Source organism: Sinohyriopsis cumingii, chromosome 10, assembly GCF_028554795.1.
Source record: "Sinohyriopsis cumingii isolate HCF-2022 chromosome 10, ASM2855479v2, whole genome shotgun sequence".
In the NCBI taxonomy this organism is placed as follows: domain Eukaryota; kingdom Metazoa; phylum Mollusca; class Bivalvia; order Unionida; family Unionidae; genus Sinohyriopsis; species Sinohyriopsis cumingii.
This window is the reverse complement of record NC_142970.1, coordinates 23,358,019-23,418,966: the sequence shown is the minus strand read 5'-3', so window position 1 is coordinate 23,418,966 and position 60,948 is coordinate 23,358,019. Positions and strand designations below refer to the sequence as shown.

At 38.3% G+C, this 60,948-nt stretch overlaps 2 protein-coding genes across 3 annotated transcripts; both read right to left on the bottom strand.

The window, feature by feature from the left end:
• Positions 1–635: 635 nt before the first annotated feature.
• Positions 636–7,431, bottom strand: LOC149789720 (uncharacterized). Its single transcript, XM_089973105.1, has 3 exons — positions 7,397–7,431; positions 1,288–2,737; positions 636–707 (listed from the first exon to the last, which is right to left on the bottom strand). Exons 1-3 carry the CDS (start codon positions 7,429–7,431, stop codon positions 636–638), a joined length of 1,557 nt encoding a protein of 518 aa, XP_089829231.1.
• LOC149789719 (uncharacterized) lies at positions 4,545–38,802 on the bottom strand. Of its 2 annotated transcripts, none has more exons than XM_089971730.1 (3): positions 38,666–38,802; positions 37,846–37,981; positions 4,545–13,692 (listed from the first exon to the last, which is right to left on the bottom strand). In XM_089971730.1, exon 3 carries the CDS (start codon positions 13,371–13,373, stop codon positions 9,786–9,788), a length of 3,588 nt encoding a protein of 1,195 aa, XP_089827856.1. In that variant the 5' UTR covers positions 13,374–13,692; positions 37,846–37,981; positions 38,666–38,802; the 3' UTR covers positions 4,545–9,785. The 2 variants fall into 2 exon arrangements, with proteins under 2 accessions (XP_089827856.1, XP_089827857.1); XM_089971731.1 differs by having other exon boundaries at positions 37,846–37,976; positions 38,666–38,796.
• Positions 38,803–60,948: the final 22,146 nt, after the last annotated feature.

Sequence of the window (60,948 nt, the reverse complement as noted above, 5' to 3'; positions counted from 1 at the left end):
CGGCGGTAAGTTGAAGGAACGACCAACAAAAGGACAACCATCCCATTTACCTCTTCTCTGGTCTATGACCAGTAATGCAAATTAAAGAAGAGAAGAAAAAAAGACACTGCATTACGAAACAATTAAGGCTTGATAATATCCTAACAAATTATACAACCATTTCGCACTAATTTCAATTTTCCGTAATTTATTAACAACATAAAAAAGTTCTACATACCGAAAGAGGCTATCTCTGAGATACGAAAAATAAACACATCGCAACTTCCTTTTTATGACGTAGTAGTCTTTATACGATGTTTGCATTCTTTGAAAAATGAAACATTTTGCCACGACCAATCAAAAGAATATCATAGAAATCAAGAGGCCCAATTGGGACTATGCTACCCAGCATGACGGTAGTCAAGTATATTTACTTTACCCAATATCTCTATATTTGGTATTCGATTTGGATAATTGGTGCTATCAAAACAGCATATCTAAACAACTAGAAACAAACCCGGTACGTATGCCTCTATATGTTAGAGAACAGTCCTGACTATTAAAATATAAAAGTACATCCTTGAGCATGTGTCTATTCTAAAGTATGTTTGCCTCTAACTTGAACAGAAAATGAAACCAGTGTGTTATTCTTCCATCTATACACATCGAGGTTTATTGCAGAAAGCCAGCTGGCCACGGAAAGGGGAAAGGGCATCATAAACATTATCCTATGCATATAATTGATAAGTGGTACAAACATGTAAAAAAATATAAGGAGTATATAAATATATATATATATATATATATATATATATATATATATATATATATATATATATATATATATATATTGGCATGGTTCAATTGGAAGAGGACTTGAAATATATTAAGCTTTCTATTTCAGCTGTAAATATAAGTCATTATTAATAATGTTCAGGGCAATTTACATTATTCAACAATACATTCAACAACATGGTTATCAATACATTCAACAACATGGTTATCAATACATTCAACAATATGGTTATCAATACATTCAACAACATGGTTATCAATACATTCAACAACATGGTTATCAATACATTCAACAACATGGTTATCAATACATTCAACAACATGGTTATCAATACATTCAACAATATGGTTATCAATACATTCAACAACACGGTTATCAATACATTCAACAATATGGCTATCAATACATTCAACAACATGGTTATCAATACATTCAACAACATGGTTATCAATACATTCAACAACATGGTTATCAATACATTCAACAACATGGTTATCAATACATTCAACAACATGGTTATCAATACATTCAACAACACAGTTATCAATACATTCAACAATATGGCTATCAATACATTCAACAACATGGCTATCAATACATTCAACAACATGGTTATCAATACATTCAACAATATGGTTATCAATACATTCAACAATATGGCTACCAATACATTCAACAACATGGTTATCAACAATATGGCTACCAATACATTCAACAATATGGCTACCAATACATTCAACAATATGGTTATCAATACATTCAACAACATGGTTATCAATACATTCAACAATATGGCCACCAATACATTCAACAACATGGTTATCAATACATTCAACAATATGGCTACCAATACATTCAACAATATGGCTACCAATACATTCAACAACATGGTTATCAATACATTCAACAACATGGCTACCAATACATTCATCAACATGGTTATCAATACATTCAACAATATGGCTACCAATACATTCAACAACATGGTTATCAGTACACTCAACAACATGGTTATCAATACATTCAACAATATGGCTACCAATACATTCAAAAACATGGTTATCAATACATTCAACAATATGGCTATCAATACATTCAACAATATGGCTATCAATACATTCAACAACATGGCTATCAATACATTCAACAACATGGCTATCAATACATTCAACAATATGGCTATCAATACATTCAACAATATGGCTATCAATACATTCAACAACATGGCTATCAATACATTCAACAACATGGTTATCAATACATTCAACAATATGGTTATCAATACATTCAACAATATGGCTACCAATACATTCAACAACATGGTTGTCAACAATATGGCTACCAATACATTCAACAATATGGCTACCAATACATTCAACAATATGGTTATCAATACATTCAACAACATGGTTATCAATACATTCAACAATATGGCCACCAATACATTCAACAACATGGTTATCAATACATTCAACAATATGGCTACCAATACATTCAACAATATGGCTACCAATACATTCAACAACATGGTTATCAATACATTCAACAACATGGCTACCAATACATTCATCAACATGGTTATCAATACATTCAACAATATGGCTACCAATACATTCAACAACATGGTTATCAGTACACTCAACAACATGGTTATCAATACATTCAACAATATGGCTACCAATACATTCAAAAACATGGTTATCAATACATTCAACAATATGGCTATCAATACATTCAACAATATGGCTATCAATACATTCAACAACACGGTTATCAATACATTCAACAACATGGCTATCAATACATTCAACAACATGGCTATCAATACATTCAACAATATGGTTATCAATACATTCAACAACATGGCTATCAATACATTCAACAATATGGTTATCAATACATTCAACAACATGGTTATCAATACATTCAACAACATGGTTATCAATACATTCAACAACATGGCTATCAATACATTCAACAATATGGTTATCAATACATTCAACAACATGGTTATCAATACATTCAACAACATGGCTATCAATACATTCAACAACATGGTTATCAATACATTCAACAACACAGTTATCAATACATTCAACAATATGGCTATCAATACATTCAACAACATGGTTATCAATACATTCAACAACATGGCTATCAATACATTCAACAATATGGTTATCAATACATTCAACAACATGGTTATCAATACATTCAACAATATGGTTATCAATACATTCAACAATATGGCTACCAATACATTCAACAACATGGTTATCAATACATTCAACAACATGGTTATCAATACATTCAACAATATGGCTACGAATACATTCAACAACATGGTTATCAATACATTCAACAATATGGCTATCAATACATTCAACAACACAGTTATCAATACATTCAACAACACAGTTATCAATACATTCAACAATATGGTTATCAATACATTCAACAACATGGTTATCAATACATTCAACAACATGGTTATCAATACATTCAACAACACAGTTATCAATACATTCAACAATATGGCTATCAATACATTCAACAACATGGCTATCAATACATTCAACAACATGGTTATCAATACATTCAACAACATGGTTATCAATACATTCAACAACATGGTTATCAATACATTCAACAACACAGTTATCAATACATTCAACAATATGGCTATCAATACATTCAACAACATGGTTATCAATACATTCAACAACATGGTTATCAATACATTCAACAACATGGTTATCAATACATTCAACAACATGGTTATCAATACATTCAACAACATGGCTATCAATACATTCAACAACATGGTTATCAATACATTCAACAACATGGTTATCAATACATTCAACAATATGGCTATCAATACATTCAACAACATGGTTATCAATACATTCAACAACACAGTTATCAATACATTCAACAACACAGTTATCAATACATTCAACAACATGGCTATCAATACATTCAACAAGATGGTTATCAATACATTCAACAACACAGTTATCAATACATTCAACAATATGGTTATCAATACATTCAACAACATGGTTATCAATACATTCAACAACACGGTTATCAATACATTCAACAACATGGCTATCAATACATTCAACAATATGGTTATCAATACATTCAACAACATGGTTATCAGTACATTCAACAACACAGTTATCAATACATTCAACAACACAGTTATCAATACATTCAACAATATGGTTATCAATACATTCAACAACATGGTTATCAATACATTCAACAACACGGTTATCAATACATTGAACAACATGGCTATCAATACATTCAACAATATGGTTATCAATACATTCAACAACATGGTTATCAATACATTCAACAACACAGTTATCAATACATTCAACAACATGGTTATCAATACATTCAACAACACAGTTATCAATACATTCAACAATATGGTTATCAATACATTCAACAACATGGTTATCAATACATTCAACAACACAGTTATCAATACATTCAACAACATGGTTATCAATACATTCAACAACACAGTTATCATTACATTCAACAATATGGTTATCAATACATTCAACAACATGGTTATCAATACATTCAACAACACGGTTATCAATACATTCAACAACATGGCTATCAATACATTCAACAATATGGTTATCAATACATTCAACAATATGGTTATCAATACATTCAACAACATGGTTATCAATACATTCAACAACATGGTTATCAATACATTCAACAACATGGTTATCAATACATTCAACAACATGGCTATCAATACATTCAACAATATGGTTATCAATACATTCAACAACATGGTTATCAATACATTCAACAACATGGTTATCAATACATTCAACAACATGGTTATCAATACATTCAACAACATGGCTATCATTACATTCAACAATATGGTTATGAATACATTCAACAACATGGTTATCAATACATTCAACAACACAGTTATCAATACATTCAACAATATGGTTATCAATACATTCAACAACATGGTTATCAATACATTCAACAACATGGTTATCAATACATTCATCAACATAGTTATCAATACATTCAACAACATGGTTATCAATACATTCAACAACATGGCTATCAATACATTCAACAATATGGTTATCAATCAGAAAAAAACATCGACATGATAGTAGCAGCTAACCTGACTATAATTCATATAATCAGACTCTAAGACCCTATGATTATTGCTGTGCATATGAAATTACCCAGAATTCTCATAACATGAATATACTGATAAATTAATAATTCTGTGAATTTGTACACAGTAGTCTTGACCCAAAAACGCGATAATCTTTGTATTTAATTTGAAAATGAAAATAAATTTTACAATCAACGAAAAAGTTATATATATAATATATATATATATATATATATATATATATATATATATATATATATAACAAAAAGGACATAATGTGACTTCAATACGAGTAGTATGTGTATTTTCATCAATCGGTTTCAATACGTAAATTATGTGATGACCTTCTGAATTTGAAATAGTTTTAAAAATTTTGTACTGCAATCAAATTAAAAAGGATTCTGTATCAGAACCCCAATAAATAAATTTGCATATAGCCAATATCTTGAGCATTTTTCCAGCCCCGAATGAAAACCCTGAACCAATCTGTCATATGCATGTTGTTTGACAAGTGATTTTATAATGCCTTTGTACATTTATTGTATTGTCAGCAGACTGGTTTTGATCCAAGTTTCTCCAAGTCCTAGATCATTTAGTTATTGATTTTCAAAATAAACACAAACACATTTTGATTCGGAGAATACTATGCCAGATCAGACAACAGTGAGCTGTAGACAATGTAAATGTATTTCCTAGTATTAGTACCAATTAACCGTTAACAATGTAATGTTGGTTACATTTCCTCACTTCTAATACTTGCTTTCTAAAATTTAAAGTTTGCTCTTTTTGCTGCATTTGATGAGGTAAAATGCCATACTAGTATGCTATATTCAAAAGGATATAAAATAACATAAAGACCAATTTGGGAGATTTACAGTATCTGACCATGTCGCCAAATTTACAGTATCTGACGATGTCGCCAAATTAACAGTATCTGACCATGTCGTCAAATTTACAGTATCTGACAATGTCGTCAAATTTACAGTATATGACAATGTCGTCAAATTTACAGTATCTGACAATGTCGCCAAATTTACAGTATCTGACAATGTCGTCAAATTTACAGTATCTGACAATGTCGTCAAATTTACAGTATCTGACAGTGTCGCCAAATTTACAGTATCTGACAATGTCGTCAAATTTACAGTATCTAACAATGTCGTTAAATTTACAGTATCTGACCATACACACACTCCTTCTGAAACATGTCCAGCAAGTAAAACAAAAGGAATGACAAGAAAAACAAATTAAGTCTAGTTCCAAACCCATAAAAATAATTTATTATAAAGTAGAATTGATTCCACCTCTTTGAAATGCTGCTAATGGGTGTCTTTTTTTAATTCCCTTTTTGGTGACATTTTTCATAATAGTAACCAGGCGATCCTCATGTATAAAATTCAACAGCATCATCACCAGTACTACGATAACAGATCCTCGGGTATAAAATTCAATAGCATCATCACCAGTACTACGATAACAGATCCTCGGGTATAACATTCAATAGCATCATCACCAGTACTAAAATAATAGATCCTAGGGTATAAAATGTAATAGCATCATCACCAGTACTACGATACTAGATCGGGTATAAAATTCAATAGCATCATCACCAACACTACGATAATAGATCGGGTATAAAATTCAATAGCATCATCACCAACACTATGATAATAGATCGGGTATAAAATTCAACATCATCATTACCAACACTACGATAATAGATCCTCAGGTATAAAATTCAATAGCATCATCGCCAGCACTACAATAGATCCTCGGGTACCATCATCATTACCAGTACCAAGATACGAGATCCTCGAGTGTAGCATTCAACAGAATCATCACCAGTACCAAGAGATAGTCGATCCACGGGTATAAAATTAAATAGCATCATCACCAGTACTAAAATAAGAGATCTTCTGGTATATTGATACTTTGGTAAAAAGCTGCAAATTCTAAATCCAGGAAACATTCCTTCGGATGTTTTATTTGGGCATCAACAGTTTTTGTTTGTCAATCAATACACCACTGGATGTTTTTAAAAACTACTAATTTCTCCTGTAACTATTTCTCCACCACCAAAATTGCTTTCTTTTAGGAAAGCATTTCACATCAAACGAAGCCAAATCTTAGTGTGACTGACTATGACTGTTTGACTCTGCTGTACCTGCCAATGTCGAAACAAATGATCCACTACAGAACGAACTGCTTCAAAAAAGCTCATTACAAAACTGTTGATTTCTATCACGATTCATTGCTGCATTGCGGCACAGTAGTTCGTCAAATTTCTGTTTCTAGCGGAAGGAGTTTAAGTATGGCGTGATTTTCAAACAACGTGGATTTAGAGTAGTTTTATATCAATTGATAATTCAAATTTTCTGTTCAACAAAACTGATGTAAATAGTTCAGCTCGTATCATAAAATGTCATTAAATTTACCAGATAATACGCAGATTCTTCAACTGGTATCCCATGCTTTTCATGTATTCTTATCTTTAGTTAAGAAGCAATCATTGTAGATTAATTAAATGAAAAATACAAAAGATAACGGGATTTGGTTCAATAAAACAACAACAATAAATGCATGATCCATGCAGACAACTATGGCGTTATACTTAATGTCATTAATGGAGTGGTTTGATATATAGGCAATATAAAAAATTTATAAATTTGTTTATAAAAACAATATCTATTAATTCATTTATTAAAAAATAGTATCACTATTTGAACATTTATATTGGCACATGTATACATTTGTCAGCGTTTTCATATGGAACGGCACAACTTTGGTTTCTACAAGCAATCGCCAAATTCACAAATGGTGATTAAAATTGAATATGCTGATATATACTAGAAAATCATTTAAAATGGTGATTACATTTTCTTGCAGTTTTCTCTTTTTTTAGATTGCCAATTAATAATGAACCCAATGTATTTGGTCCTATGCTGGGTGCATTTTCGTTTCTACTGCAAGAATATACGGTGTTCTAAATCACCAATTTGTACAGAATTTTCCAGTAAATTTATCCATTTAGTCAACATCTTCCAGCACATTTGCCTTGTAATCTTAAACAACCAAAATCCATTGTGAATACTAATAATTCGTATTGGACTCTTGGTTATATAAAGACAAGTGATAATTATTATTTTGTTATTCTATTTAATACCTAATCAGAGTCGGGCTTTTTTAAATCAGCGGCTAGTGCAGCAATATATCCAAATAATGCAGCATTTTTAAAAACAGCAAATGAGAGTTAAGACATTGGATGATATAAAATTATATCAGAATACAAAAGTATTAAATTATGTCTTATACCCCCTCCAAAAATATATTTTGGGGCTCAAACTAATTCTAATTGCATGTTTTCCTATAAGAATTAACTTGCTTACACATCTGTGTGTGTGTATGTGTGTATGTGTGATTTTGATTTTTAACGTAGCTTTAAAAAAAATCAGTCATATCGCTACCATGTCTGCAGTGTGGCAGTTTAAAGTGATGTCTAGCACTGGAACATCATGCCGCAGACATGTAGCATGATGTCCCACACAGTCACATTATCCTGACACCAGGCCGACCAGTCCTAACGCTAGCCTCTTAATGCTGAGCGCCAAGCGAGGCAGCTGTTAGTACCATTTTTCTAAGTCTTTGGTATGACTCGGCCGGGGATCGAACCCACGACCTCCTGCATCCGAGGCGGACGCTTTAAACACTAGGCCACCGTAGCTGTTCTCTTACACATTTTAATACCACTATCAAAATGGATTTTGTGCTTAAAATACACATACATATATATGTTGTTAATGCATATATGGGAGAGATAATAGCTCAAGTCCAAAAAGGGAAAACTTTACATATATATTTGCTAAATTTCATGAAAATAAAACCATGTCATATACAGGTAAATATAAACTTGCATAAAATGAATATGTCTTCCTGAAGTAGTATTTCTATGAATATTCTATGAATGTTTTTTGCGAAAGGAAAATGTATATGTACAATAATTGCTGTTAAAGAATTTAAAAATAAATAAATGAAAAGTTGTTCAAACGACCTGCAAATCTAACAAGCTCATCTGCTTAATAAAACAGATATGCCTATAACTAATTCAACTGTTGGGGTTTTTTTTCGTTCCGCTCAAATTGATTTATTTTACTAGTTATTCGTGCCAAAAGTTCAAAACTATGTTTTTAAAAAAGGCAAAAATTGCTCTATTACCAGAATCAGTTCATACTTTTCGGAATAGTATTTCTTAATAAACGAGACTCTCTTATGCTGGTATTAATGTAACAGCATTTTAAGAGCTTTTAGCATTTTAGTAATGTGTGTCTTACAGGACATAACTTTAAATATTTGTATCACAAATAAAATGGCCACCAAAAAAACGAATCATGGGAAATTTCAGACCAATCCATGTACATGTCAACTCAAAGTTGAGATGTATACTTAACATAATTTATATTGCCTTGTGGGACCTTTATAGTAACATGCTCTCACAATGCAACTTGCGCTAACACTGCGCAATTACTCACCCTAATCAAAAACGTCTAGCCGAACTACTACTCAGCAACCTGAAACAAATGACCAACAAAGCTGAACTATTGATTCCTCTGAAAGACTGCAAAGACTGCAAACTATTCAACATCAAACATGTTCAGTAATTACTGGGGAGTACCCTGAGGATGTGCTTGTCTTTACATAAGGCTGTTTAGCTTATATGTTTCTTTTCCTTTTTTGGCATAGACATCGAGAATACGTTGACAACCTCTTTGTCCAAGGCACGACTACGACTTATTAACAGCACTACACTCTTGATCCAGAATGAACCACTTATATACGATCTACGACATTTTTCACCACCTCCCAGTCGACGTGAACACTCTGTGTCTCCAAAAGAGCTTGAATCAAAGCATCGACAGTAGCTTCTTTTGGCATCTTTCTCTTCCATTTCATAAGGACATCAAAGATCTGGACAGCAACGGAATGAGGATTTTCAAGTTTGCTTTGATCAATTTGTGCTTGTGAAACACCTAAAGCGACTCCTATTAGTTCCCAATTAGCTCCAAGTCCTTTGGATATTCGGCTGAGATCAAGTTCTGTGAGTGAACGTAAGCGAGATTCTGAGGATGTCCTTTCGAACCAAATTTCCCGTTGAGTCCCGGTAGATGTGTTTCTAAACTTGTCAGAATACCAACAACTGAGTAAAAGTTCGGCTTTGACAGAATGGATTTTGCCATGGCTTTTGCACGGAAGAATACGTTTCTCCATCAGTTCTTTACAGCTCAGAAATGCCAATGACTTGAGGGAAGATCCTTCACACTGAACACAGAGTGTGTATGGTGATGTTTGCTGGTAACGTCCAAGTTCAGTTTTCAATGTCGCCCTCACAAATCGCCGAACTTTATCACAATGAGCATAGTCTAGTTCCATGTCACAAAGGTTGTAGACACATATCTGTATGATATTATCAGCTATACGAAGAAGGAACGAATGATACGAGTCCAAGTCAAAGGCAGCCGTATCAGCAAAAAGCTGTGGGTGTCCATCAAATTCCATCACCGGCCATTTGTTTAGACTTGCCCCTATAAGTCGATGGAATATTGCAGGTGGGGCATACCCTTCATGAAAGACGATGCATAGTGCTGAAGATCTGTTTTTCTTGTGTTCCAACTCTGACAGTAGAGGATCAGAACCACCTGCTCTCAATAAACTCGGAACGAAATAGTAACCTGCATCATGTAGGCTGCCGCTGTCCACAGAATGAACTTTCGGCCTTGCAATGATATCAAGTTTTTCCATATACTGCAGGAGTTTGTCTTTATGCCTGGCAAATCCGGTTGTTTTGTCTTGGCTCCAAATTGCAGTGACCAGCTCGTTATGCAAGATTGCTTTCTCTTTCAAATCTGTCCAAAACCCTCTGAGATCTGCATGCATCTGACAAAATCTTGTAGCCGTGATTATGCTTTTGAAAGCATCAATTATCCATTGGGGATCAAGGACTACTGGGTCTTCAATGCTCAATTCTTCTTCATTGAAGTAAACAATGGTTCCTATCATGTGATGGTATCGAAGGAATAAACGTATCTGGTCCATGTTTCGGATGGAAACCTCATTTGCCTTGTCCGCTCTGAGAATATTTCCGATTGTAGCTAGTTTTTTCTTTTTGCGCATCTTCAAGAGCGCTCTTTCTAGAGGGATCCATTTAGCAGGTATCTCCTTTACACTGAACTCTTTTGCAGCCTTCAGGATAGCCATTCTCAGCGGTTCCACTGACGAGTTTACATCGAGTGCATTAATGTAAAAGTCACTCGGTACGATGTGTTTGAGGAGTGGAGACTTGTCCAGCAGGGTTCTGAATGTTTCGAAGTAGAGGTCTGCTTTTTCTTTCTTTGATTCGAAACTTCCCTCTAACTTGTCGAAGTGGGTTCCGACAAGAATAACGGGAGGTTGTCCCGGTACTGTGCCACAAAACGTGTGTATTGACTTAAGCCAGAGCAAACCAAAAGAGCTGACTTTTGTGTTTTGCATATCGACACCGTGCAAGGGGAAATCTTCATCTACAACATCCAAATCTAACGGTTTTGACAAATCAAAAACTAGTAGATACACAGCCCTTGGGCACAGGAACAACTGATGAGTAGCATAGAAAATAAATTGACCTGCAAAGTCCCATATGGAAACCATGCATGGATGTATCCCGATTTTTCCTGTCTTGTCCACTTTTTGCAGGATCTCTGCAATTTTATTTAGTTGCTTTTTAGACAAGTTGTGAGCTCTTGATGGCACGCTTTCATTTGAACCTTCTGTCCTTGAAACAGAATTATGTTTTCCACTGTCAGGAGTACTCATTCCATCTGGGTGGAAGATCAAACCCTTTGGGGTTGAGAAGCCAATGTCTTGCTGAATAATTTCTTTTTCGTCTCTATTCTCCATTATCTCTAGTTTCGCAGTGTCCAATGTCTGATCATCATCTGGTAAATAGAAACCATGTTTTGCAGAAGAGTCTGGTGAAGCAGTACCACTGCTGGCCCAGCTGTCATCCATTGGGGATGCTCTTTTCTCGATCAATCTTGCCAGCCTTTCGTTTGTTTCATCCTCATCATCCACTTGTGAGATGTACTCCCATTCTCCAGTGTCAAATTTAACTCTACATTTCTTCACATGGACATCAATACCATTCGTGCTGTCTGCCTCTCCAGCTTTCTGACCCAGCAGCCGTCTGGTGAGGCTAGTTTTACCTGCGCCATAATGACCTAATACCATCACCCTTATGTCGCTCACCTTTTCCGTTCCTTCCTCCAAGGCTTCAAAATACAAATCAATTGATCCAATATCCATCTGCTGTATTTCACCCGGAAGAGATGCTTCAGCACAAGTTAGAGGAAATAAAAATCTCACGCACCTGTCATCATGGGTCCAAAACACGCCCTCTGACTGGTAATGTCGAATCAGATCAAACACGCTGGTAAAGGTCGGAAGTTTTGAATTGGATCCAGTGACTAGAACTCCATTTTGGAACAGAATCTGAATGTGAACTATCTCGTCTGGGCACCACACAGACAGAACATAGCTGCCAGGGTTTTGAATTCTCTCTCGAACAAGAAAAGTCCCATCTCTTCCAGTTTGGTATAGTAGTTGTTCTGCCTTTTCCCTGTCCAGACGACCATGAAACCACTCGGGAATGTACGACTCCAAACAAATTAATGGAACATATCCCTCATCTCCTTTAGAATCCTTAGCGATCAACCACTTAGGATCTTTGCATCCCCTGAGAATTTCGTATATACTGTTTTCATTTATCCTCAGACACCGTGAATCTGAACAATTATATGATTTGGTTGCTTTCATCACTGGCCCAGCAATGATACGGGACCTAAATGTCTCTCTGCTAACTATGGGACATGCTATATCTGGCAGTGGGTGGTTTGCTGCTTTTAACCAAGACTTCAGTACGTTGCCTTTTAGGACAGGCTCTTCTGAACAGGCTAATACGAGATCAGGAATGGACCGAAACGTTTTGTTCAACATATATAATTCTGTACCATGCTTTTGTATTCTGAAATGAAGAATACTATCGAATTTTGCACTAACAACAATTCGGTTGGGCTCGTGCGGATTTTGTCTGATAAGAAAGGTCCCATTTTCTTGATGACATAACATCTTCTCTGCAATCACTTTATTACAGTCAATGAGAAATAAATCTTCTTCCACTACATCCGGGTTTATCCTGACCTTGTCTCTCGGTATGTTGCCTCGAATTCCATATCCATCCTCTGCCATGAACATGGATTTACTGGAAGCCGCTGGAGCAAGAACTTTTAATACCTGACCAGCAAAAAATGGAATGTCACTTAGAACTGGAGTGTGCCACGTAGTCGTAGCAATGACTAAATTGTCAGGTACAACTGTTTCATCCATTTCCAAACATTCAATCAGATATCCGTGCCTTTCAATAGTACAAAGAATGCAAAATATTAGCTTTTGTAACTTGTAATCAGTCTTAGTCAAATTTGTTGAAAAACATCATTTTTTCTCTATACTTATGGGTGCCAAAAGTGATACAGTTAAACGAGTGAGAACATGACGTAGTCCTCTAATAGGCGAAACTGTTAACAGCTGAGTATTGTCCAAAGGTGATCACTGTAAGACATTTGTAATCTTTGATGTCGGTGTAAAAAGAGTTTCATGATTCTTAGTCTATCCATTGTTGATCATTCCTCGAATCTGCCGTTGAAATCTGCAAATAATAATAATAATAATAATAATAATAAGAAAAAGAAGAAGAAGATGTTGTTGTAGGTTTCAACGCCATTTTGCAGCACACGATAGGCTATACATGGCGGCCAGTATTAATCGTGTTTAAAAATAATAATGATAAGAAGATTATTAATGTTCTTATTGCTTTTTTCAGGGGGAAAAACTGGAAATACATTAGTACTATTTGTATCGAGTTTCATCGCAGTTTTGAATGATTACAAGTGCCCTTTAAAATAAACGATTTAACCCAATTAATGATTAAAATTAAAGGGCAATTATATGTTTTGAATTTTTATATTTATATAGAAGTTTGGACTTAAAATACTGATATGATTTCCAGCACTATTTAGTGTTTTTAGAGTCATATACCTTTTCAATAATAAATTAAAATATCCGGTACACTTTTCTAAATAATGTACTACTCAGGGGTCAAGCTAACAGGCGAAGTGGGCGAACTAAGTCACCTAAAAAATGTAAACTTCGCCTTCTTCTGTTAGGAATGCGAAAACTACTTCGCCATTCGATTTTTTTTTAGAGGTACATTGACTGACCATAGTTTCTGAGATGGCCCCTCGCCTTAGCCATGTTACATCGGGTGTTGTTTTAGCGAAATGTATTCTTCAATTCGTCAGTAGCTAGACCTAGTTTTGATATCATGTATGCTGACAAACTCTATCACGTTCACAGGCATGTGTTTTGATAGCTGATTGACGATTAACCGTTTCCAAAGTTAGCAACTATTACTGCCCGATTTCCGAATGGTATCCTCTGATAAAGAAAAGAAAAAAAACATACAATCTTGTGTTTCGAAACTGTAACAATAGTATGTAAATATCAGCTTGTATTTAAGACCTGAATCGGTGATCTGGATATTTTAACTGCCTCTAAGTGAACCACTAACGGGGAAATAACGGCGCATATAGTATTTCTGGGAAGTACCAGTTTATTAGACTGTATGTTTTCGTAAATTATCGGGCAAATATATTCAGAAAAATATACAATTCATAGAAAGCAATGCCTGGGTATTATGTTCTTTAAGGTTTAACTGTAAAATGCAATCGTACAAGTCAGAAACGTATGGGACAATGCCATATTGTAGAATTCAAAGTTGTTTTCTGACGACTCGTATTTGTGAAAATATGGTAAAAGCAGCAAATCATATAATGTTTAACCAATTCATAAAATTATTACAAGTACGTAGACAAATAAATAAACATAAATTTGCAATCTTAACTGTGGACTGTTGTAATGAAGTTATATAAAGTGTGTGATTCCATTACGAAATCCCCTCCTTCTAAAAACAGATGCACTCACGTCTATGTTGATTCGGTTGGAAAAAGGGGTTTTATTCAAGTACCGGCGTTAAAGGAGACGTGTCTATAATTTTAGGCATTTTAGCGTGCTGTGCATGAATAGTTACGGTAATGTTTTGTCCGCAACAAAGAAATGACGAACATTATGATCGGAAGACACGTGTGCATTTGCCCTCATGTACATGGTACAGGGGTTGTTTCAAATGTTTAGAAATCTTTGAAAGTACCATTGCTGTGAACGTTTAGAAAGCATTAAAAAAATGAGTTAAACTTTGTTTTAAAATTGATTAAGAATAGTTGATTAAGCATTTTTACTAACTTGCAATTATAATAATATAATCGTGTTACTCCGTTAAAATTTGTTGCAATTTTGTTTCTATTATTCGCTTTTAGGGCAAAAATAACTCAGAAAATTGTCTACTTGAAAATAAAGTATTGCTTAAATCCAATTTTAAATGCAAATATGAAATACTGGGAATTAGAGCGCAAATTTAAATAAGAGAACACACATTATATATATATATATATATATATATATATATATATATATATATATATATATATATATATATATATATATATATATAAAGAATACAAATCATACGTCGAATAACAGTCCTTTCAAATGCACTGGATCCAGCAAGGTTAAGATAAATGCAATAAACTGACAACGGTCAAGGCAAATCTAGTATCTAACTAGCCTAAGCGCTTTCGACTCGTAATGAGTCTTTTTCAAAGGCAAATACAAAACAAAGACAAGACAAACAAATAAAACACAAAAACCGTTGTGTTTGCAAAACTTTACATGGCTATCTCTACATGAATTAAACCTTTAAATGCATATGTTTCAGCTAGTTTATTTCAACTTGTTGCGCATGCTGAAAAATATTTGTATTGACCTAGAAATCGATAAGCCATAAGGACATCTGTTGTTTTATGTAAATGTATATACGCACAAATTATATCCCGGATATTTCATAGTTATTAGTCATTATAGGGTATAAAGCAAATTTAGGGAATTATTTAAAAGAAAATGTGTCGGCTACAAAAGATAATTTTATTTGCGCATGGCTATTTTTTCTAGTCTTCTTGGTTTAAACCGCTTAGTTTCAATGTTCTAAAGCGGCGTATCCAGTAAAATTCCTTTTCTTTCCTGGTTTGGGAACTCCAGCTGGGGTTCTGAGCAATTGCAATAAGTGTTATATCACTGAAAGTGTGGCATGGGGAGGAGAAGTGTTCTGCGACCGAGCTTCTGTAGAGCTTTGTCATCCAATCAGATCTATGAAGGTTGATCCGCTTGTGTAGCTTTTCAGTTTCTCCGATATAATAAAGGCGACAGATCTTACATGTGATGAGATAAATAACATTCTCTGTTTTGCATGTTTTGTTTGGACCATGTATGTTTAGTTGATCTCTAGTCACTGTGTCCTGGTCTTTATCGTGTAATATACTGATATTAACTGAGGCTGAATACTGCGACTTTTAAAATGGCCACCGCGGCGTGTCATTAAACAATAACTTTGTACAATGGCGATGTTCCAGGAAATTTAAAGTAGCCAAGGAAATAACCGTAATGTTGATGCGAAATATGATGTCATCTCAACCTCGCAGTGAGGTATCATACTATCTCATCTCATCAGCTAACCAAATTACTTTTCCAGATTCCATGAAAATCTCGTTCCAGGCCTAGCAAAATTGTGGAACTGGGGTTAAAAGCGTTGGCGTTAGCACATCAATAGAAACTCACAAAATCCCGTATTCTCTGTATTGGGCAAAATCAATATGACCTACTAATTGTTTTTGTTGTGGTGGTTGTTGTTGTAGGGTTTAACGCCAAAAATTCAGCACAGGATAGGCTAAACATGGCGGCCAGTGTTAATGGTGGAGGAAGAACCCTGGAATGCCCCCGCAAAGAATCACCGACCCACGAGAAGCTACTGGCAAGCTTTCTCACCCATATTGGCTGAATCCGAGACTGGAACACACGCAGACAGTGGTGAGATGGCAGTGATCCGTAACGGTGAGCGCTTTAGACCACTCGGCCACTCGGGACCCCTGACCTACTAATACATTCTGGATCGAAAACAACCAGAGTACAGGAAGCTCAAATCTAAAAATTCTCTAGCAGCCACTGTAAACATTGCCGAACCAAAATGTTGGCTCCTTTTCTAGTTTTCTTTTAATTTGTTCATATTTCATATTTACATTTGGAGAACCTAAACCTTAATCGACACTATATAACCTCTACTGATATTAACCCACATACATACATACATACATACATACACACACATACATACACACACACACACACATATATACATACATACACACAGAATCACACACACATACAGATACATACATACATATATAGATACACACACAATCACACACACATACATGCATACATACATACGTACACACAAACATACATACATACATCCATCCATCCATACACACACAGGGCATACTAGACAACACACAATTGATAAAAAAAACATTCCAAGAGATCATACTAGAGATAATTCAGTCAGTCAATTATATATATATATCCTTGTTCTTAAAATCTGCTTCAGAGGCTATGATTTTTGTCCACACCCACAACCTATATTGTAATGGGTGAAACTCTCAGGCGTTGGAGAAACCTTGAAGTGGAAGCATTACAAGCTTAATTCATGCATAATCAATCAACTTCATTGCCAACATATAAGAATTCGACAAGAAGCGTCCAATCATCCAATTTAATTACATAAATAAAACCAAATAAATAGTGTAAACCCCCAACAATGAAATACTCACTTAAACATAAAATAACGATAACAGAGAGTTCCTTCTGCACGGTCTAGCACTTGTCAAGATGTATCCACGAACAACATATATTGCTCGTGAGCTAATCGCAAAACGTTACCTGACCCAGCAAAAATGTGAAATGTAGGGCATAGCGACCATTTTGTACAGCATACATATAGGGATGTGAACAACCATCTTGTTTCTTGACAGAAGCATACAGATTTTTTTAAAAATAAGACTGAGCAGCAATCACAGACACTTGAAATGTGAGTCACCGTAGAGTCAGATTAGTATTTTTTCCCTCAATGGTACCTGAACTTTTAGTATCCTTGAAGATGCCTTAACTTTTACGTTTCACAGGTATATGTATAACAGTACCTACACAGGGTACAAAAATCTGTTTGATAATGAACATAAAAGTAAAACGTGAGATGTATTTCACACTGACCTTTCTTCATACAAGAGTTTCTAACTGATAGATACAATTATCTAACTTGATGATTCCACCATGGACATAACTCGATACGTATACCTAAAACACACAATTTAACCGAAGGTGTTAAGTGTGAAGTATGGGTCATAGTGACCATCTTTTGTAATGCTGGTGTATTACTCGCCAACATGTATTCACGCAAATTTTATAATCTCGGTATAGCATTATGTGTTGTTACGACTCTATGGTGTTAAACTGTGGAACATAAGGAAGAAAATTCAAAAGGTTTAGTAAAATCAATATGGAACACAAGATGAAAATTAAAACCACACTTAAAACAATAAATCCAAAATAATCCTAAATAATCACAAATCCAAAAGAAAAGAATGTTCTGAATGAATTCCGCTAATCTTGAATGTCATGATGTACTAAGAGTTATGGATGTATTGACGTACCACAATATAATCCGAAATGTTTCGAATGATTTTCAATAATTACAAAGGAGTGTTTTAGTTCAAAGAGTCAATAAGCAATTTGTAATTCTAATGAATAATTAAACAATAATTCATCTCAAATTATATCTGAACACAACTATACACTGTGATCAAAGATTCTCAGAGATTAATATTAAATGGGGATGAATAATTGTTTACCAAACCACTTGATTTACAAACAGTCACCTGACGTACAATGCAACAGAGCATTTTGATAATGTCTTGTTGTTGTTGTGGGGTTTAACGCCATTTTTCAGCACACGATAGGCTATGTATGGTGGCCAGTATTAATCGTGGAGGAAGAACCCGCGAAAACCCCGGGAAGAACCACCGACCCACGAGAAGCTACTGGCAACCTTTCTCACATACCCACATTGGTCGAATCCAAGACTCAAACTTGATAATATCTACTGGAAATATTCACTAACTCAAAAACAGGGTCAGGTTTTAAACTTGCTTTTAATTAAACATCTTTTTAACTCTTTACAAACATGACAGAAATCATGTAGGCACAAACCTCAGTCGTGACAAAAATCAAAAAAGCAATATAAAATATACATAAGAGAGTACATCGTGCCTCCCCATAAAAAACAACAAACTATTGCAGCAAAATTTAAGATTTGATCACTGTTCTGGTTTTATTGGATATCTGTATGACAAACAGAGATGCATACAATCAATTACTGATATTCTAGCGTGAATAGTCTACAACACAAATTCAACCAAAGTAGAGCGTGAAATGTCACAATGCCAAACTTTTGTCAAAAGGACTTCAAGATGCATCCCCTCACATGTTAAATGAGGACGTCAAGATAAATCCCCTCACATGTCAAATGAGGACGTCATGATGCATCCCATCACATGTTAAATGAGGACGTCATGATGACGTCAAGATGCATCCCCTCACATGTTAAATGAGGACGTCAAGATGCATCCCCTCACATGTTAAATGAGGACGTCATGTTAAAGAGGACGTCATGAGGACGTCATAAGAACGTCAAGATGCATCTCCTCACATGTTAAATGAGGACGTCATGTTAAATGAGAACGTCAAGATGCATCCAATCACATGTTAAATGAGGACGTCATATTAAATGAGGACGTCATGAGAATGTCAAGATAAATCCCCTCACATGTTAAATGAGGACGTCGTATTAAATGAGGACGTCATGAGGACGTTAAGATGCATCCCCTCACATGTTAAATGATGACGTCATGAGGACGTCAAGATGCATCAAATGTATAATTACCGTATATGTACAAAATTAGCCGTATTAGCGCCTCACAGGGTGTAGATGATATGATACTCACTCTGAACTGTTGCCTAGGAACAATAACAAATATATAATATTTTGTGTTGCTGTGAGGCTATACTTATGTATATGTGCAACCACCAACGCCCAACCCGGGCATAGTAGCACAACAGGTCTCCACTTCATAATTGTGGCCTAACGATTAAGATGACAGTCACCCTTTACAAAGTTTTAAGAAATGAATAGTGAACACAAGTACTGAAAGTTGACGCTGTGGTAGAAGTTTAACCTACTGAGTAATTTGTTATGACCTCTGCATGTGACTTTCAAGCAATCCTGAATGTATTTATTCCAACAGTGACGAATGTGTATACTATTTCAGATGGGACGTAGATCATTATAACCGAGAAACTTTATCATTATAATCGTTAAACGTTATCATTATAACCGATAAACGTTATCATTATAACCGATAAACGTTATCATTATAACCGATAAACGTTATCGTTATAACCGATAAACGTTATCATTATAACCGTTAAACGTTATCATTATAACCGATAAACGTTATCATTATAACCGATAAACGTTACCATTATAACCGTTAAACGTTATCGTTATAACCGAGAAACGTTATCATTTATTTTTTAAAACGTTTATAAACTTGTCCATGTAGATGACGTTGGACAAATATGAAATAAACAACTTATACTGGTTAGATTACTGTCAGTATGTAATGGTCATAAAATGTTCAATAAACAACATATATTTGTATTAATGCACGATATTAGGAAGAAACAAATGATAAATCAAAATAAATTTTAAAATCTGATTAAAATATCATGCACATGTATCATCCGGAGAATCAAAATAATCAGTCTTATTTGAAAACGTCTTTGGTCAATAACTTGACTAATAAATCAGTCCTTATTTATTTACATGGACAGAAATTCTCCTCAGCCATCTGTCTTCTTTATTTACATGGACAGAAATTCTCCTCAGCCATCTGTCTTCTTTATTTACATGGACAGAAATTCTCCTCAGCCATCTGTCTTATTTATTTACATGGACAGAAATTCTCCTCAGCCATCTGTCTTCTTTATTTACATGGACAGAAATTCTCCTCAGCCATCTGTCTTCTTTATTTACATGGACAGAAATTCTCCTCAGCCATCTGTCTTCTTTATTTACATGGACAGAAATTCTCCTCAGCCATCTGTCTTCTTTATTTACATGGACAGAAATTCTCCTCAGCCATCTGTCTTATTTATTTACATGGACAGAAATTCTCCTCAGCCATCTGTCTTATTTATTTACATGGACAGAAATTCTCCTCAGCCATCTGTCTTCTTTATTTACATGGACAGAAATTCTCCTCAGCCATCTGTCTTCTTTATTTACATGGACAGAAATTCTCCTCAGCCATCTGTCTTCTTTATTTACATGGACAGAAATTCTCCTCAGCCATCTGTCTTCTTTATTTACATGGACAGAAATTCTCCTCAGCCATCTGTCTTCTTTATTTACATGGACAGAAATTCTCCTCAGCCATCTGTCTTACTTATTTACATGGACAGAAATTCTCCTCAGCCATCTGTCTTATTTATTTACATGGACAGAAATTCTCCTCAGCCATCTGTCTTATTTACTTACATGGACAGAAATTCTCCTCAGCCATCTGTCTTCTTTATTTACATGGACAGAAATTCTCCTCAACCATCTGTCTTCTTTATTTACATGGACAGAAATTCTCCTCAGCCATCTGTCTTCTTTATTTACATGGACAGAAATTCTCCTCAGCCATCTGTCTTCTTTATTTACATGGACAGAAATTCTCCTCAGCCATCTGTCTTATTTATTTACATGGACAGAAATTCTCCTCAGCCATCTGTCTTCTATTAATCTGAAACCGCAAGAGTATTTCTGCCAAAATCATTTTTGATGGACAATTTAATCTCACATCCGCCAGAGGACTGCCGTCATGGACAATGACTGATCCCTTTATTACTTAAAACACCTCAAAAACATCCCGCATTTGGCCTAATCTATCCGGATTACAAAAAGCAAAGTAATCCATTAATAACATTTTGTTTACACACATGACATAGAATCCTAGTAATCAGCCCCAAACCAATGTGCTTGTTGCAACGACTGCTGGAGTCCATTGTGCCCAGTTGGCTGATTCTGTGCCTGTGCCCAGTAGACTGATTCTGGCTTGAATCTATATTGCATAGATAGAAAGCATGAATATTTTTTCTTATAATCTTTTCTATAAAAAAAAATTTAACTTTCAAAAGCGATGGATTTCAATTTAAAAATGGTTTGTGCAGTAGACACCCTTAAAAACGATATTTTGTTCAACCACCTGTATGCTCACATGAATGTTAAAGTTAGCATTTATTAAAGCTAACCCAGGCATTATGTTCCCCTTTCACAGGTCACGTGCTTCAATTTCCACACAAAGTTTACAGCTTTTGACAGAACTATGGTAAGGAGACTACTTCAAAAGGGTAAAGGTCATACATGTGGATACATCGTAATAATTTACTAGTCTTTCGACAACTTGAAAATAAAATACTGCATTTGATCAACGCGATAGTTTTGTCAGGCAAGGCACATTTTCGTTTTAACAAGCCCAGTGACTACTTCACTTAGCATACGGTTCAGGTCCGATCTGAAATCAGAGGGGCCCAGGAGGCAGGGATATCGGATGGATTTTCTATCACTGACTGCCATAGTTGATCTGGCTTAGGCCCGTCAGGTACCAAAAGCGTTATAATTGAGATGATTTTCTCAGGCCGACAACACAAATTAAACACTACAACCAATTTAATGGTGTAACATATCAACATTAACAAAACCCTTGCAATGCATATTAGTTGGGAATTTGGCTGGGAATTTACACTCTGGCGTTATAATAGAGGAAACCTTCAATCAAACAACGCAATCAACCATTTTCACTGCATGTTAATTTTTTTTATTTTGCAACAGTGATCTGATATATTGCAAAAACATACACAGTACATAAGCAAGAAATGTATTGGAGGCACCTGGCTGTACAATATACTGTACATAAGCAAGAAATGTCTTGGAGGCACCTGGCTGTACAATATACTGTACATAAGCAAGAAATGTCTTGGAGGCACCTGGCTGTACAATATACTGTACATAAGCAAGAAATGTCTTGGAGGCACCTGGTTGTACAATATACTGTACATAAGCATGAAATGTCTTGGAGGGCGAAATACAATCTCCTGAACAATGTAACAGAAACACTTCATTACAGTGTGTATGAGATATATAGCCAGATAAGAAGCAAAATGAACAAGAAATGGCAGCACCTACAAGGGCAGACATTTATACAACTGCAAAAGAGGCCACAAGGGTAATCAAGAAACCTAATATCCTGGAAATCGTGGACATCCGAATTATCAACAGGATCAAAACAGGAAAAACTTTACTCCGAAACAGCTTTGGGAAACATCTCAGGAAGGAATTGAACCAAACTACTAACTGTCCACATTGCCCTGCTGCAGAAACACAGGACCACGTATTCAACTCCTGTTCCACATACCATAATCAAGGAGTCAGTTTCCAAGATTACCAAAACAAAAGTAATACCCCTACAACATACCCTGAATTTTTGGACAAGGTACGCAACAAAAACATCGATACCACATACAAGAACATAATAAGGTACCTCAAACAAATTAACAAACATGGCAACATATAAATACAACGACAAGTAATTATAATAACACTTAATAGAATGGCTAAAGCAGTAAGGTAAGACTGCTAGCTGAAGCGTACGCCCATGGTTGTTGTTGTGTGTGTGTGTTTTCTTTTTTCCCGCATGTAGGTATGCAGCTAACACAGTACTAACCATCAGGGTCTGAGAAAAACAACACGTATATTCTCATAACTATGTATACATATTATAAAGGTGGCAAACCCCCATCAGGCCCAGACAACACATGACAACAAGAGTGGTAAGATATAAACAAACACAAACAATTCTTAGGTCCCAACCATCTTAAGACTATAAGGTGACCTAAGCCAAGTCAAAAGACCCGCCCCCCCCCCCCCCACAATGCGGAACTAAATAAACAACACAATCCCCAATTATTAACACATGTAAATACAACACTGATACTCAGACCAAACATACTAATTTATACAACAAAAAGGAGCACAATATACCTTCCAAATTCAATACAGCTATTTAACAAAGAATCGTGGCAATAAAAGACCAGTCGCAAAATCAAGATCTAAGGCAATGGAAGTCGAGTCGAAGCAGAACAGCAAACTCTAGCAAAACAGCAAAACACTACAGCAGCACGAAGAAGAAAGAAAGAGGGTATCACAGAATGAAGAAGAAGTAAAGAAAAAAAAACGGACATCGACTTTCAAATTGCCAATTTATATGAGGTTCTTCCTTCGCCTATTGAAGACCTCTTTCGATAAAAGCTCTATCCCCACAACCCTAACTCGATCCTTTGTATACCACCATCAAAAATGAAAACCGAAAGTAAACACAGCGTGACCCAAACATGTATAGGGTGCCTGACACCCAGCTGTTTTTGACAACATCTCGGAAAATCAAAAGTACACCATGTACACCACATTCCAACTTTAATTAAAAATAGTAATGAAATTACACAACTCAAATGATTAGGAACATTACACGAGTGGCTTACACACCACTGGAATAGATTTCTGTCCACTAGTACAACTTGACTTGATTTGATCTTACGCGCTTTGCCGTTTCTGGGCATACAGTTTTCCTGTGGCGTTTCGCGTCCCGTGGGCCCCTTGTCTCCTTTCCTCGGCCGGACATTTCATGAATTAAAAAGTGCGACGTTCGCACATAAAAGCGGGACTGTAGTGGCTCCATTCCTACAGTCCCGATCAACTGAAAATGTCGACCTTCGAGACTTAACCAGTCGCGAAAGCACTAGTTGCGTAGCGACTTAAATCCTTTGATTGACTGGAGGCACCTGACTGTACAATAGACTGTACATAAGCAAGAAATGTCTTGGAGGCACCTGGCTGTACAATATACTGTACATAAGCAAGAAATGTATTGGAGGCACCTGGCTGTACAGTATACTGTACATAAGCAAAAAATGTCTTGGAGCCACCTGGCTGTACAATATACTGTACATAACCAAGAAATGTTTTGGAGGCACCTGGCTGTACAATAGTGTCATGTGGAGGTTATTCATCGGCTTCTGGAGTATTTTCATCGACTCTGGCCCGATCAATGTCTTTATGTTTAGTCGTAGAGTCCAAACTGGAACAGTGACAATGGGCAATATTGGTTCTCACAACGAAAGCACTCGTCGAGAATTCCTCAGAGTACCACAAAAGATACATGCAGCTGAGAGAATAGAGCATAATTCATCGTTAACGAAGCAATCTGTTGCTTTTCACTTGATACTGCTCTTTGTTGGAAGCTGAAGAGGAAACTTGTTTTTTGATGAAAACCAAAGACTTGGAGGTTATTTTGTCAATTCAAGCTTCCACAAAGCGTTCAAACTACTCAAGTCTCCCTCGTGCCGTGTTCTGCACTGTAGCGGCAATTTCATCGTCAACAATTCAAATTTAAACTGAATGTTTCGCATTTGAGTATAGTGACACATATTTGAGTATAGCGATACCTATTTGAGTATAGCGATACATATTTGAGTATAGCGATACATGTTTGAGTATAGTGATACCTATTTGAGTATAGCTATACATATCTGTGCTATAGCTCTGCTCCGTTTCATTAATTCGAAGGTTAAAACTTATAAATAACGCTTTCTACCTTTGTTCCTGATACTATTTCGCGCAGGAGATCTGTTAAATTCTGGAAGAGTCCCACCACTCCTCCATCCTCTGCGACATGTTTATTGTTTTGCTAATGCGCTTTGTCGATAAAATAGCAGGAAATACTGTGATCTCTGCACCACAATAATGACCTCCACAAGCTCTTTCATCAGGTGTGGTCCAGATCGAAAGCACCATCTATTCAGTTTTGTAAAGATATCATTTTACAACTGAAACTTCCCTTGTATATTGACTAAACAACTGTCAGAATCGTCAAATCGAATTCCAAAGAGATTTACCATGCAGAGGTAGGAGGTCTCTGTTTGTCTATTAACTCTCTCGTTATCAAATACACTGGGTGAATTGAGCAGGCCCCCTTTTAGTATCATGTAATATTATCTTGCATTTACTAGAAAAGGGTCAGTGACTTCAGGTATTGCAGGCACTTTGACACAAACTATTACAAATAGGAATGCTTAAATAATTTTCTTTGTGTTCTTTTCCTTGGGATCGAGAATTATGACAGCCATGACTACGTAAGTCTCCAAAGGAATGTTTAAAATAGGACATGCGTATTCAACAAAGCGATCTATGGGCTATGGACCAGGACAAAGCTTCGCAAGCGGTAATGTTCCAATCAGAACATTACAGTCTTATTCAGATAGCACGTCTCACCAACTAAGCAGAAGAAACATTTGTAACACAGACGTATTTGCTGCATTACTAGTACAATATCAATACCCAATCTTGTTTGAATGTGTCTGTCAATAATAATACTAACAATAATGATGAGGACTTTGTATAGCGCCTAATCTACAGAAGCTCTAAGCGTTTTACAACATTAGACAACACCTCTAACATAAAAAAACATATATAATGATATAATTACAAAAAAAACAAACACAAGGAAATTAGAAAACATTTTTTAAAAATGCGAAAATATTTAAGGTAGGAAACATTATTATGTCTTTAAGTTTGTTCTTGCAGTCGAAATAAGTGAGTTTTAAGAGCACTCTTGAATGGGATCACTGTGTCTTTGTGTCTAAGTTCAGTGGGCAATTCATTCCACGTTTTTGGGCCCTTGTATGCAAAAGAACTTTGTCCATATGACTTTGTTTTCTTAGTGGGAATAATGAGTATACGACTGTCAGAAGAGGAGCGTAAGTATCTTGCTGCAGTTTACACATGGTTGAGGTCGGATAGGTATGTTGGACTGGAGTCCGCCAGTGAAACGTGGCACAGAGAACAAATTTTGTGTTTGAACTTTCATTTGGCTGTTATGAATGGTTATTGATGCCCCGAAATTCCTAGAACATTCTCATATTCTTCATGTAGTCTTCATCTGGTTGGTTTAGTTTTGTGGATTTTAACGCCATATTTCAGCAAATGATTGGCTCTATGGCGGCCAGTTTATATGTGCAGGAACAACCCGGAAAGAACCACCGTCCTTAGGAAGCAACTGGCATGCTTTCTCAAATACGAATGTTGATCAAGTAGATATTCAAACTATCGTGGAAAGAAGAGCGATCTGTGAGTGATCTGAAAAGGCGAGAGCCTTATTCAACTCCACCAGGCAAGGCCCCATCTCTTTATCAGTGATTTCATACATCCGCTGACCTGACCACGTGACTCATGATTTCCTGCATCAGTGATTTCATACATCCGCTGACCTGACCACGTGACTCATGATTTTCTGCATCAGTGATTTTACATCATTTAGACACTGCTCATATTAGTAAGATAAAATGCAGGAAAATATGAAATCAGAGAAATTAAACAGGGGTGAATAAAAATATTAAATCGGATAAAATAAACCAATATGCAGGAAAATACGAATTCGATAAAAGAATGTAAATGCATGAATTGTTCAGATTACATACTATCCAATGCCCTGTTATCTTGCATCCACCAACCAATGATCTACTATCAATACAAAGTTATCTACCATGCAGTGCCCATTTATTTACCATACAGAAACCTATTATCTAATATCCAGAACTGAGTTATCTTTATCAACCAGTTATCTACTACCAACACACCATAATATAAGTTCTCAACCAGTTATCAACTATCCAACATAGTTATCTACCATCCACCCACCAATTAGCTACTATAAATGCAAAGTTTATTTTCCAGAGCTTGTGTATCTAATATCATCACCTAACACCCATTTAATTACTATGTACAAATCTAAATCCACATCCAGTTACCTACTGTCTATAAAGCAATGGTCTAATACCAACCAACCATCTACTAGCCATCAATCAGTTCTATATCCCTTCTAGTAAAGACAATTAAGTACACCTCACCCCACCAAAACAAACCCTCTTTTAAATAAAGTAAATAAAAAGCATATAGCTCCTTCGTTTTTCAGTCTCCTTCGGTACCCCCCTTTATAATATACCTACTCTACCCCTTCTGTTCTTTAAACGAAAATTATTTCATTATCTCCGATACAACCCGATAGAGTAAACCTAAATATATATTACCAAGACCTAGCAATTAACTATCCAGCAACCAGTTATCAGTTAGTCAGAACCGATTATATACTATTCACCATATAGTTGTCTAACACAGTTAAATACTATTTACCAACGATTTATCTTATATCCATAGCCCTGTGATCTATTATCCATCAACTAGTTATCTACTATCAACAGTTATCTACTATACAGCTTCCAGGTACATGTACTTAACAGATCCACAAACCAATTATCTAATATCCCGACCTTAGCTATCTACGGTAAACCAACAAATTATCTACTATCAATACTAAGTTCTATACTATCCAGCACCCAATAATATAATATAGTTTATGTTTTAAATAACTTCTTTATTTCACTTTACCATTTTATGATAAATACATAAAGAAAGAATAGAGATAATATAAAATAGGGTACAGATTTGAACTCTTTAAGTAGGATCATAGGACGGAAATGGTAGATACAGACGTTATTTCGAACGTAAACTATAGTTTATTACTTGGTGCTGGATAGTAGGTAACTTTTTTCATGCTTTGGTAATTTCTTGGTGTTTGTTTTTGTAATCTTTTAAATGTATATGTTTTTATATGCTATCTAATATTGTAAAGAACTTTGAGCTTCTAAAGATTAGGCACTAAACTAAGTCGATATTATTATTATTATTATTATTATTATTATTATTATTATTATTTATCTACTAACCATCCACCAACCAATTATGTACTATGAATGCAAAAAGTTATCTACCATACTGCATCCACTTATCTACTCTGCACAACCCAATTATCTACTTTCAAGAGCCAAGGTATCTAATATTAACACCCATCACCCAGTTACCAATTATCCAGAAACCAATTATCAACTATCTAACACCCAATTACCAATACCTACTATCTACAAGCCAAATATCTACTACCCATCCTTCAGTTATTTATCCCTTCTAAATAAAAATAATTAAACTCACCCACTCCCCCATAAGCCCGTTCATAAAAAAGTAAAGTAAATCACCTAGATGCTTCTACAAGGCCCCTTAGTTGTGTTCCTTTATAATATAGGTACCATACCATCCCAAAATTTAAAAGAAAACTACAATCAGTATCTCCACTATAAAGCTGACATTATTCGACAGACTACATTCTATATAAATGATCCCTTCTAAATAAAACAAACACCCCTAATCCAACCCCTTATAATTCCTCTTACAAATAAAGTACAAATCTCTACTTCCATCTATAATATTTCTGCCATACTTTTTTGAACAGAAATACAGCCACATTCACACAAAGCAGGATGTAAAAGCACAACATTATAGCAATAATTAATCACAAATTAAAAAATACTTTCTGTATCTCCCCTTATTGTTCTATAATTACCCTTATACGGTTGAAATCTCAAGTGATGTCACAAGTTATGATGTAAAAAGTAGCGAAGCAACCTATGAATACTAATATAAATAAAAATCACAAATGTCATCAATAATGTCTCTAGCCTCACCTACTTATCTATTTTTTAATAAAAATACCATCGTCTGCAAACTAGGTAGGAATTAAGTGGGTGTAAATAACAATAAAATTACCATAGCCCCCACTCTTCCTAAAAGTCGTAAAAATAAATATATTCCCATCTATAATATTCCTAACCTCCCCATCTCAGGGATATGGCTTCTAAAGTAAAAACTATCTCTTTCTGTTATATCCCCATGAAACATATAATATCCTTTTTGAATGACAAAACCATCATTGTCATAAACATTACACATCCACAACCACTCATTTATTGACCAAACACACATAACTGTCTCATACCCATTTATCTACTAAAGCCACACCCATTCATCTACCAACCAAACACCCAACTGACCAGCTATCGCATGCCCATTCATGTACTGACACCACACCCATTCATCTACTGAAGCCATATCCATTCATCTACCAACCAAACACCCAACTGACCAGCTATCGCATGCCCATTCATGTACTTACACCACACCCATTCATCTACCAACCAAACACCCAATTGACCAGCTATCGCATGCCCATTCATGTACTGACACCACACCCATTCATCTACTCAAGCCATATCCATTCATCTACCAACCAAACACCCAACTGACCAGCTATTGCATGCCCATTCATGTACTGACACCACACCCATTCATCTACTGAAGCCATATCCATTCATCTACCAACCACACACCCATTTATCTGTCAACCCCATGCCCAAACATCTACTGAATCCATACACTTTCATCTACCAACACAACACCCATTCATCTAGTGAACCACATTCATTCATCTACCAACTCCACACGCACTCATCTACCAACCCCACACCCATTTATCTGTCAACCCCACACCCACTCATCAACTGATCCCACACCCATTCATCTACTGACCCCACACCTTAAGGTGTAAAAGAAACTCTGACATATCTTAGATTTGCAATTAATGACAAGATCCACTCCTATAGGAAACTGAGTTGTTTACTTCAACGATAACAGTTGCAATTGCCGTGATTGGTCTGGCAGTTATCCTTCAAGCATTGAAGACTCCCATTTAGGAGCTTGGGCATTCATGTCTCCAAAAGCTCATTTCGAATTTGTCAGTGATCTTAAAATTTATGGCCACCATGCAAAGTGTCAATCGAGGAGAACTTCATACGCCATGAATCTTGAGGAAAACAATGCATTACTAATTATAAGCGATTTCAGTGGCAAACAAACATTTTTACTGCCTTAACTTCAAATTGGTGTCATGAACTATTCATCCAGTGAGAATATGATTTGTGCATGTCTGTTAGACACTACCAAAAACTATTTTAAAAAATCAGGAATTCAAGATACAATCATTTCTCCCTTTTAGGTGAAATGTGTTGAAGCCATCTATATTTCGTAGCAATACAATGATTTTCAAATTGGATGCTTGACTGGCAAAATCGCCATTTAATACCAACAAGACATATATTAAAGTCTGAATGGTGAAAATCCCATTTCAATATGACCATCATTTCAGGACTGCTCCGGTGGCCTAGTGGTTAGAGTGTTTGCCTTGGATGCGGGAGGTCGTGGGTTCAATCCCTGGCCAAGTCATAACAAAGACTTACAAAAATGGTACCTACAGCTGCCTCACTTTGCGTTCAGCATTAAGAGGTTAGTGTTAGGACTGGTTGGCATGGTGTCAGGATAATGTGACTGGGTGTGACATAATGCTACTTGTCTGAGGCATGATGCCCCAGTGCTCGACATCACTATAAACTGCCACACTGCAGACAACATAGCAATATGACTTAAAAAATGTTAAAGCTACATTAAAAATCCAAATCACATCACAGCACCATCATTTCAGGAAGGGTACTGATAAAAGAATTTTAAAAAGGGTTCCCTGTTGCCATATTGGAGGTCATATGAGCATAATTTTCAATCAGGGCTAATTAGACATTATAAGTAGTCTTTTCATAAAAATAAAAATTACTGATATGACCATAAATCTAGAAGAAATTTTCAAAATGGCCACTATGGCAGCCATACTGGAGGTCAGATTGGTGCCACTTTAATTTACAACCAACTAGATAGTATAATGAATCATCTGGTGCAATCCCTATGTCAATATGGATTTCTGTTGTGCAGAGTGTTTCAAGATAGCAGACATTGTGGCCATGTCACAATGGCCTGATTTTCATTAGGTCTAACAAGATATCACAGGAAATCTTTGGTAAAAGCCTGATATACCATCTAGTAACAAGAAGATTTTCAAGATCGACATTGTTGTGATCGTAGTGGTTCAGAGCAGCACCATTTTATTTGGCACAAGCCGGACACGAAAAGAATTCTTCTGTTGAAAATCCCATGATGATTGTTGTCGTTGTTGGTTTAACGCCATTTTTCAACACAAGATTGGCTATGCATGGTGGCCAGTATAACTGGTGGAGGAAGAACTCTGGAACACCCCAAGAAGAACCACCGACCCACGAGAAGCTACTTGCAAGCTCCCATGATGATGATATGACTTTTCATTCAGATGGAGTAATGATAAGAGAATTTTGAAGATGGCTGCAATGGTGGCCATACTGGGCATCAGATCAACATAAGAAGATTTTGAAGATGGCTGCTATGGTGGCCATACTGGGCATCGGATCAACATAAGACGATTTTGAAGATGGCTGCAATGGTGGCCATATTGGGGTATCGGATCAACATAAGACGATTTTGAAGATGGCTGCTATGGTGGCCATACTGGGCATTAGATCAACATAAGAAGATTTTGAAGATGGCTGCAATGGTGGCCATACTGGGCATCAGATCAACATAAGAAGATTTTGAAGATGGCTGCAATGGTGGCCATACTGGGCATCAGATCAACATAAGAAGATTCTGAAGATGGCTGCTATGGTGGCCATACTGGGCATCAGATCAACATAAGAACATTTTGAAGATGGCTGCAATGGTGGCCATATTGGGGTATCGGATCAACATAAGACGATTTTGAAGATGGCTGCAATGGTGGCCATACTGGGCATCAGATCAACATAAGAAGATTTTGAAGATGGCTGCAATGGTGGCCATACTGGGCATCAGATCAACATAAGAAGATTCTGAAGATGGCTGCAATGGTGGCCATACTGGGCATCAGATCAACATAAGAAGATTTTGAAGATGGCTTCAAAGGTGGCCATATTGGCATCAGATCAACATAAGAAGATTTTGAAGATGGCTGCAATGGTGGCCATACTGGGCATCAGACCAACATAAGAAGATTTTGAAGATGGCTGCAATGGTGGCCATACTGGGCAACAGATCAACATAAGAAGATTTTGAAGATGGCTGCTATGGTGGCCATACTGGGCATCAGATCAACATAAGAAGATTTTGAAGATGGCTGCAATGGTGGCCATACTGGGCATCAGATCAACATAAGAAGATTTTGAAGACGGCTGCAATGGTGGCCATACTGGGCAACAGATCAACATAAGAAGATTTTGAAGATGGCTGCAATGGTGGCCATACTGGGCATCAGATCAACATAAGAAGATTTTGAAGATGGCTGCAATGGTGGCCATATTGGGGTATCGGATCAACATAAGAAGATTTTGAAGATGGCTGCAATGGTGGCCATACTGGGCAACAGATCAACATAAGAAGATTTTGAAGATGGCTGCAATGGTGGCCATATTGGGGTATCGGATCAACATAAGAAGATTCTGAAGATGGCTGCAATGGTGGCCATACTGGGCATCAGACCAACATAAGAAGATTCTGAAGATGGCTGCAATGGTGGCCATACTGGGCATCAGATCAACATAAGAAGATTTTGAAGATGGCTGCAATGGTGGCCATACTGGGCATCAGATCAGCATAAGAAGATTCTGAAGATGGCTGCAATGGTGGCCATACTGGGCATCAGATCAACATAAGAAGATTTTGAAGATGGCTTCAAAGGTGGCCATATTGGCATCAGATCAACATAAGAAGATTTTGAAGATGGCTGCAATGGTGGCCATACTGGGCATCAGACCAACATAAGAAGATTTTGAAGATGGATGCAATGGTGGCCATACTAGGCATCAGACCAACATAAGAAGATTTTGAAGATGGCTGCAATGGTGGCCATACTGGGCATCAGACCAACATAAGAAGATTTTGAAGACGGCTGCAATGGTGGCCATACTAGGCATCAGATCAACATAAGAAGATTTTGAAGATGGCTGCAATGGTGGCCATATTGGCATCAGATCAACATAAGAAGATTTTGAAGATGGCTGCAATGGTGGCCATACTGGGCATCAGATCAACATAAGAAGATTTTGAAGATGGCTGCTATGGTGGCCATACTGGGCATCAGATCAACATAAGAAGATTTTGAAGATGGCTGCAATGGTGGCCATACTGGGCATCAGATCAACATAAGAAGATTCTGATGATGGCTGCAATGGTGGCCATACTGGGTATCAGATCAACATAAGAAGATTTTGAAGATGGCTGCAATGGTGGCCATACTGGGCATCAGATCAACAGATCAACATAAGAAGATTTTGAAGATGGATGCAATGGTGGTCACACTGGGCATCAGATAAGCACCAATTTCACTTTTAAACATCTCTTAGTTATAAGCTCATTTTGATATGATCATCAAAACTGGAGAAGTAGCAATGTCAAGACTTTAAAAATGGCAACTGCTTCAGCCATACTGGATGTCTGAGTGACACCATTTTGTATTTTTAGGATTGACTAGTTATCATATGATGTCTTCTGCTGGAAAGCCCATTTTAATAAGTTTTCTGTTCTGGATTCATATCAATCACTATATTTTTTATAATGCTGCTGTGCTCAAAATACTGGACATCAGATCATCGTTATATTTATTTAGGACTAACTTGATATAACAGTAAGACTTTAAGTGAAAACCTGAGGTTCATACAACCATCCATTCAGGAGGAGAAGCAATAACAAGATTTTCAAGCTGGCCACTGCTGCAGCCATTTTTAGATGTTGAGTCAGCACAATTTTTATTTAGGGCCAACCAGGTCATGATATTAATCAGTGTACAGTTTCATGGCAATTGTTCAAGTAGTTTTGGAGCAACAGCAATAAAAAACTTGTGCTAAATTATTGAAGGAAAGTGGACATAGATAAGACAACAGGCCATTCTATAAGCTTTTCTGGTCATTGCCCAGTAGAGCTAATAATAATAATAATAATAATAATAATAATAATAATAACAACAACAACAACAACAATAATAATAATAATAATAACCATAATAATAATAATAATAATAATAATAATCATAATCATAATCATAATAGTCATAATAATAATAATATTAATATTAACCATGATACTTTGCAAGTGTCAATGCCAGAAGTTAAAATGTATCATATTTTGCAGCACAAGTTAAAATATATGCTGTATTTATCCAGAAAAAGAAAAGTTTCTTTTTATTACATACCAAAGTAGCTTATGAACCAAAGTCTAGAAGATTAAACTTACATTTTCACTAAATCAACCACAACCCTTTTTCATAAATTCACAACCCGATCCATAGATTCACGATATAAATATCAACAACGGAAGCCTTCATTATGACTGGGATGATCTATTATCTTGTAGTGAAGTATATTTTTTCTAATTTTCTGTTCGACCATAAAACAGTTCTGATTCCACAAGGCATCACAGTGAGGTTATCACTGTTGCCATGGCAGCAACATGAAATTACTTATACTAAAGATATTAACAGCATCGAGACAAATTTCTTCAGCAAAAACTAATATCCATGTCTGAAAGGTAATGCAGTTTCCATTTATTTGTTCTAGCTCACAAAGTGCTTGCACTTCTTACTACAACCATTATTTCTGTAGGCATACAAAAAAATCAAGTATTACATTGCATGATAGAAAATCTTGTATTTTGATGGGAGAAAATAAAAGGATTTAGTAATGGCATGAAAATATTGGTCAGAAAAGATATGAAGAAACAAAAATTGTCAATAACTTTCTATATATAACACTTAAGTATTATTATTATTATTATTATTATTTGTATTAGGCACCAAAAAAAGTTTTTCTGGAAGGCTTACCACCTTAGTTTCTCATTGCTGATCGTATTATTTTTTTTCCCCCATGGTAAAAGTTGAATTTTTCACAAAATGTGAACATTTTTAAAAAAATTATAAAAATCTTAAAACTTCATGAAATTTATTTACGCATCTGAGCCCGCTTTGCCCAATACTTTGTACTGCATACTATATTATATATACTTATCATTATATATTTATATATTTTTTAAAAAATACTTACTTACCCTAATTTTAACAACAGTGCAATAGGAAACATGCATATTTGCAGGAAGTCATTATTATTATTATTATTATTATTATTATTATATGCTTATTTTTGTCTCTGTTAACTTTGCATTGTCAGAATTGTGCAATATTACCCGATATTGAACTTGCGTTCAAATATACATATTGCATTCACGTGCATAAGGGAACTACTTTCTACTGTAAGCAAACAATGGACGCAGAAGCCAGTACTTTTGATTTGTAAACAAATCACATACACTCGCGTAGTAGACGCTTTACGTTGTGGTTGTTTAAATTTGTTTCTGAATGAATTAAAGCTGATGTTTCATGGACTGTCACATACCAGCTGCTTTGGCAAATTCCGCATTAACTTTGTTGATACAATGTTTCAGACTTAGGCTAGTTATACAACAGATGCAAGAAAGGGTTCCTTACAAATAACATACAAGTGACAAGTCATATATACATGTACTGTCTTCTTTAGCTGATGATAAGAATGACAAATAAATATACTTGCAGTTTTACATCCTGAATTTTCTCAAAATGTTGTTGTTGTTGTTGTGTTGTGATTTGGATTTTTAACGTAGCTTTAACAATTTTTCAGTCATATCGCTATGATGTCTGCAATGTGGCAGTTTATAGTGATGTCTAGCACTGGGGCATCATGCCGCAGACATGTAGCATGATGTCCACCCAGTCACATTATCCTGACACCGGGCTGACCAGTCCTAACGCTAACCCCTTTATGCTAAGCGCGAAGCGAGGCAGCTGTTAGTACCGTTTTTGTAAGTCTTTGGTATGACTCGGCCAGGGATCAAACCCACGACCTCCTGCATCCGAGGCGGATGCACTAACCACTAGGCCACCGGAGCGGTTTCTCAAAATGTACTTTCTTAGTTCTGCAAATCCAAATTACATGAGCCATGTCATAGGTTCTCAATCTTGATTACACATCTCAAACTTGTACTGTAATTTCAAATATAAGTGCAATTACATCCTCCTTACTGCACTCAAAATGAAATAAGCATTATATTCCATTCTTTTTGATAATTGCAATTGAAAGACTTCATATTTTTCCCACATTATGATTTCAAACATTCAGTACAAGAAACAAACATTTGCAGATGTCAACATGCTTCTCCCTCACTTCTTCAATTCGATGTATTTCATGAGGAATTGTCACTTATAAATCCAGTCCATAATCACGAAATTTTGTAGAATAAAAAAATATACCAAAATATATTCATTACAGATCAAATGGAAAAGTTGTTGCAATGCACATTCATTTCAATTTTAACCAGACATGCCATTTTCTTTCGCAAGTTATGTCAAGCACGCGACTAAGTTCAAATTTATCTGGGCGGAGTTATGTGGGCAGTAATAATGTTGTTGTGTAATGATGAATCTGCCCTTGTGTATTTAGTTTGGAATGCGGCATACATTCAGCTACTCTGTTTCTTGTAGTGTATTTTGTTAATATAAGCATTATGTAGAATAAAAAAATTAGCATATAATAGAAAGGTTACTGCATTTGTATTGGAAAATATGAACTCATTTTGTTGGATGGATATACTGCACTCCCACGGTTGTGCAGTATTTCCATTTGAAAAACTCATTTATATTTTTCCATACAAATGCAGTTATCTATAAATATTATTACATGTATCATTATTATTATTCCTGTCTTCTTCTTTTTCTTAACATAATATCAATATTTGTTGAACACCCAATTAACAACACTAACTTAAAGTGTTACTTACATGTACACTTTGATCTTTGTGTCAGGTAACATGTTGCAAAGTCGTATACATTTCTCTAATGAAGCCCATTCAGGGCTAGACTGATAAATCAGCCCTTCGCCCATGATGATATTGGGGGCCAATTCTCCCCTCTGTTCTGCAAAGAAACAAATTAAGTTTGTTACGGAGAAATAAAACCTTAAGTTACAAATAAATCATGATTTTCTGCTCGGTAATTGTTCAATTTCGCTCTCTTCTTTTTTCAACGCATGATTCTGTCAACAAAAGCGTGCAGTGTCCATACATCAGACATAAAGGCAATGCATTTATCATTTCAAAACAACTGATCTTAATACATGCAGTTAACCTGCAAAAGTTGGAATTAACCTGCAAAAAGTTAAAATATTAACAATTCTGCAACAAAGTTTGAATCTATATCAACTTTAATAAGAAAGTGGTCATCTCAGAGTTGGGAAAAAAAAAAGATCCACCTACTCAATGGAAAATCCCGTCCGCGTCGGATTATACATGTAAATTGCCTATTGAAAGGGAGGTAACAAAAATTAAAGAATTAACAGAATATATCTACAATTATTACAGAATAGACGCGTTATAGTAATGTGTTCAATGAAGCCAGGCAATATAAAAAAATGTAAACCGAGCGATTTTTTATTCTCTATGACACGGTTTATTCTTTTCTTAACAGTAACCAGTTACACAAACTTTACACCCAACTTCCTTTTTATGGGGCAGGAGAACGGGCCGCGAACCATGACTATGACAAGTTTTTTGGGTTTGTTATGGGTCTTTTTAAAGAATCAATACACAAATGATTTCTTACCATAACGCTTTATTCCTTGCACTCGTTCTGGACATTTCTCGTTTGTAAAATACCGTTATTTCTTTTCTTTACAGACTGCCAACTTTTCAACTGATTCCTGCTTAGGTCACGTTCTTCAGTAGGAAGTTTGAGTTTTTTCCCCTTTAATTTCACTGTCTTGAAGATGTAACGCTGACACGTATTTATTATTTGTAATCAGCCCTACCTTGAATTTCAATGTCCTGAAGGTGTTACGCTGTTTATGGGTTAGTGTGAGCACTTTAAGCTTGCTTGTAACGTAGAATTACATCATTTCAATGTTGTTTTCTTTCCTTTAATGAACTAATTTGTTACAGAGTGAAAACAATTTGATACAGAGATGCGAATATATAGGCAGACGGACAAACACACAGACAGATAGATTGGCAGTGAGTCAGCTAGGCAATGGATAGATATGTATATCAGTAAGTATGTCGGTAGCTGGTGGATATATATGTAGGAGGTAGATTTTTTTTAAAAAAGTTTATAAAAATAGAAACGTGGCAGATACATGGAAAGCTGGGGGATTTTTTTTGGTTGTTGTTGTTGTTGTTGTTTTTATCGGTTGGACAAGAGACGTAAATGTAGGAGGTAAATATAGTGATAGTGGTTAAATGGATAACAATAGTGGTATGTATGTATGTATGTATGTATGTATGTATGTGTGTATGTATGTATGTATGTATACATGTGTGTGTGTTGATAGATAGGTAGGTATAAAAAAATAAGTCGGTAGATGATGAACATTAAATATTTTGCTTAATAGTACAAACATATAAAAACAATAACCGAACGATCCCTTTCCACCGAACATAAGACATAAAAGGCACTCTGTCCAGGGAAATGGGAAGGGATTTAGATTACAAAATTGTGATAGACAGATAGATCGCTCTATCAAGCCAAGTAGATAGAGGTATAGGTAGTACGTGGATATATAAGAGTAGTGAAGTGGGGCACCCTACGTACAATGGGAATTAGCATTACAGGGACCCCTAGGTCAATCTACGTACAATGGAAATTTAACATGGCGAAAAATCGTGGGTCAGTCTACGTACAAGGGGAATTTAACATGGGAATAAATCGTGGGTCACTCTACGTACAAGGGGAATTTAACATGGGAATAAATCGTGGGTCAATCTAGCGTCAAGGGAAATTGAATATAGGATTTTTTTTTAAAAATAAAAAAAATAAAAAAAATTTTTTAAAAAAGGGGTAGGCAATTCAAAGACTATCTCTTTTCGAGATATATGGGGGCCCTGAAAAGGGCCTTTGGGTTTTCTTCTTCTAATTTCTTCTTTTCCTCCACCAACTTCTTATTTTATCTCCAACACTCTTTCTCTTCTTTTTTTTCTCCTTCTCTTCTTTCTTCTCTTCCTCCTCCTCCTCTTCTTTCTTCCTCTTCTCATTTTCCTCTTCTTTTTCAATTTTTTCGTTCCATGTTCTTATTCTTATCTTTTCCTCTTCATCCTCCTTCTCCTCCTTTATTTCTTTCAACAGATCACTGATGATTACCTTCATTTTTCGTAAATTGTTTATCTCCATCTTCACTCGATGGGGACTATATGAATAGTGATCCTCGTTTAGGTTAACCAACATTTGCTCTATCATTCCTAAATTGTCGAGGACGTTTTGCAATTTTTCCATTTTGTCCATTTGGTTAGAAGCCATCTTCTTTGTATTCTTTGCAGAATGGTTTGAACAACGAGCACTGTGGCTTCTTATACGAAAAGCGCGAACGTGAAGGAAAACATCCCCCTAAAACATAAAATGGATCTTACCTAGATGATGACCCAACATCGCGCGAACGTGAAGGAAAACATCCCCCTACTTTCTCATTTCATATAATAAAACCCTAACTATACTCTTCACATACGCTAAGAAACCCATAATCTACTATTCACACTAACATACCTGAGCTCTTACAAACACAAACACACAAACACACAAACTCATACCCTCACACTATCTAAAATAAGAGTTAGTGTTTATATACACACTACTCTACCTACACACATTGGCAAATTAATAGTTATTTCTTTTCTAGAGTATTGGGTAGCCCTGAAAAGGGCTGTTTTTGTTTGGAACTTCATGGACACCTGGTTAATGGTGGCACCTTCCAGGCCTGGCGCCACATACACATCTTATCCCCCAGTTACTTTTTACCTTTTGGGGGGAGAGAGCAGAGGCAGGATATGTCGCTTCAGAATCCCAATTTTCGCTCTCTGGGATTTTGAAATTTCTTCTCTCCTTTTCCTCCTCCTCTTCTTTGTTTCTTCTTTCCTCTTTATATCTTCTTTCTTCTTCTTTATATCTTCTCTCCTCCTCTTCTTTGTTTCTTCTTTCCTCCTCTCTTATCCTTCCCTCCTCGACAATGGCTTCCGCGGCCAGTTCATTTAATATGCGCCTGGCATATTCCAGATGCACATGAAGCTCCAACAGTTTCTCAAGTCTCGTGTTCATTTTTTGGTGTTGATCAATCAACAAGGGTAGCTGGACTGCCGAACGAGTTTCAATTTATACTGAAAGCGCGGACGTGAAGGAAAACATCTCCCTAATAACATAAAATTCATCTTACCTAGATCATGACCAAGAAACAACAACAACGCGCGGACCTAAAAGAAACACTCACTCACTTTTTTATGCTACCCATCACTATTTTAAAATTTTTTTATAAATCACTTCAATAGACTATCCACATACGCAAAGCAATTCAATCTAACTCCAAATATACACCTCAAACACTAAGAAAAGATATCATTTTAATCTACTATCCACACCAACTTACTTGAGCTCTTACAAACACAAACACACCAACACATACCCTCACATTTTTAAAAAGAGTTAGTGTTTATTTTCACACTACTCTACCTACACACACATTGGCAAATCGATCGTTACTTCTTTTCTAGAGTATTGGGGTAGCCCTGAAAAGGGCTGTTTTATTGTTTGCTATGGCATTCTTTTTTAGTTTCTAAGAATGCGATGTCCTCTGAGGATAGACTTTCTGGCGATAGGTCTGCTTCTTCGGAAAGAGAAGAAGAACTCTTTGGTGTCGATACGGCAATCGACAAAGCCTCTGTCAGGTTCAGGTTGCTGCTGCTGTTGTTGTTGTTGTTGTTGTTGCTGTTTTTGAAGTCTGTACTTCTCTGTCCATTCTTCTTTCTCCCTGTTCACTTCTTCTCTGAAGAGCTCTTCTATCAGGTCTTCAGTGATTTTTAACATTCTCACATTCTCTATTTCTTCTGGCTTCGGTATCAGACTGTGTCTGACCCTATGCAAATTCACGTAGGCTTCGTTGAGCTTAGCTAGTTTGGAGCACATCTTCGTAGGAGGATGAGTCGACAATGGATGGTTAGACTGGAAACAACCCCGGTTCTTAAAGTGAAAGCGCGGACGTGAAGGAAAACATCCCCACACGGTTTTCGAGTCGCAACGTTCAGTGATTGTCATGAGAGGGATAGTAAGAAATGAAAGAGCATCAATTCAACATTCTTATAGCTAAACAAAAGACAAAAGCATTTTTTCAAAACACAACATTTTTTATTCAAAAATCACTTAACACTAAACAACAACATTTCTAACATTTTTAACAATAATCCAACACTATAACATCAAACAATTTTTTTCAAATCACAAACATTTTTTTCTTCAAATACTAACTACTTTGAACAGGGCTGACAACGTTGTGAATGAAATTGTGATTTCCACTGTTGGAAATCATTAGGCCATTGATGGACACTACGTTTCCTAGCTTGAGACAAAAGATAAGCATAATGGTCACAAAACCATCGATCTACTTTCACATCATTTCTAGCAGAAGAACGAGGATCGAAATGAGTCACTAAATGTTCTAAGGAATAGCCCAGGCTGCGATGATGCAGAAAATACACACAGTACTGTCCACACACCAAGGAATCTGTGCCTTGTAATTTCACGTTATTGAATCGGGTGGTTTGAGCATTTCTTCTCATAAAGTCGATGATATCGTCTTCCAAAGGGGGCAATCCGTACGAATCGAAATATTCCACACATCCTTCTTGAGGAAAGTAGACGGCTACCCAGTGGGTTCCTGGGAGATGACTTTCGTCCGTGTTGATCACGTAAGCTTGATGGTCTTTAGGTTTGCGATGAGGGAGTTCATCTTTAGCACAGACGACAGGATTCCAAGAAGCCGTATACGAACTGTGGTTCAAAAGGTAATAAAGTTCCCAGGTATCCATTGATTTGTGTTTTTTTCTTCTTCACAGGTAATAATAAGTCGTCAATTCGATCCTGACTTTTTGCTTGAAAATGTCTGACGAATAAACGGTTATTCGTTCTGTTTCCTCACTCTGATTCAGGAGAGCTTCGATACGATGGATCTCTTGAGTGGTTAATGGTGGACAAGAATGTTCACGCAAGTCTTTATACCACTGGTGCAACACGTCTTTGTTTGAGATGAGACTCCAAGCTTCGTCCAGATACTCGTCCAATTTTTCTTCTTGACTCAACATCAGGCATTTATCGTGTTGAATTTGACTGGGATGATCGTTTTGACATCCATAACAATTTTTCTTGATCAATTCCGTCATTTTGTCGACCAAGTGTTTGGCAAAACAGGAGACTAAATGGGCTTCTTGTTCTGGCCATCTCGACTTCATCATGACAATTTCTTCGTCTTTGTCTTGGGATTCTCCTTCCACGGTCTCCTCACATTTCATGTCCAAAGTTTCTTCACTAGGTAAAGAGGGATAACAGTCTTCCATGGCTTCTAGTAATCTAGAATGACTTCTCTCAAACTGTTGATTTCTATCGTATTGTCAAATTCTGCATACAGGATCACGTTCAACGTTGGATCAGCAGGGTCTCGATTTGCAAACTGAATTTCCACACGAATCTGGCCAGATTTTATAGGGTGGAAATGTCCCTCGTCGCTGCCTTGGTCAGGAGTGAAATCGAAAGCCCACAAAGCGTAGCCTCCTGCATAATCTTCGTACGTAATACCGTGACTGGTATTGGTTCCTAACTGTCCGGTGGCTTCGTACAGGGACAAGTACGATCTCAAGTAATTGTTCTGGGCAAAGTTAGGCTCAAAGGGTCGTGTACACAAGGTCTTGCCGTCACGACTGACTTCGATTTTGGACACGCTAGAGTGTCGAAACTCAAAAGGATTTTCGCTGTGAAGTCCATTGAAAGCTGAATTCCTGACGATACCAACGATCAAACGCTTGGGTAACTGTCCTTGGAACAGATGATCTTCGATCATGGATCGCTGTCCAACAGGAATGGTGAACGTTTTCACTTCCACACGTCTTATGGGATACTTGGCGGTCGTTCTGCTCAACGTCTGACTGATGTCGTTTCCCACTTTAGGTAACACTTCCACACGGCGTACGTAAAGTCTGGCTTCTTGGATAACAGTTTTGTATTCGTTGGCATGGGCCATCAAATGGAAAGCGGCAGTGCTACGATTCAGTCTCAGGCGAATATCAACTCCGTTCAGTAAATACTTTTCTTGTAACCACATGTCCAAATGCAAACGATCCATCAGTTCTAAACTACGTCCTTGCAAAATTTTAGTTCTACGTGTGTTAAACCCCACATTGTGAGGACTGTCATCTTCTGTCAGGGCTGTGTTGTTAAACGTGCCTATCGTGTCAGGTTTCCATACCACGCAAGCATCCAGATGAGTATTCTTGGCTTCTTTTCCGTACGTCAAGAGATTTTCCAAGTAGGCACGATATGGGTAAGTATCCATGCTGCTGCTGACCAGTTTGTTATTCAAGTACAAGTCCACTTCGCTGAACAAGGAATGCATGAAATTGTTGACGGGCGCTACCCTATCATTGGCTCCAGGATTGGTGTTGTCAGTTTTGATCACTTTGACTTTCAAATACAGGTAACTGCTACTCAGATCGATGTAATCTTCGGGTTGTCCTTTGATTTCGAACTCGATGGGAGCGGAATCCGTCAAAGAGGAGACGGGATGAAATTCCACCCACTGGGATTCTTGCATCGTCATCATGGTGGGGGGCATGGCAAACATATCCAGTTCCGTCTTGGAACAAGCACATGACTCTCGGTGCATCATTTTTTCTGTGTCTCAATAATCGAAAACGTCTAAGTCTCGAACGGTTCTTCTTTTCTTGGCTTTTCTAGCTTGAAGTCTGGTGAAAGGGTGTTTTCTTCGTCGTCTCTTTCTGCCTTGTCCTTGCTGAATGCCTGACTCGGTAACGTGCAGGGCATTTATAGGTGTGTCTCGTCGGCCCAAAATGTCTTTACCCGTTTGCAGCAAGACATTTTTGCCTGCCCTCATGAAGGCTTCTTTAGGGTTTTGTTTGTCGATGATGACGTTTTGGAGAAATTCTTTGCCTTGTGTCAGTGCCGCATCTTTCAAGGCGTGCAATCCGCGTGTCACCATCGGTTTCAACACCGGGGCCACCGAACGAAAGGCCGATTTTAACATATCTCCTAAACCGTGTCCTCGCTGTCGTGCAACCCCTTGGTACACTGGATACATGACTTGCTTACGAATCGTGAGAGAACCGTTTTCGAAAATGGAGTTTCACCGTGACTTTTCCTTTGGTGAATGGAATATTTTGTCCCAAATCTCCTTTTATAGTAATGTTGACCGTGTCCAAATACGACTTGCTGACCGGCAAATAATGAGGATGGACAAATTCGCGGTGAACGTGGTAAGTGTTTCCACCTTCCTCGTCAGCGTTTGCGGCAGAATCCACTTTGAAAGGAATGACACGCAGTAACGGCACGGAGGTGTGTCCCACCACGTTGTATTCCACCACATCGGAGTACACGAACATCAAATTCAGTCCTTGGTTCAGTTCTACTGGGGTACGAAATAACTTGTTAAAAGACTCGTTGTCGTAAACGATGGGTAATTCGTTGTTCTTGAGTATGCTCATTCTCAGGTTCATGTCTCCGCCCAACATGTCAAACAATTCAGGACAAAATAAAATGGACATGATTTTACTCCGCTCAAATTTCATCGAGAAGCGACGAGCTACTTTGTGGTACTCCATGGTGACACTTTTGTTGACATGCTCCAAAGCTTTCCCAAACACGCCATTAAACTTGGCAGATATGATGTTGACCAAATGTTGACCACTGAAATAATAACCTGGGGGAATGAAAAAGTGGTAGGTCCACTTTTGAGTTTTCTCATTATAGGTTTTATTGTCATATATGACTTTCTTATTCAACTCCTGTTGCAATGACTCGTCATGAACTTCCACATGAAAAAAATTTTGATTGGGAAGGACATTGAGGACTTGGGTCGGGTGAATGATTTCCACTAAAGCCACTTCCCAATGGGCTTCGTGATCTAAGGGGATGGCCTGAGGTAATTTGGCCGTGTAACAGCACAACGTGTTGTGGGGAAACACCTCCATGGAACTGTCACTGGGTAAGGTTAAGTAAAATTGGTTTTGGTGACTCATAATTCCAGAGTTCTGTGGCTGTCCGAGGGAATATTAGTGGATGTCAGAGGCGTGTCTCCGCCCAAAATGGGGTTCTGGTTGTGGTTGTTGGAGTGGTGACTGGCACTGGCACTGGACACAACGTTCCCGTTCGAGGAGAATTTCAGGGAGGGATTGGGAAGCAGGTAACCGATGCAACTGCTCAATAAAATGGTCCACAATTGTTTGTCTCCTTGTTGCAAACTCAAATTGGCGATGGCTGCCCCGATGACACAATACACCACGAAGATTTGGCAGAAAAAGACGATTTGCGTTTTAGGCACACGTTCTCCACACCACACCCACAAGGGTTGTTTTTGTAAATCTTGCACAGAAGAACTAGGGGAAGAAGGACTGGTCGACGTAGCTGCGTCTGCTGCTGTGTGAAAGGGCATGATGGTCACTTCTTCTTTTTATAGTCGATGACTTGCGAAGCGTCGATCCAAGAATCGAAACTGGGTGGATATCCTTTCCAACGTACTTTGACTTCTTTGACACGTCGTTTGCCCACTTTACGGGTTCTGCGTTCGAGAATGCTTTCGATGTCGTACACGTCGTCTTCTTTTTTGGTGACACGTTGTAACTCGGGCAAATAAAACGTTCCTTTGAGTACTTCTCCGTTCATGTCTTCCAATTTATAGACGGCAGGATGACGGCCATGTACTCGTCCAGTGACGCGAAACAATTCGGTCGTCCAGTTAGGTAAGTAACCTTTGTCGAAAGTGCGTTTGGTTTTGCCAATGCGCACCCAATCTCCCACGGTCAACTCTCCACTTTTCTTGGGGACAGCCCTCGTCGGGGACGTACCGAACAGGCGCTCGAACACCAGCACTTCGTTGTCGGGAGTCACGTCTTGCGGGGCACGTCCGATGCTTCGATGGTAAGATTGGTTGTACGCTTGCACCAGGTGCGGTAAGATGTCGATGTACTTCAGAGTGTGGTGATGCGTAAAATATTTCCACATGCGTTCTTTCAAAGTACGTTGAAAACGTTCCACGATACTGGCTTTGGTTTCGGGATTCTCGGTGGTAAAAAAATGAATGTCACGTTTCTTTAATTCTTTTTGGAAAGCTTGGTTCAGAAATTCGGTGCCTTTGTCCGTTTGCCATCGAAGAGGGCGACGACCGCTTTGTTTCAACACCCGTTGCAGGGCTCGCACTAACTCGCTGCTCGATTTGGAAGTCAAGGGCACGACCCAGGCAAATTTGGAAAAGACGTCGATGACACAAAACAAATATTTGTAGCCGCGATTGTAGCTGGCCAAATGAGAGACATCGGCTAAATCGGCTTGCCATTGATGATCGATGCCTTCCACTCGGGTGCGACTTCTGGCAAACTTGCGTCGAATGGGTTTGTGTAAAGTGTAGGTAGCTTGTTCTTGTAACCATCGTTGCACTTGAGGTAAACGGAGACTTTTCAGTCGAGTTTTGGCAGCACGATACAATTTTTGAACTCCTGCGTAACGTGCAGGATGGGAGGGATCGTAGTAAATGCTGGCTAAGACTTTTTCCATTTTTTGTGTTGGTTGATGTGTTAATAAGGCACCCACTCTTGGAAGAGGCTACTCTTTTTCTCTTGGGGTATTTTCTTGGATTGCAAGGCTTTGCGTGTGCGACCAGCAATAGGTGTCGAAGAGGAGGAGGATGTCTGTGCAGGGGATATCTGTTCTTGTTTCACTTCTGTCTTCACTTTCTTTTTCTCTTGTGATGAAGAAGGGGTGGCCATCATCTTTTTAATCCATCCAATTCTGGAGGTAGGTGGTGTTGTTAACTTGCGTACTTTTTCTGGTGGAGTTAGAAACCCTTCCTCTTCTTCTTCTCCTTTTTCTGTCTTGACCACTGGTACTGGTACTGGTACTGGTACTGGTGATGGTGCTGGACTTTTCATCAAGGTCTTAAAATCTTTCAGAGTGGGTAGAGCTGTTTCGTCTAAAGCTTTCTGGTGAAAGAGTTGCAATCGTTGCAAGAGTTGACCGTACTTTTGCGATTTTTCTGTTTCGGACAAATCTTGGCGATCCATCAAGGACTGCAATTCGTGTTGTAACTGGGACATTTCGCTCAAATTGGGATTGGGAGGTAAATGCGGGGTGCGTTGTTCTTGCCATCGATGGTATTCCATCCATCGTTTGTAAGGCACTAAAGCTAGTTTTCGTCCTTCCATGGGGTTGTCAGGGGTCGATTCTGAGATCTTGGGACTTCCGAGGACCTTTTTATCTTGCTCCCACCAGTCCTCCCAACATGGTTCCCAAGACTCCTTTCAGTATGGGGCCTAACAAGAGAGGCAAAATGCCTCCACGTTGGACCAACATCTTCTTTTTTTGACGAATGGGAATTTTTTTTCGAACCATTTGGCGAAGAACGTGACGATGCTTGCTTAAGCATTGTTTCTGGTGTTTGGACAAAGGGATCGTGCCTTTCAAGACGTTCAAACAACATTCGCACATGGTATCGATGACCTCTCTGGAAGCCGTTTGCATGAGTTTTTTTCGTAAGGGTGGAGAAGCTTTGGACAGGACAGATAACAGGTCCCCATGTTTGACTAAACGTGGTGGCAGTCCTTTCCTTTTCTTTCCTTGGGGTTTTCTGGAGGGTGACATCTTTGAGTCTTTAGGAGCACCAAAAAACACTGACACCCTACTCGTTCACAGGCCTTTTTTATACTGGAACGCGTCGCCACTGATTGTCTTTACGGCGTATTAGTTTGAGGACAGGCATGACACGTCGTGCAGGGGTACGTAACGGACTAAATCGAGCCAGTTCTTGCTTGGACAAATCCAGTAAACTTTGTAACATGCCCGATCTTTCATGGACTTTGATTTTGGGAGAAGGTACTTTGTGAGCAGCAGCCACTGCCGCTAAATTGGAGGGTCCTGCCACTGGGGAAGTTCTTTTGGGGGTCATCAACGGAGAAGTTCTTGGTGTAATCAACGTCTCCAAGTACTCTTCAGTTCCTGGTGACATCAACGGAGAAGTGGACAAACGTGAGGCTGCCGGAGACGCTGTGGCAGGTCGTGGCTTGCGAGTGTAAGGTTGCGTCCTGGCCGAAGTGCCTCTCTTGCGACTAGTTTTCTTCTTCTGTGGACTTTTCTTTTTCTGGGGACTTTTTCTCTGTTTCTTTTTCTGGGGGCTTCTTTTCTTTTTCCGGGGTGATGGTGGTGGTGTCTGGTAAGAGGAGGGTCCTGCCACTGGAGAAGTTATTCTTCTTGGGGACCTGGTCTTTTTCTTTTTCTTCTTGGGGCTTCGTTGGACTTTTGTCTTGGGGATAACTTTGGGGGCATTAGGATCCCATCTTAAGAGTGAGCGAATGATGACCCCTCCTAGAGTACCGCTCCCTCCAGGTTTCAAAATGATTTGTTTTTTGGTTTGAGTGTCGATGCGGGGATCGGCCAGTTGGACCAAAGCGACTTTGTTTCGATCGAAAAAGCGTTTGGTTTGATGAGGAATCTGAATGATTCCTTGGAGTAATTGACGTGCCGTCACCGTGAACCATCGTAAGACTTCTTTGAGACTAGCTTCTAAGACACGGGCTCGTGTTTGTGGATCTTTTTCTCGGCTGATGCCATACAAGGCACGAATCAATTTGACGGGAAGATGCGACTGAAGGGACGTCATGTTCACACTGTGTGAGACAGACGAAAAAGGGTCTGAGGTTTTTATAGATTTTTTTCATGGGGAGTGAAATGAAGTCGAGGACGGAGACGTGTACAGGACAGGCCCTCCGTCTTGGCACCAGTGGTGAAACAAGTGGGTACGAAATCGCAAATCCTCGGGGGTCGTAGGTTTCAAATCGACGAGTAAATAGGCGTGTGGCGTTTGAGTGGCATCGTCGTACGCCTGAGTCAGCCAAGGCGTTCCTAACTGTTTGGCTAAGACTTGCACTTGCGATTTATCTCGAGGGCTTTTAAACAAGACCACGTAATGCGCATTGAGACTGATGGTGCGATGGGCTTTACTTTGTTGAAACAAATTTTGGGTGATGTAAACGACACTGGCATTACGGTGATGCCCTTTGCGCGTAAACCACAATTTAATTTCTTCTTCGTCTTCTCCTAACATGTCGTCGAAAATGACCAAATGGGTTAGACGGGAGTCAGAGACGATGCCGTCGTCTTCTTTAGGAATGCCTTCCACAAACACGATGGAATCGCCTTGACTTTCTCGCAAGAGGCTGTACGCCGATTGCCACTCTTTGTAACACCACACGATCCGTTGAGGGGGCCGATCGATCAAATGATGTTTATGTTCGATCAAACGTTTGACGAATTCGGTTTTGCCTGAACCGCTAGGTCCAGCAATGAGCATGTTAAAGGGATGGCGAAGATACAAAGCCTCCCAACTGGCACGATCTAAGTGTTCGTCGATGACTTTGACAGTAGAGGAAGAGGGAGCAGAGACAGCAGAGGTAGCCATGGTATGAGAAATGTCACTTGTGACACGAAAAAACAAACAAGACAAGAGTTTATATACTTTTTCAGAACACGTTTATTGAATGTTTCAAATATGAACACGAAAGACAAAAATACATACAACCCAAATAGTGATGTACAGGAATATAAAACACAGCAAAGCGATCAAAGTGGAATATAAACAAGTGTCTGTACAACATGTTTTGGTTAACCAAGATGTCCTAGGGACAGTGTGTAATGTTCTTACAGTCTCTACATGAGGTATTGTCACACAAGTGTCCTCCCGGAATGACCTTTCAGGAATGTCCATGACAGTCCTGTCCTGAAGCGAGTGGTTGTTCTCGGTGACGGGTTCTTCTGGCACCGTCACTAACACAGGTTGAAAAGTAACTTTTTTCCTTGAACAACTCTTGTGCATACTGGGCCACTTCTTGGGTCCAAGCCTCAAAACCCCCCTTTTTCCAATCACGAACATCTGTCCAATGAGGGTGTAAGTCACAAGCTACACACACATCGTCATACACGTCTTGGGTCGCTAAAAGTTGACGAATCTTTTTTTCCTGTTGAGGTCGAGAAGTATCCAGATGAAAACGCAAGGCTTTGAGCAAAAGGAGTTTTTCGTGACCATTTAAGGCCATGGAGGTGGTAAGTACTGATCGTAAAGAGTCCACAAAGAATCGGCTGGTAAACGAAATCCCAGAAAACAAGTCACTAAGACACACACCACTTGTCGTCCAAAATTGAATGGATACAGTTCTTGTAATAACTGATGGTAATGATCCACGGTTTGAATATGGTCATTGAGTTCCTTCCACGGAATCTGTTGGATGACATGTGACATAAACCGTGGCATGGCAGCCTGTTTTTATATTCTCTTTTTTTCGGATGCAATAGACGTACTTTCTAGCCAGAGATCTTCGTTCTCCAGTAGGGAATCTAAATCTTGCATACTGTAACCGAAACGTCAGAGTTCGTTTAGGTGTTTCCTCTTCCTCTAAGTAGATTCCACGTAAAATATGTTGGTAATCCTTTAACTTGTCTTCCTCAATGTATTGCTGTAGGTGAATCTCGAAGTAACCATAATCATGAACATGTCGATCATTAGCGACCTCAAAGTTTTGAACAATGTCTGACCATTGAAAGAATTTCTGACGAATCAGTTCTCTTATACCATTCAAGTACCAGTGGTTAAAGATCTGGTGACGTATCGGATGCAATTGTTCTTTACGTTTCACTTGTATTTTCACCAGCTCTCGGTAAATGCGTTCTCTCAACTCCACAGGCAAAGCACGAATGTTCTCTTGTAAAGTATCCATGAATAGGTCATACTAAATCCTCTTTGGTCTGACACAAGAAATGTACTCTTTGCACAAACATGGTTTCACTTCAGTGTCGAATTTAAATCGTTGAGTCACTAATCTACACATTACAATTCGTTCAGAAGTTTCCTCTTTCACCAAGTTGACATTGTGTGAAAGATGTTGGTAATTCGTTAACTCTTCCTCTGGAATTCGATGCAATACGTTTACAATGTAGTAGATAGAATCGTCAATACCAAACCATTCCTTTTTATAACCAGGAGGTCGTTGATCAATGTCTGTCCAATGGAACACTTTCAATTGAATCAGTCCTTGTATAGCCTTCAGGTACCAGTGGTTCAAACACCGGTGACGTATCGGATGCAATTGTTCTTTACGTTTCACTTGTATTTTGACCAGCTCTCGGTAAATGCGTTCTCTCAACTCCACAGGCAAAGCACAAATGTTCTCTTGTAAAGTATCCATGAACAGATGATTATGGTAAGAAGTTACTTCAATGTCTCGGTCCCACTAAGGGTAAGTAATGACAATTCGGTGACCATCGAGCATGTTCTACGTAGGCCGAATCTTGCGGTTCCCAGTGGTGAAGTGACACACCGCAACTGAAGCACTTGACTTTATCTCCTTCGCCCAAGTAGAAAAATCCGGCTCTGGCTAATTCTTCGGGGGTCGGTCCTCCCAGATACTTTGGCCATTTTCCTTTGAACGATTGAAGACGATTTTCAAAGTCGCAGTATTCCGACGAACGCACAGGAAACGAATATTCGTTTTTCACAGGTTCGTTTCGATGAGGGTTGAGTGAAATGGGTAGGAGTTTGCTCAGGGCTGGATGACATCCGTAGGGAGGTAAACGTGAAGGTCGACATTCCCCTTTAAAACGAAACCCAGTAAAATGTCCAAGAGGACGAGCAGCATCGCTTTCGCATCCCACAGGTTTGACACGCACAGCATCACTTTCCATGACAGGGGTAGGGGCACTAAAGTTCCCATGATGCTTTACGGCATCGCTCAGGTCACAAGGTACAGCATCGGTCCCATCGCAAGGCTCACAATCGCACTCGTCTGCAAACTCCGTTACGCAATTACAATGGTAACCACATGGACAATCGCAGTTTCCTTCCGGACATTTTCCGTCGCAATGCCTGGGTCTTATCCATCCAATATTAGTCACACTAGAGGAAGATACAACTTTTTTACAATCCCCAAACTGGAACGATGTCTCTTTCAAAGTATTCATCTTGTTTGCTCGGTCTTGGTAGTCACAATGAACTATCGATCTTGCCTAGGGTTCCTTTTTTATATACAGACCAATACCGACGTGACCGTACGGTAAGGTGAAATGATTGGGAAGTCGAACTCGCTTCTGGTATACAATTTGATAGACTTTTTCCAAGGGCCGACTGACGATGTGGTGAGTGGGTAAACGTACAATTTTGTTCGGTTGGTAGGTGGTCACTTTAAAGTTTCCATCCTCTCCCGATTGCAAGGCTTCTTTCAATACCCCAAAGTTGACCACTCGACTGGTACGATAATTCAGAGTCAGTCCTTTCACTTTGCACGTCGTGTGCACTTCTCCTTGTTTGTCACGGTATTCGTAGCCGTAATTTTTGGGACCGCCACTGACGAAACTTAGAATCTTGTCGTCGGGATGTTCGTCTGTCCAGGCTCCTAAACGGTCTCCTTCGATGTTAGGGTGATGTTGAATCGGGTGATGGATGTAAATGCAACTGTCCGTGTCAAAGTACAGGACGCGTTCCCCTAACAGTTCTAAAGCTTCGTACAATTTTAAGCGAGCATGGGCTGTCACGTAAGCCGCAATGATGACATTTCCAAAAGGGTCGTCTTGTACAAAGTCCAGATCTTCTTCGTAATTGACCAAGATTAAATTCTCTCGAACGACGTCCACGTGTTTCATGTATTTGGTTTTATCGTGAATCATCTGGAAGTAGCGGGAAGGTTCTGTCAAATATTCCGTCTTGGGTAAACACGGTCGTTGTGCCATTTTACCCCACAAGCAATTTAACATCACTTTGGCAAACGATCGCCTGCCTTCGTTTTTCTCGATGTGGTCTAAAGTGATGCCTTCTTGTTCCCGGTATTTCTCTTTGAATTGTATTTGGTCTTCGGGAGTGTGACACCAGGAAGGATAGCCGCTGGCTTCTTGCTTCAGTTTCAAAAAGGCATCCACGTAGTCTGCGAAAATGCCTTTCTGAGTAGGGTCACCCTTGTGGTATTGTTGTGTCTTGGGAAAGTGGCAAATTTCGTACACTTCTAACAGTTGGTATCCCATGTCCAGAGCTTTGAACAATTCTACGCTGACCCAGGTTCCCGTCAAGGCCCGTTCTTCCTGGTTGTGCTGACAAAGCTGATCTTGGTTGCACGTTTCGGCACAAGTACGGCACAAGGGAAACATCAGTTTGCCTTGACAATGGTGAGGTAAGACGGGATGGTAGAGGTTCGTGGGAGGCAAAACTTTGCACTTGATCAAGCCTTCGTATTGTCGAATGTTTTTCAGGTCGATGTGTTCCGTCAGCAATTGTGGGTGCCCTACGGGAAAACGACAATATTTGCACACGTAGGGATACAGCGAACACACGTCCAAGTATTTGATTTCTTCTCCTTTCTCTTCGTCGGCTTGGTACAGCAAACAGGTGGCATTGGTCCTTCCTCCGTACAAACTATCCCTCGGGTTCAGCGGGTCCATGAACTGGTAACTTTCCACGAGACGTTTAAACTCGGGATCGGTTTTCATACGGTGATCGTACTCGTGTTCCCACATTTCCACCACTTGGTATCCTTCCTGTTCTAACTTTAGGCGTCGCTGACAAGTGTCCTGGTACAAGTCTTCCATGGTTCGTTGCAAAAACTGATTTTTAGTACCACGGTCAGGGTAACAGACGGGACATCCGTGAAATAAGCAACCGTTAAACTCGTACACGATCTTGGGGTTTTCTAAGTCCCAGCCATCTACCGAATATGTTCCGATGGTCTTTTCGCCCCCTCCGTTGCGGGCATGCTGAATCCACTTGTCTTCCTTGTCGCACAAGTAATGTAACCAACGTAGGGCTTTGACCGAGTATTGACGTTTGACAAAGTGGGTCGTTTGAGGACTGATGACAGCCACGGTGTTTTCAGGCATGAATCGTTGTCGATACACTAAGGAACACGCTTTGGCAATGGTGCAAGCTTCTTTCAAAGGATCGACCCCTCCGTGTTCCATGAACAGTTCTCGAAATTTTCCACAGCAACGCCGTAAAATGTCCACGTCGGAACGACAATACTTTAGCATTTCTTCCTGAAAGTCGAAAGGGTCCGAAGCGTGAGCCTGGTACCAAGCGTAGAAAGCTTCTCGTTGTTCGGTACGCATGTTGTCGGGGTCGTAATAGTGAGCCTCAGGTAAATGGGGTAGAACGGCGTGTTGATTGGCTTCCGTATTGAAAAAGTGTGGAAAGTACCCTTTAGCCATTTCTGTCATTCCAAACGTTTTAGGCATTCGACTCAAAGGCATGGCCAAATAGCTCATCGAATCTTTAAACTGTACTTGTCCCACTTGCATGAAAATGATTTTGGCTCCGTTCAAAGTCACTTTAGGAAGCTCGGTGCCTTGTTCCGTATAGTATCTCAAAAGAAACTGTCCATCGTATCCGGAGAAATTGTGAGCCATCACCGTGGCATGACGATGACAATCTCCGTAACGTTCGATGTCCTCTTGGCTCCACGTCTTGTCGATGGGGTCTAAGACCCATTGTGCAAAATCGGCTAACGTGTTCGGTCCCCGAAAGATTTTTTCACGTCCTCCAGGAATCTTGCTGCAGTGAGGGCAATGACTGAAGATAGGTTCTTGAATGCACTTCTCGCACGCTCGATGAGCCACGCAAAAATTAGGAATGTGAATGCCGGTCTCTTGCATGCATTCGAAATCGAAAAAGATGAAATTGCCTTTCTTCTTGTGACCGTCCTCTTTCTCTGGTGAGGGTTGGTATTTTTGCACGTAGCATTGGTGTTCCAAGTCCACGATGTGGTGACAAATGTGACATTTTTTCTTTCCTCGACATACGTGTGCCTTGGCATTATTGGTAAGTATGCCTTGTCCACACGTAGGGCACAATCTCAGCAGTTGACAAGCGCATTTCTTCTGTGAACCTTGCGTCTTCAGATGTTGTTGGTAACAGGTAGGGCTGACAAACGTGCGCAGACAAGTTGAACAAGGCACTGGTTCTTCGCTCAGACAGGGTGGAGAGGCCAAACATCCTGAGCATTTCCATCCACAATGTTTGTGTTGCTCTCGATTATTATAACCATAGTCACATTTCTCACAATAATAAACATATCCCAGGAATCCAGTGATACTGGTAATGGTATCGAAATGGTCATCGTGATGATAAAGGTGAATGTATTTTCCGTCCTTAAAATCTTGGCCTCGAAACAATAGAGGCCCGCGCATTTCTTGAGGGTGCACTTTCAAGGTGTATCGTGGAGCTAGGACATCTTGCAATTTTTGCATCTCGGGAATGCCACAAGGTGTGTCTTTGGGCAGTCCGGCTTGTTGTAACAGGAGTTCTGCTTCGTTTCGTTGTTTGGCTCGGTCGGAACGTTGAATAGTGTTCCAGGTTCTTTTCCATTCTACCGTGTCGTTCTTGTTGGCATAGGTTCGTCCCACCACGATGGCACGGGCTAAACACATCTGGTCATGAGGGTTGTTAATTCGGACGAGACTCGTTTTGGTGTTGCGAAGGTCGTCCACCAATAACATCTTTTTGCGTCCAGTCCCTTGAGGAGGAGAGACGTGGGTCATGTCCAGTGTGGCTTTACCATCGGTGATGTCAAACTGATCATTAGATTGTTGTACGTGTTGAATCTTGTCCATGACTTTGGAAGCAGTTAATTCTGCAGGGGTGCTAAACTCGATCCAAACAGGGGATTTCAAACCGTCGTGTTGTATGGAAAGTCTCAAGCGATCGTCTTCTTTGGGTTGACATTGTCGCTTGAGTGCAGTGAGCAAAGAATCCCACACCTCAGTGATGAACCCTTCTGCTTTCTCTAACGGCACTTCAGCCTTGAAATCTTTAAACTTCACCGTGTATTTGTAAGCCGTGGTTCTAAATTTTCTAGAGGAGCGCTTTTCCGTCTCTCGAATGGAATAGTAATTTTCAGGGTTAACTAAGGGTGATGAACTTGGTTTAGAGGGTTCGGATTCTGGTTCACTCATGTCCTCTTCAAAATCACTGGCATGAATTTGTGCCAAGATCTCAGCCCTGGTACGAGGCGATAGATCACGTTTCTGCCTCTTACTTTCTTCTTCTTTCTTCTCGAATGAATGGGATCGTTTCATCTTGAAAGCAAAAAGTCAAATGACTCAAGTTCAAACACCATAAACTACTTTATAGTCATAGCAGACCAGCGTATATAAAAGGGTGTGTGTCTTGTCCTTTCACTATTCATTTCACTCTCGAGCCGAGCACAACGATGGAAGAGACTGACCAGATGGAACGTTTCGTCAGAGCTTTGCGAGGGGTCATTAGAAAATTCTCTTCAGACCAGCCTACGGACTACTCTCCTTCCTTTAGAGATAAAAGTCAAGATACTTGCTATATCTGTCAGAAGAAAGGGCATTGGTCTTCAGAGTGTCCAGACCGTCAAAAAAGAAAAAAAACAGGGGATAAAAAAGACAAAAGTCAAGATACCTGTTATTATTGTAAAGAAAAAGGACATTGGTCTCCAGATTGCCCAAAAAAGAAACAAGAGGAGTCAGAAGAAAAGAGGAATTCTTCAGAAGAAGAGAGGGATTCTTCAGAGGAAGAGAGGGATTCTTCTGAGGAAGAAAGAAGACAGGTGAAGAAAAAGAAACAGGAGAAAAAAAGAAGAAGGGAAGAAAGCGAGGAGGAAGAAGAGGAAAAGAGTGTGACGGTGAAGAAATTCAAAAAACAGAGAGACTAAACAAGGAGAAAAGAAGAAATTAATGAACTTTTTATTAAAGTGTTGTGTTATAAATTGTGAATTGGATTGTAAAAAATGGAGAAAAGAATAAATGAATGATATAAGGTAAGTGTCTTTGAGTTGTGATTTTAAAATAAGAAGCTACACTCACGCACTCATACACAGACACGTATTAAAAGGGTAACATGGGTGAGTTTTTTTTTTTGAGTTATTGGCAAATTGAAATTGTATTTCTTTTCGAGAAATGTGGGTGGCCCTGAAAAGGGCCTTTTTTCTTCATGGTGTAGGGGTGAGTTTAAGCAATCAATTTTAACTGCCTTAAGCCTTTGCCACGGCCAAGGCCTACTTCTGGACTGCGTAATGTTGATGATAATGATTGGGTTGAAATCACTAAGGGTGGTACGGTAGGCTTAGTCACAGGGTTGACATGTTTGGCTCGGGAAGGTCGTATTCTCTTCGGTCGTGATAAAGAAGTCTGATACATTTGTTTCAGACTTCTTAACTCCGCTAAAATGTCCAACAGTACCGTGACCGTTTGATTTTCACCCTCTTGTTTCTTTGCTGCTACTTCTTCTTGCTGTTGTTGCTGTTGTTTTTTTCTTACCTCTTCTTCTTGTTGCTGTTGCTGTAGGAGAAAAGTCTGTTCCGCTTCCTTTTGTCGTTGTATAAATTTCTCCAATTCTTCTTTCTGTCTCTGTCTAAAATTCTCCACTTGCGGTAATGAAGAAAGTAACGAAGGTTCCGGAACAAATTCTTGCGAGGAGAGAAAATCCACAAAATCCCAATTCACCTCTTCTGAAAGTAAGTCCGGGTTCCCTTGGGCAGTCTCCCCTGCTGGTGCACCCCACTGGATCGTTTTCTGAGTTTCCGTCATGTTGAATCACTGTCGCATAGATTGACTGCACACAAGCGCTAGCGAATCTATATTGACTACGTGACGTCACAGACTGCTCTCTTCGGATTGGATGCGAGCTGACTGAATTCTGTAACGCGTGTTCGGATTGGTAAATGAACTCAATCCGTTTCAATCCTTCCTCCGCCTATAAATAAGCGCCGTTCAATGCATTGATTCACCTGTTCTCGTCGCTTCAAGATGTGGACTACAGTTGAGTCATCCACCCTTGTGTCTTCCATGATGTTTCGGACAGACTTGCTCATGTATGTCCGATCGAAGTGGACCGTTGTCCACAGGACAAACACCAGCCTGTGGATACGTAGGATCTACGTCGAAAGACAAGGATGCCTGAAAAGAGTGCTGATGTACGGACCAACAGTAAGACGCAGCCTAAGGACAAGAAGAAGACCAATGCGGTGCCATTTATGTTAATGAATACATTAACATAAAACCCAAAGGCCCTTTTCAGGGCCAGCCATATTTCTCGAAAAGAGATAGCCTTTCCATTGCCTACCCCTTTTTTTAAAAAATTTTTTTTTAAAATTTAAAAAAAATCCCATGTTAAATTCCCCTTGTACGTAGAGTGACCCATGATTTATTCCCATGTTAAATTCCCCTTGTACGTAGATTGACCCACGATTTTTCGCCATGTTAAATTTCCATTGTACGTAGATTGACCCAGGGGTCCCTGTAATGCTAATTCCCATTGTACGTAGGGTGCCCCACTTCACTACTTATAAGTGGGTATCATGATACATGTATATAGATATATATGTAGGTAGATACGTACGATATATATATATATATATATATATATATATATATATATATATATATATATATATATATATATATATATATATATATATATATATATATATATATATATATATATATATATATATACAGTGGTTAGAGCGTCCGCCTCGGATGCGGGGAGGTCGTGGGTTCGATCCCCGGCCGAGTCATGCCAAAGACTTACAAAAATGGTACTAACAGCCGCATCGCTTGGCGTTCAGCATTAAGAGGTTAGTGTTAGGACAGGTCGGCCCGGTGTCAGGATAATGTGACTGGGTGGGACATCATGCTACATGTCTGCGGCATGATGCCCCAGTGCTAGACATCACTATAAACTGCCACATTGCAGACATCGTAGGGATATGACTGAAAAATTGTTAAAGCTACGTTAAAAATCCAAATCACAACACAACACAACAACACATATATAGACATGTTAGTAGATATATATGTATACAGATAAATATGTAGGTAGACCCGGGATATAGATTGATGGACATGTTTATTGGTTTTTATTATAATTTATACACTTTGATAAGCAAAACAACATCTGTAAATCGCATCTCCTGTTGGAATTTACTGTGCCATATATTAAATATTAAGCGATTTCAAATAGGATATTTCTGACTAAGTTTCAGAAGTGATTTTCAAACATGCACGGAGAAAAGAACTTGAATACCTAATTCAATTTTTACCCCAAAACTGGCCTTTACATAGGCTAGTTTGAATTAATGGGATGAAATTGTCTGGGAAAAAAGGAGTTAAAGTTCGTTTTTAATTAACCTATTTGATACATAAAACAACAAAAGCAACAGAAAAATGCATTCATATGCTGACAATAATTTCATTTTCACGCAAAATGTTAATAAATGTTTTGAGATTTCACCAACATATGTCAGATGAATAATGTCAAAATATAACAAATAGAAAAAAAAGGTTATGAGATCCCATGGCCTCACGCTTACACATTGTATATCACCAATAATGAGAGGTGACATATAATGCATGTAAACTGCGGATATTTAGCATCATAACGTAGTCAGTGATTCTCGTTAGGCATAAAAGCACATAGTTCTACACTTTAGACATAAGAATACATAGTTCTACAGTTAAGACATATGAGTACATAGTGGTATATCTTAGACATACGAGTTCATAGTGCTACACTTTAGACATAAGAGTACATAGTATTACACTTTAGACATAATAATAATAATAATACATAGTGCTACACCTTCGGCATATGAGTACACAGTCAGTGCTACACGTTAGACATAAGAGTACATATCGCTACACTTTAGAGATAAGAAAACATAGTGGTACACATTATACATAAGAGTACATAGTCCTGCAATTTAGATAAAAGAATCCCTAGTCAGTGCAACACGTTAGACATAAGAATACACAATTAGTGCCACACTTTAGACATAACAGTACATAGTGCTACACTTTAGGCA

Excerpts from the sequence above, each read along its gene's own strand:
- LOC149789720 (XM_089973105.1), bottom strand. The coding sequence starts at position 7,431 with ATGGGATACCAGTTGAAGAATCTGCGTATTATCTG. Across the intron at positions 2,738-7,396 it reads AAGAATCTGCGTATTATCTG|CCATGTTGTTGAATGTATTG; the intron begins GTAAATTTAATG and ends ATGTATTGATAG. Across the intron at positions 708-1,287 it reads TTGAATGTATTGATAACCAT|GATAATGTTTATGATGCCCT; the intron begins GTTGTTGAATGT and ends TTATATGCATAG.
- LOC149789719 (XM_089971730.1), bottom strand. The coding sequence starts at position 13,373 with ATGGATGAAACAGTTGTACCTGACAATTTAGTCATTGCTACGACTACG.